A 72089-nucleotide genomic window follows, 5' to 3' on the forward strand; every position below is an offset into this window, starting at 1 on the left:
TGGAAGAGCTCATCACCCTTGTGACATGGGAGTGCCCAAAATTTTTGACATTGTTTAATTACTTTCTATTTATGTTTAAGCCTTAATTATTTTTCCCATTAACTTTTACTTCACAATGTTTTGTACATGCACCTTTATGGATCCATATAATTAACTTTTATATCTATATATAAATATATACTAGTGCAATGTTATATATAAATCTATATCTAAAGCTTATCTATATATAAGTATTAAATTTTTATAAATATTTGTGCACTCATTTACACATATGTGTGCATGGAAAACTCTTTATATTTTCAAACATGAGCACTTCCTGGTCTGCAGGCAAATATGTGAACCATCTGAGGCTGCTCAGGGAGCAAATGGACATGACAGTTTCAACAAATGGAAGCTAGCCAATGAAAAAGTCATCTGAAAACATGTGGAGTATGTATACTGACAAAAGTGGCAGCTGCTGTTTATGCATTCCTTTTCTGTCATTCTTGATAAAGTGGAAATTGTGGCTGGTCACAGTCACACCGTGCAAGCACAGGGTTGTATGAAAACACTTGGGGTTGTGACTTTGTCAAAAATCATGGCTCCCTGTCAAATGCAAAGCAACATTGAATAAAAGAATTGGACAGGTGCAATCTGTGGGACCCAATGTGATACAACAGTGCCTGCTGAGGGAGATGGCACTGTAAAGCCACCCTCAGTTATTCGTTAAAGGTCACAGCAAGTGGACGAGGCTCTTGAGGCTTAGAGGAAAGTAATGATCATTGTCATCTTCAAGAAGGGTAAGAAGGAGGATCTGGTGATACTCTACTGAATGGATGAGTCTCACTTTGTTCCCCAAGAAGGTGGTGAAACAAATATTCCTGGAAACCTTTACTAAGAATATGAAGGAGACGGTGGCTCTTGGGTGTTGTCAGGTTGGATTTATGAAGGGGAAAGCATGCCTAATCAACCTGATAATCACCGTCTATGATTAAATGGTTGGCAAGGTGGATGAGGGCAGAGTAGTAGACGTTGTATAACTTGACTTTAGCAAGATTTTCCACAATGTCATAATATTTCATTGACAAACTGTTGAATTCCATGCTAGTTAAATGGACAGTTAAATGATTTGTAAGCTGGCTGAACTGCCAGGATCAAAAGGGTACCGTTAATGGAGCAAAGTTCAGCTGCAGGGCAGTCACTAATGGTGTGCCCTAGGGATCAAGACTGTACCAGTATTTTTTCACTTAATTAATGATGTGAATGATGGTACATACTGCACCCAAAATGAGTTTCCAGAAGATACAAAAGTGGGAATGTTGGTTAGATCAGATCATTGTGCTGCCATTCAAAGAGACCTCAACAGGCAGAGAGGAATCTCACAAACTTCAACAAAAGGAAATGCCAAGTATAGCTCGAGGTAGCAGTATTCGGTGAAGCCTTTGCTGAAAAAAACCTGGTGATCCTGGTGGGCACCAAGTTGAATGTCTGACTTTGTGGCCAACAGCCTCCTGAGCTGCATAAGGAAAAGCGTTTCTTGCAGACTGAGGAAGGTGACCCTCCCCCTCTGTTCTGGATTTGTGAAATACTTTTGGAGTACAGTTCTCAGTCCTGGTTTTGCCAGTTCAAGACATGGACTGGAGACAGTCCAATGAAGAACCACAAAGATAATAATCTTTGCTGGTGACTGTCAAGAGACTGGAGCACCTGTATTGTGAGGAGAGGCTGAAAAAACTGGATCTGTTTAGCCTGGAGACAAAAAGTCTCAAGAAGTATCTTACTTGTATATAAATACGTGCTGGGTGAGCTGACAGCTTTGATACTTGAGGAGGATCATCACATGGCTAGGAACATAGAGAAAAAAATAAAGAAAAAACCAAATGTAAATTTATGCAAAATTACCTTGGGGTTGGGGGATATTTGTTTCAAGAAAGAGAACACTCTCAGACAGGCTAATTTCTATCAGCGTGAAGAGACTCAGAAAGACATGCGGGGTAAGTTAATTTGGTTTCTTCTTATTGCTGTTTTGCTTTCTTTGTTCTGTTTCTTCAAGCTGTCTCTCCCAACACAAATGAAGGTCTCCTGCTCTGGAGCTGGGATCAGCTCTCTCCATCATGCGCCTCTCCTTCACCAATGACAGCAACTGGTTTTCTTGCAAAACTTAGACACACATTTCATTTCACATCTTTCCCTCTGTTGTCCCTACTTGTTGGCTACATACTCTTTTTTCCTCCTCACATTCACAGGTTTCTCATCTGTTCCACAACTCTGTTTTCTTTATTGTATTATTGCTCCATGAAAGATAAAAATCTATCTAAATGGAAAGCTATCCAAAGCACCGTTAAAACTGATGATTTCATAACTGGTGTCCTTCCTTCTCTCCCCTTATTCCCTCCTTATTCTTTCTTTTGTTTTACCTTCTCTCATATGATTGTACTTATGGGTAATGAAACTCTTCAGGGACAAGGATTGTAGCTAATTTATCTGCTTGTATAATATCTCAGAGTACTGACAGATTAAACAACAATACTCTAGGGTAGACAAGGCAGTTTAAGATAGGAAAAGAAATTTTGTAAAATATTGGTGTTTTTGTAGAGTGTTTAGTCATAAAAAGAACTGCTGTTTTGTCACCACAACGTAATAACAGATCTCCTACTATCTTTAATATTTGAAGGTCAAAGAGTAGAATTTATTTTGAAGTTCTTGAGATATGTTTTCCCTAACCCTTTCTATAAACATTCACTTTTCCATATTGAAGACCTGCAATAGATTTTAATTTTAACCTTGATAGAAGTTGATATTTTTGCAGAGACTTCAAAGAAAGAAGGCTTTTCAAAGCCTTGATATAATAATCTGAATGTCACTGTGCCCTAAGCTTTGTTCTTCACGTGTTAAAAAATACTAGGAAAAATATAACTTGTTTGTAACAGTCCCTTAAAATTAGAGTTATGTCTTGCAATAATTGCTATGAACTCAGAAAAAAAAAAGTTAGGAAGGATCATTTTCTTACCTTCCAAAAAAAACAAAGTGACTCCAATGACATCAACAGTATTATGAAAAATTTTGCTATTTTAGAATATTTAAAGTAAACTGCAGCTCAGATGGAATAAATCAGTAGTAAATATACAAATCCATCGTAAAGACAAATTTATTTTTAATAGTATTTAAGTCAAAAGGCAGACCTTTCAAAAAATATATTATTTACAAAGAAAATAATGATATACACTTATATTTTATCATCATCGCAAATTATGAACCAAAGTTTGTCAATAAAAGGATATGGAAATGTCATAGAAAACATATGGAAATGCAATTTACTTCTAGTTAGGTCACGAAAACCACAGAATTATATCTTTGCTTAAGATGGAAGCTATTCTGTTTTCTACTGTCCTCATAAACACCATATTCATTGACCCCACTCAATCTAACAATTACACTAAACATTAAAGAACAGATAAATCTAAAAAACTGTACTTCATTTGTCATCTAGAGAGAGCTCTTTATTTGCAATTTCCATTGTTACAGGTGAAGATTCTTAGTGAGTCTTTAAAGTAAGAGATTAAAATAACCCACAACAATCCATAGAAACAAAACCAGAAAAGTTAGGCTGTGGGTTGAGATGAGAAACTGTGGGCCTAGAATATGTTTAAATGGCAAGACATGTCAGTAAGGACTTTGGTTTAAGTATCTTTGGTAAAAGGAAAAACAAAAACACAAAGGTAAAATGTCATGAAATAATGACAGTACAGAAGCTATTATTATTTTGTACGTAAACAAAGTAAACCAAGTCATATTGCATAGCACTATTTTACAACTGGCTTCATTTTAGGCAGGGCTTTTTATGAACTATAAAAATAGCGTAATACAAAACGCGTTTCCTTAAACATGTCAGATGTGCAGAAGTGCTTTTCAACCATTACATGGATAATTAGCACACTACATTTGGCCATTTGCAGTACTGCCAGCCTTGGAATGTGTGTTCATATACTCATGTAATTGATATTGCTCACAAGCATATTTTCAGAATCAGGTCCCATTTTTTTTTTTTTTTTTTTTATTTTTAATTTATTTGTGATTTTAAGAAAAAAGGGAAGCTTTGCTATCGAATGAAATGCTATCAGGGAAAACTCAACCCCATTCTTACCTGTTACTCTATTAAATCTATAGTAATACTTTCTGGTTTAAGCCCTCACTGTCTTTCTTTCCTTCCCTGTCCCTGTACCCTTACTGGTGCATCCTCTTTGCCTGCTTTGGCAGCAGTAGGCAGCACCAATTGCCCTGGGCATAACTCTCAGGCCCTGCTATGGCTTATTCACCAGGGCTGTCCTCTTTGTCACACGTTTCCTGCAGTGCACTGCTGGCACGCACTGCTGGAAACCTGGGACACAAGGTCCCGACGTGTGTGCACTTCTAGTTCCAGGAGCACAGGAGCTTGCTTTGCCTGCTTTAAGCTCCTCTGACACAAATCAGCTCTCACCTGAGATTTGTGCCTGCTTCCTGCAGAGTCTTTTAAATTTGCCACCTTGACTCAAGGCACTTATGTTAGCACTCAAAGCTGGATTTTAGCTGACTGGTTCATGTTAGGGCAGATGGGATTTCTCATTTGACTTATCTCTTCTAGGCAGTATCCATATTTTAAATTTCTAACTGATGAGCCATTTATACCATCTTAAAGGACCAGTGTTACTTATTTTTGTGTACTTTAGATGAGTGCCTGGAAGACTTTTACTTTAGCCTCACAATTGCACATAGGAAATGCTGAGAGATGTATGACTTCTTTTTCTTTTTTCCTCTATATGATACAATGCCCAAAGTTTCCCATTCCTTTTTTTTTTCTTTATTTAGTTGCACAAAATTTTAATTAAAATAAAAATAAATCAGAGCAGGGACAACTTCTTAGGGAAAGTGGGAAAGTGTTCCATAAAAAGAATAGTTAGATACACACACATGCTCAGAGATACACAGATAGACGCACATAAATACATATATATAGATAAAAACACAGAGCATACTCATTAGTTCTCCCCAAGATGATTTAACCCCTCAAAAAATCCACCCACAGAATAAATGCAGGGAAGAATAATTATTTAAAAACAAACAAACAAACAAAAAATTGATTTATAAAACACTTAGAATTTTGTTTCCCATATTTTCTTTCTTTGCTCCTCTCTATTTTTATTTTTCAATTTCTATCAAACATTTCATTTTTGCTTGTTTTTAAGTCTGTCTTCCACATTTTTTGTCCCATATAGTTTTTCTTCTTGTTACTGATTCTTAACTTCTGTTATTCCACATCCCCATCAAACTGACTGTCCTGTGCCAGAATTTCCTCTGCTGATCAAAGGCTTGAGACAGCCATGCTGTATCACATGCCTCGAAAATTTTCTGTTTTAGAATGCTAGAAGACACTGTCAAAAAGTACCGTGAAAGGTGAATAGCACTATGGTAGCCAGGCTTTACAATTTCAAGGTTTAGAGTGCAGTCTTCATTTAAAGTAATCTGGAAAAACTAGTCTTGACACAGTGAATTGCAGTGTTGCATAAAACCTGGACTTGACATATACACATCTTTGAAATAGGTAGGCTTTTGTTATTCTTGCCTTCAAGCAATTTGTCAAATTTAGGAGAGTCGACTGCTCCTTTCTATGGTAAAGGAAGCCTTAGAAATGTATTTCAGAGTGATATATGGTGCATTTTCAGAATTATAGGAATATTATAATTTAAAGAGATCAGAAAATAATATGCAATGTCTAAGAGGCTGAAGAGTAATGGGAAATATTACTTCATTTTATCACCAAAAAAAATACCCATACTATGTCTCTTTTATAAGAGAACTGTAATTACTTAGCTGTAGAACATTTTTGGAATGTACTTACAAAAGTCAAGGATTCATATAAAATACTTAATCAAACCAATGTCTTGCTGTCACAGTTCATGTAAAATTTCACATTATATAAAAAAGCAAAAGCAGATTTTGAAATGCTATAAAAATGACTAGAGTATTGTAATCTAGATTCAATGGAAGATTTACAATTTTATCCCCATCTTTTCCTCCCATGTTTTTTCATAAATTTCTGATAATTCCTTGTCTTTTGAATTAATCTCCTGAAATTGAATTAATTTTACTTGCAGTCTTTGACTTTTTTTCATGCCTTCCTTACATCTCCTTCTATTATTGGTATGTTCCTAAAATGTTTTCTTTTCTGGTGGTGTTGTATTTTGTGAACCTGCATTTTAGAGGCCATTTCTTATTTTGTACTAGAGCATTTCCTATTGCTTAAGTATCATTACTGTCCCTTGAACAGTGCTTCTTCAAGGAATTAGAGGAAGTCAGTATTTTCTTTATACTCATGTTGGTCTGATGATGTCCTCTGAAAGTGAATGGTGAAGTGCCATTGGTTCCAGTGATAATAATATTAGAATATTGGCTTTCAGAAATAGCTGAAACTGATCATACTAAGATAATTCTATTATAACAAAGAAAAAATGTACTTGATATTTGACCTGTGAAATATTTTAATGCTAGTGGCAAGTCCCTTTTCAGTCAGTGTCAAATTACAAACTCATACTCAAAATGATTAAGATGTTGAAACATTTATCTGTTATTCAGCAAATAAGTTCTGCTTTTACATACCACTATTTTTTTTCTATTGTTCCATCATGCCCTGTGAATGAGTTTTTATTTCCTCATTGAATCTTTAATTTTGTATAATCCGTACTAAAACCATAGTAATTGTGCTCCAGGCATTTTAATAAAGTATGCTTCATATGTTTCCTAAAGAACCTATATTTTAACTTGAATTAATGGCTTTTTTCAGCTACAAATTTTCATGATTATCCCAGGATTTTGTTTGCCTGAATTTGATCAAACAGTGGCATCCAGTGGGAAAAGTATTCCCGAGACATGTAGCTACTGATATATATATATCAGCTATGCTCATTTTAGAAAGAGAAGAATATTAATACCCTACGAGAAATCCAAAATATATCTTTAATTTATAAGTAAGAGTATGGCAGACTTATTAAGCTGATTCAATATTTGCAGCAGCTAGAACATGACTTTAGTCAATCTTTGATTCCCTTAGTTTTTGCTGGACCCTTTTGAGCAAAATGAAAGCACAATTTGAACCATTATCAGTTTCTGACAATTGCTTCTGCTACTGCTATCTTCCCTGAAAAAAGGTACAGTATTGAGTACAACTTACTAATGTTCTGATGAGAAATACAGATGATTAATGAACTTGAAATCTATTTTTTTTCTGGCTTTAATGTACATGGGTATATTATGCCTCAGTTGAGCTATATTCATGTTAGCTGTCTAGAAATTATTGAGTTAATATTTCAATCTAAAATAAAAATAAAACCTTGAGAAATTATATGGCAGAAGCAAGATAATGAAAGCATGAAATGTCTGGGAAATATTAATCTCTCCATGTTCAGGTCCTTCAAACTTGCTTTATAGACAGAGCTCCTTCATGCTGCCCTCCACCTCTGCCCCACATTTCCACTTGTTGGAAGCTCTCTTCTAGTAAGTATTGTTTTAATCAGCCTATGGCACTTTACATATATTAGGTAAGAAAAAAAGATATTTTAAAAAAATTATACAACTGATTTTCATTGTTAGATACACAGACTTTTACAGTTTCCATTTGAAATCTGGTCAGCACCAGTGTCCTGCACAACTTTCATACAATAGAATAGTGATTGCATTTACATAAACTAGGTTTATTAGCTTCGGATTGCATTGTAAGTAGCCAATTTCTGTTTGAGGTGAAGTTGGTAAATGCTTGTTCATTAAAGTACATTGTTACTCCATTTGCCTAGATGAAGGTTTGCATGGCAGAAAAGTATGAGAAACCATTGCCACTATAGTTATGGATGGTAACAGGATTTGTAAGCAGAGTGGAGCCCAATTTACTGCCGAGACAGACAGTAAATGGCAGATGTGGCTGGGGAGGTATATATTTATTACCCAGGAGAGTTCCACTCAGAAGACAGGAACTAGAGAAAGTAGAGGATTCTATCACAGAATTCACACAGGCACTCACAGAAGAAAATCATGTGAGGATTTAATTTTAAATGGAGAATTTTAAGATTCTGATTTCTAGATCATATTGTGGTTAGTAAGGGAGAAAGAGTGCTTAGCAAGACAGGTAAGTCACCTTAAAACTACAGGCAAGAAATACAGACACTATAAAAGGGACCTGCCCTGGGTCAGAAATTAAAAAATGAAAAATAAATGAGAAGCAAAACTGACCTGTTCTGCCCTTATCAGGTCTTTTACTCACTATTTAGTTAAAAAGTTAAAGATCATGTAGAGATTATTTACTCTTTCAGATATAAAGGTTTGGGTAGGTTTTTGTGTATGTGTTTTATTACCTGTTTTCCAAAGATTGCAAGGGCCTTCATTCACAAGAAATAAAAAAAATTAAAACAGCAAACCCCCCAAAACAAAACTAAAAACCCAAACCCAAAACATAGAAATTGACCAAACCTGAAAGCATGTTGTAGTCACCCAGTCTTGACACTGACAGCAAAATTCCTAAAGTTTTGCAATAATTTTGCAAAACCACAGTACTGAGGTTTGTCAGACTTCTTTTGTCTAGATCAATTTTGACTGGGTTTGTTTTCGTATCTATTTTTAAAAATTAATTTAGTTGTAGCTGCAATTTTTTTCTAAAGACAAGGTTTCTGCATCTACTTTTTTTTTATTTTTGTTTATCTCTGTGTGATAGTACAATAGATTTTTTTGGTCTATGGTACCGGAAGTTTTTTAGTGTTTTTAAGTGTTAGGTGGATGATAGATGAAGAGGATTTAAAAATAGAAAAAAAACCAAAATAAAACAAAATTTTCATCTAAACACATCTTAATATCCTAATATCAGATAAAATTACTGTTTTTAATAGGGAATATTAAGAAACCAAGCTTTTCAAAGAACTCATTAGTTAATAAAATGCTCTATGTGCAATCAAACATTAAGGAAACATAATGCCATCTGAAAATAACTGATAAAACACAACTTCCAAAAGAGAAATTATTTTAGGATTCTTTACTAACAAGTCATCACACTTTAGGTATGCTGACATAACCCATATAGGATTTTGAAGAAGACAAAATTAAAAGCACTATGAGCTTATCTTAAGAAAAAATGGGACATTTGAAATTCAAACTCCCTGTTGTAACACTTCTTTCTTGACAGTCAGAGAGATGGTTCCCCCATATATTATCATACTGTAATATTTTATAATACTGTAAATCTTGTTTCTCTGAATGGAATGAAGTTAGAAAGAAAGTGGGTTTTCATAATAGAAAATGATCAGTGGTTGGCACCAGCTTTGGTCCACTTTGATTTTAATACTGAAAATACAAAACTACAGGTAGTTTCATTTTCAGCTAACCATCTTTGTTGTGCTTAGGAAGATGAGAAATAGAAGTCATGTTTATGTTTAGTCATCAAAAAAAAAGGAAAAAAGCAAAAGCAAGAAAAATCAGTCTGTCTTCAGATCTGACCAGTGTAATCCACTGTAACTATCCACACTGTTTCTGAGAGAAAGAGACAGATTTCAGAGAGAAAAAGAAAGAGCTGTCTGGTGCTTTAGCAGAATGCTGAAATTCTCATGTCCTACTCATTATGCTTTCTCAAAGGCCACTGGAGCAACATCCTGCACTCCCAGGTACTACCCTGTCTCTTTGGGCCAGTACTGACCTCCAATCACATATCCACTGTTCTGTTTTTCTTTGTCTCCCCAGCTGTAGAGGCCTTGATATTCCTGAACTCCTGCTCTTATGTGAGCACTTCTTTCCACTTCCATTCTGAGTGAGTGGTCATGATAGCTATTCTGTAACAAAATTCAAATTAAGGTGGGGTTGAAGTGAGGGTAAGAGAGTGAAAGGATGGGGCAGACAGGAAGAAAAGGAAGGAAATTACGAGTTTCTCACTAGATGTTTGTGCTTTTTTGTTCTGTCTCTTCATTTTAATTTTGAAGTGGAAACACTTCAATCTGTATTTCTGTTTTGAAAGTTTACAGCAATACTTTACTTTGGGGGGAGGTTTCCTCTAATTAATTGTCTACAGCTTCTGCACGATTTATTTCTCTTATTCATCATAACCTAATTGCTTCCCACCAAGAGCTAGTTGACAGAACTGTCAATTTCTTTATGTCCTTCTGTTAGCCTGCCTCACTGATTCATCTTCTGCCTTCTTCAGATACACTCAGCACCATTTTTGATGGGCTGGCAAGCTGGAAGATCTGTCACATCGCCAGCATATTTTTCATTCTTCACATCCACGCTTTCCAGCTCTGTGACTGAAGGGGGTTTATAGATGTTTAGCTGACTGTCCATGATCAGCAAAAAGAGCTGATAGAGATAAGACATGCATTTACAATGTGTTCTCCCTCAGCATACTCAGCATTTTCTCTTTTGAAACAGTAGCCAGTGGTAAACTGGGCAGTGTTATACAACAATCACCCTCTCAAGGCTTGTTGAGACAACTACTATGTCTTCCTGTAAGGCAACCTGTTCACCTGACTTCTTTTAGAGAGGAGTTTCAAAAAGCTTCACAAACAAGGAATAGTCCTCATACTCTGTAGGGAAGAAGAAACAGCTCTAACCTGATTCCCATAATAGAGATATATAGAAAGAAGGGTCCTTAGAATTGCAAAATTTTAGGTCTAATGGTAAATTTTTTAAGGACTTTTCCCTTCCCTTCCCTTCCCTTCCCTTCCCTTCCCTTCCCTTCCCTTCCCTTCCCTTCCCTTCCCTTCCCTTCCCTTCCCTTCCCTTCCCTTCCCTTCCCTTCCCTTCCCTTCCCTTCCCTTCCCTTCCCTTCCCTTCCCTTCCCTTCCCTTCCCTTCCCTTCCCTTCCCTTCCCTTCCCTTCCCTTCCCTCACTACCCTCCCCTCCTCTCCCTGAAAATATAATTAGCTGACAATTGCATATTGTCATCTTTACACTGTGTATTACAAGCAGTAGACATGAAGCTGTTTTTAGAGAATATGTTTAAGCAACCTTCTTAGTGACTGCATTGTGTAAGTTTTTGGAGAGGGCTCACAAGTGCAAAACAGCAAGCTTCCAAAACCTGAACACATCTGTGAACTGAGCCAGCAAACAAGTTTTGAAACAATGCAATTATACATGCCTGATGGAGAAGAGTAAGCCACATAGATTTATTCTGCCCTTCCTCACAAACATGTTTGATTAATTTTTCTTTACTTCTATTCCCCTTAGTTGTGTGTTCCCATAAACTCCAGTTCTCGATCATTTTTACGTCTTGTGCCTGTACTGCTGCTTGCATTGTAAGGCAGTCTTGTGTTATTTATTATTCAGATGTAACAGAGATCAGACTCTAGTCATTTTTACATACTATGCAATATATCTCCTTAGACTTGAGAGCAATGATATAAAATATGCAAATAGATGAAAGTTAAAACCAAAAATATACAAAAGTTGTTATTTCTTTCCTGAAGCAAATCTAGGGAGAAATAAAGATAGAATGACAGTGTTGTTATTAAAATTTGCTATGAAAAATATTTAGCAGACACCGTCTAAGGAGCTTCTTTTTTTTTCCTGTAATTATTTGGAAATCTAAGTACGCTTATCTTGCCTAACTGCCATATAGATACTTAAGACTGAGATAAAGCATTCTGTAGGCATTCAGCCACTCAAAGCTTCAGATGTGCAGTTCCCACAAGTCACTTATGCTAAATAGGCCAATCAGGAGCACCCAGAAAAGACAACTTTTTCTCAAATTATCTCCTGTATCTAAGTACTAAATTTGGGACCCCAACTAGGTACGTTGGAGAACTTAATGACTAAAATCTCCTCTGGGAGCTATGCAGTTACATCTTAAAATAAAAGATATATTTTTATACATGTAATTGTTAGATATTTCTTCTCTAAAAAGCCTTGTGTTTGGTTTTTTTCAGCTAATAATAATGGTCAGTGAAAAGTGCTTGTCAGCTAGCTTAGCCATGTATTAGCACAATTAATATAGCGTAGGAGTTCGAAATAGGCATTTGGTATTTTCATAAATATAATTAAGTAAGAAAAATATCCCTTCAAAGTTTAAATTGGAAGTGCAGATACACAGCAGAGGTTACTGACATTTCTATAGAAACAGAGAGCTTCTTTCAGGAAACATCACAGTTTATTTGATTGATTTCCCTTAACATAATTGTGGTCCAAATTTTCATGAGTCTTTTTTTTCTCAGTAAGAATGAATTTTCAGTAAAAAACAAATAGAAAGAGAAGTAGAGGTAAGAATACAATTATTCACCAAGTGGCTGATCAATTTTACAGATTTCAGGAATGTAAATTTCAAGGATTTTCCAAAATTTTCAAATTTCCTTTCTAAGCATATATAGCAGATCTCAGTTTATATTCAGAATGAGGTCTCATTTCTGTTTATTATTTCAAGGCAAAAAATCAAAAGGAAATGGAAAAAAATATCACGTATCTACCACTATCTGTGGACAGGTCAAGATTAAACATTGCATTTAAAACATGATAATGATGGAGATAAGACTGAAAACACAGAATCCTTCTAGAAGTAAGGCTCCAGTTAGCCATTTTTCATTTAGAGAAATATCCAGCTGCCCAGCATATGAAAATACTAGTAAATTATTGAGACTGAAAATGTGGAAACATAACAACATGAGCCACACTAAAAATATTAAAGAAATTAAACTCCCCTTGCTTCAAAGTTTCTTATCATTATATATTTTTTGTTATGAGTTATCTCTGACCATGTGTTTGTGAATGAAATTGAATGATGATATTTAGCAGACCCTAGTTACTAAAATGTGTACTTGCAATTGTCTTTTGTTATTAATTTCTTTTTAAATTGTGGTCTTACACTATAAAACAAAGCAAAATGAATTATCTAAACAGCAGAATATGTCTTTCTTAGTTAGCTTCATTATTTGGTTTTCATTTATGCAAATAATAATGTGATTTTACAGTTTTTATAATGATCTGTTTATTTCCAATAAAACCAGAGCCCAAAACCTGCAGCTAATTGTAAATTTCATGCAATTGAAAAAAAATATTCTTGCACTTTAGACACACAAAATTTTCAAAATAAGATAATAACACTATTTATTTTATTCTGTGATGGTACAAATATGTGTGTCATTCTAAGCATATATGACATAGTAATAAATCTCTCTGTAGATATTGACAGAACCTGTCAGTTCTACACCAAAACCTAAGCTGAAGGTTTTCAAGTAAGATCCAATTACACTTTCTTCCATCTCTCTTGCTCTGACAGATTTGCTTCATTAGCAAAAAGTGTGTGCCCCATTGCAAAAAATCTCCATACTAATATACATTTTACTACTCCTGAACAACTGGGGAATGAGAAAATGAGATGGTGTGTTGTTGGCTACAGTAATATGCATACCTCTTGAGTATTGCTTTAAATTGATTTATTTTTGGTATACAGGACCCTTGTTCTAAAAAGAAATACTTTTTCATCTGTTTATCTTTAATTCTTGTATTATGATGGAAACTCTGGGTGTAATATGACTTGTGAGTTCCACTGATTCCAGTGGAAATTAGGAACAATTATGACTAACCACTTTTGAGCATTTTATATTACTTTTCCCTTTGTTCTGAGTACATTTGTTTAAATGCAATTCTCTTCAAGGGAATTAACTATGTTTTTATAAGATCAAAAAAAAAGATGAGAGTTAAGATCCAGAATAACAACTGTAGTGCTCTGATGTACTGGGTTTGTGTGGCCAGGTTTTGGTAGCTGGAGCGTTGCAGGGGTGGCTTCTGTGAGAAGCTGCAGGAATCTTTCTCCATGTCCAGCAGAGCTAGTGCCACTTCTGGCCAGGGCTGTGCCAATCAGGAATCATAGTAATGGCTCTGGGATGGACTCAAGTGTGAGAAGTTTGTGAGAACGGTCTCCTATGGGAGGCACTCCATGCTGGAGCTGTGGAAGGACTCCTCTCTGAGCAGCAGCAGGAACAACACGGGATGAACTGACTGGAGTCATCCAGGTCCTCATTCCCTGTCTCCCTGCACTGCTGGAGGGAAGGAGGTAGAGCCTGGGATGGAGGGAAGGGTGGGGAGAAGATGTTTTTTTAAAGATGTTTTATACTGCTCATTGTCCTGCTCTGACTTTTTTAGTAATAAATTCAGTTACAATCCCCAGGTTCAGTCTGTTTTGTCTGTGATGGTATTTGATGAGTAATCTCTCTCTGTCCTTATCCCAACTCATGAACCTTTCACTATATTTTCTCTCCCCAGTCCATTTGCAGAGGAAAGTGATAGAGCAGCTTTGGAGGGTGTCTTGTATCCAGCCAGGGTCAACCCAGTACTTCTGATAAACTTCAAATACGTCTGACTATATCCGGTTTTGGAATTCATTGTTTAATATAAGAAAACTCAACTTTTTTTTTTTTTTTTACTTTTCTTCTCATGGTAGGAACTACCTAAGCAGCATGCAAAAAGCTTTTAGTAGCTTGATTTTCTATTGGGTTCAATTAATGAAAATATATTGCAATGTTTTCAATGCACTGTAAATTTTTTTCACTACCTTTGGTACCCTTGGATTCACAAAACCCTAAGAAGACTTCTGAAGCTTTCTCACTATCTTTGAATACCCATCCCAGAATTTTTTAATTTGTACCTGACAAATGAGCTCTCTGGAGACCCAAATCACATAAAAGAACAAAATAAAGGAAATTACTAAGGGAGAGTTAAAACTGAAAAAATTCCAATTATCCATATGTATTGTACAATCCTGTCTCAGCTGCAGCAAACATATGAAATGGCACATAGAAAAGATTACTTTTCTGCCAATAATCCTTGTTTGAGCATCAACACTACCTGAAGTTAGTGGGCCTGGGAGTCAGACTGCCTCCAATTCATGTGTTGCAGGCCTGCATTCAGGCATCTGTGTATGTTAATGAGATGCCTGAGCACAAGGTGTCTTCATTCTTGGAATGGAGATGTTCAAAAAGAGCATTGCTTCAGTCAGTGAATCTCAGAGAGAGAGCCATTGGGTCACCTTAGATAGCAACCTGGAGTTTTATTTGCCCAAGCACAAGGGTAGTGCCATTTCACAAATTTTTTTACCCAGAAAAGCAGAGGTAGATCTCCAATAGTTTCTTTGCTGCAAATTCCTTATTGCCAGTTCCCTATCAATTCTTAGATGCCAGTGGGTTTTTGGCTGACACGAAATGCTTCTGTGTGAGTAGCCATGTCATGTTTTAATATTATTTTTGGTGCTTCCTTCTAGGTTGAACTGCGTTGCTTCTTTCAGAACTGCACCATCATCTGTGGAACTACAAAAAATATGTATGGGTAATAGCTAAAGAAAGATTAAGCTGTGAGATATATTATATGCAATACAAAGTCAACAACAACCTTTTAGTAGATCTGCATTAGTCCTCATAGTCCTGGCATATATGCACTTATCAATAATCTGTGTCTTAAGTATTTAAATATAGTTACTCTATGCTGGCAAAAGCAAGAAGGAGTGGTTTAGGTTATGAATTGTAAGCTGGACCTCTTTCTACTCTTACTGAAGTATAGTTAAAAATAATTTATGGTGATGTGAAAACATTCTAACAATGCTTTACTTGAAAGATTCTCTAATATTTGACTAAAATGAGACAAGAACGTAAGTCTAGATATATTAAAAAAAACAATATTTTTTGCCCTTGGGCACTGTGTAGAAATAGACATGATGTATTTCACTCTCTTATTTAACTGCTTGGTATTTTGAAGCATAGTGCAAACATGATTTTGTCATGGTTTTTTTCTAGTAAATTTTTCTGGAGTAAGTGTGACCACTTAACTCAGGTCACACATAATAAAACAGATGACCTAGTGAAATAAATAGGAAAAAAAAGGTACATAAAATCTGGAGATAAATTCAAATGTCTAACTGACCTTTAATATAATTCCATAAATTAAACTATCTTTATATCAGTGTAGAAAGACACTGAGAGAAATATTTCATCATATTTGTAGTTGCTTTGTTTATTATGTTAGGTCATATGTCACTGAACTTGCAATGACAAAACAATGAATACAGAAATTTAAAGTAGTAAATATCTATAAAAAATGCCCATTATACATTTATTTGCAGCTAGAAGGAAAACAATCAAATAAAAACTGGTATTCACAGCTGAAATTAAATGGTGAACTGGCAAGGTGCTATTGGGTAAGTGTCACAGTTATTCATGGTCTTGCAACTGGGTAAGAGTTTGTCTGAATTTTATTAGTAGGTACTGTTAGCTTCTAACTTGCAAAATATAGAGCATTTTTTCCTATATGTCATTATGCTTTTATAACAAGTGGACATTTTTATTTCTCAGTTTCTAACAGACAGAGTATTTATTTTCCTTCCAGACACAAGTTTTCAATTGCCATATTGATGAGGATCACTTTCAGTATCACACTCAATGAGTGGACCTCACTGAGTTAAAATTTTGCAGTTTTGAATAAACTTGCCAATATAATTAAAATAATTATGAAACAGCTGTTAAGGAAACTTCCCTGTCAGACCATTCATGAGACTCTCTGGCAGCCAGAAGGAGGTGAACACCTGACCCAGTATGTTATGAATATGCAGAAGGGGTTTGAAGGGTGGAGAAAGTATGCACAATAGCACCAGCCAAGCCCACCTGAAATACAACCTGGGGTGGAGTGTTAGTCAAGATATGCACTTGGAGAAGCAGACTGAGATACAGATTGAGTTCTGGGGGGGGAGCCCAAGACAAGAGGCCATGAATTGACCAACTTTTGTTTAAATAACAAAGGGCACAAGGAGTGGTGGTGCCAGCCAGGACACCGGGGGACACAACAGGAGCTGAGGGCTTGGAGCAAGAGAAAGACTAGAGGACAGACTGTGAGGGTGTAAAAGCCCAGGGGTTCCTTTGTTGGGGTCCCTCCTCAGAGGCACCAGCTCGAGCTGTTTCTGTGTCACTGTGCTGTGAATAAATGGCTTTATGGAACGAGATGTCTGAGACTGCGATGGGAAACCTGGGATAGAACTGGTGAGGAAACCTGGACTGCCTGGGTCTGAGTGGGGCGTGCAGGGGGTCCCCTCGGGTCACTGGAGCTGCTGCTGTGAAGGGGCTCCAGTCCCAGCAGTGAAAGTCTCTGGCCTTGGGAGTGTGACTGCCAGAGAGGCTCGAGAATGGTCAGACTGCGAGGTTTCCTTGGAACAGTTTTACAGTAGGACATTTTAACCAGTCATGTTGAATTTCCCAAGCACTAAAAAAAAGAGAATCATAATTTTCACATCAGTACTTCTTGTGAAATTATAACTGACTGAAAGTTTTAATTTTATTTTTAAATTGATTTTCAATTCTGATGGTCTAGGGTTTTTTTCTGTAAATTCCTTAAATACAACATGTTTCTATAAATATTTACCAAAATTCTAATTTAAAAAATTGTATTTATTTCCATTTTACAGATTCAGGATAATTCATAGTGTAAAATTTTTCATATATGACAAATTTCTGTAATTATTACTGATAGCTGGTGGTTATTTTTATATGAGTGGATCCTTTTGAGTGTGCATTGAGTGTGCATTGTGCATAAGGAGACTCCAAAAAATTTAGCTCTTTTTCTAGTTTTCTTCTAGAAATTAAGATAGGTTTCATTTGATTTAGTTTGTCTCACGTTTGGATAATTTTTTATAATCTATGAAGAAAATCTGAGGCATTTGTGCTTGTTTAGCCTGAAAAAGAGAAGGCTCAGGGAAGCCCATATTGTAGCCTAAAAGCCAAGAAGGGCTTGTAAGAAAAATGGAGGTAGATGTTTTACCTGTGCCTATAGTGACAGGACAAAGGGCAACAGTTTTAAAGTGAAAAATTTAGGTTTAGGTTTCCTTCAGATAAGGAAGAAATTCTTAACAGAGTGATGTGGCACTGGAACAGGCTGCCCAGGGAGGCTGTAGATGCACCATCATCAGAAGTGTTCAAAGTCAGGTAGGAGTGGGGCTTTGAACAAGCTGATCTAACGCAAGAAGTCCATGGCTGTGCTGATCTATCTCAACCTTTGGGGTGTAGAAGAGGAATATGGTAGTGGTGGTGTGCATGTGGTAAGTGGGTGATCCTGATGATCTTTAGAGATAGCTTCCAACCCAAACCATTCCGCGATTCTGTGATTCTGTCTGATAAGAATTCCACCTGATAAGACAGTTCATATAGGGCAACCTCTGAATAGTTCAGTTTTTCTGCAGCAAATATAATGGGATTTAAAGGTTACTATAGATTTACATTTCAAACTTCCTCTCTGAAAGAGAAGATGCTTATATCCTACCCTAATTCACAAAAAATAGAAGACTATGATTCTCTCATCTACAGAAAAAGTTGCACTCTGTGTCTACTATCTGGTTCAGAATTAAGTTATAACCTAATCTCTACATGAGACTAGTGTTCTGAGTTTCAGAGGTTTTTTACAAGAATCAAATTGTTTATGTAGTAAATTTACTTGAGTTATGGATTCTGACAATACTTTTAAAAATCATAGTAAACTGAAACAGTATTAAAGCATTTTACCAATTCTTTTTTCACAATTTTGACCCATAATAGACAAACTGATCCATATTTTATTGGGAAATTTCACCTCATTAAAATGTACTTTAATATTTTTGTGATGTTGAACATACTCTGTAGGCCACATGTAAATATGAAAAAAGGAGCTTTTTCTTTCCCAAAGAGATCTAATATTACAGCATGTTTTATCATGGTGTAGCCTAAAAGAGTTTAAATATGTTTTCATCTGGTATGGGGAATGCATCATATGATAGCATTATTTGTTGATACAGGTTAAAATAATGCCTTTTCTACATTATTTATTTATTTATAGTTGGAAGTAATTTCACCAAAATAATGTTAAATAAAAGGTAAAAAAATGGTTTAGATCTGGTGTGTTTAATTTTCCTCTTTTAATGAGATAGTGACCCCTTGCTCTCTCCTTCACTGTGGAGTAATTACTATCTGCTGTTACTAACACTTCCAGAAATAAATGATCTAGTTAGGATTAGAATTAACAAGCATGGCTGATCAAGCCACTGTGAACCTGCCTTCCTTAGAGTCTGTTTCAGCTGATGTTGTTCTCAGTCTCAATTAGGCACTATCTTAGAACATTTACTTACTGAATATTTACTTGCTGATCAGCAATTGCTGTAGTAGTTTCATGGGCTGTGGAAAAAACACTCAACTAGAATAGGGAAATGTACCTGTCACATTCAGTAGAGGCCCTGGTGATATGTATAATGGTAACTTAATAAATTGATGACACTGTACTGAACTGGAATAATACAATTTAGCAATTTTTTTCAAAGGAAAAGTAACATGACTTGTTACCTTCATATTTTTATTTTAAAATGTAACAAATTGAAAATTAAGGCAAATCATTGTTTCTATTGCATTCAGTGACATTTGCTGTAAGTATAATATAGCAGCTTAATATCTGTTTCATAAATGCCCTCTTAAAATTGTTCTTCCATATGATACATTAGTTTCAGATTGAACAATTAATGAATATTTACTGTTTAGATAAGAGTGACAGCATAATACACTATTAAAAACTTGTTTGGGGAAAAAGAAAAAAAAGGAAATGTTTGGTTTTGACTTCACATCTTGTATCTTTATATCATGATTTTAATTTATTCATCATAGTACTAAAAAACAAGCAGAGCGTGAGGCTTAGGGACCAGAGCAGCAGAACCACAAAATCATGCCAAATCAGCTGACAAAGCTGCCTCGGTGGTTTTGAAATCACTCTGCAGTATTCACATATAATCTAGTGATGAAAATAGTTTGTTGCAACCTTGAAGGAGTACATGCAAAGGTAGATCTGAAACAGAAACTGTCTAACTTTACAAACACACTGATTTTTGGTCTGATGTTGTGATTTCATGAGTCTTAAAGTATCTCAGATAAGTACTATTAGTAGTTGCTATTATATTAGAATTCTTCATCTATTTCTTTCAGTGACTCAGAGACAATTTTTCTAACAAGGAATAGAGTTAGAAAACTTCAGATCATTCAGATATTATTAAATTTATCAAATACAAGGTACTTTTATCAAACTAAAACAGTATAATATCACTGTCAAAAAGAAATAGGAAAAAATCTGAGAAGAAAGGTACCATAAAAATTTCAGAGAGTTGTCAGAAAGTTATTCAAAAGCAGGAAAAAGAAACTGTTTGGTATTATAAGTAGGTTTCAAATTCTTCAGTCTGAAAAACAAAGAAATTTCTAGAAGACATGGCAGAAGGCTTTTATGATCAGTCTAGAGATAGCAAATATGGACCATTTTTCCCTGTCTCTTCCAATGGAAGAGCTATGGGACATCAGAGGAAACTAACAGGTAACACAAAAGGAGATCATATCTTGAACTTATCCCTGCCTTGAACCAGTGGTTGAACTAAACTTTCAATTTTTCTAGGATTATATGAGATACTAAAAAATGTAGGGTAAGGAAGACCTTCTCTCAGGATGCTGAGAATATTGAAAGCATATTTGGGTTTAAGGAAAGGTGGGACAAGTCTAGTAAATAAATCTGTTGAAGTTTCCAAAATTTTTGGAATGCATTTTGATTTAGGAAGTTGCAAATTACTGAACAGCACTGAGAAAAAATATGCTTTTTTTGGATGTTATTTTTTAGCCTAGGCATTGCTTATGCATAGTGTTGGGAAAATAAATGTTCAGATTATACAGACCTTTGATTTTAACCACTGATATAGCTATAGTGTGTTTTTTCATGTGTTATTGCATGTTACCTTATTTGGGACTATTATGATGAGTATTATTGCTATTAATGGTCCTATTAAAGGTCCTGAATTTGTAAGAATGTCTACAAAGTCTGAATGTTTACTCTTCAAAAGTCTCATTTCACACAACTTCTTCATTTTTTACTTTTCCTTTTTATTTCTTCTTCTTCTTCTTCTTTTTTGATATCAGCAGGTATTATTGTGAATAATCACTGCAATCTCTGTACATTTTTTTCTTCTCTTTTCTCTTTAGCATCAAGTACATTTCTTCAGCATTCATTAAGATTCTTTTCACCAGGGTTGCCTAAAATGCAAGGCATCCTATCTAAATTAGTTCCATAGCTTCTCTCCACAGACAATAGAGACAGGCAGATAGCTTCTCTGTATCAGGTGAAGGAAAAAAACCTTTTTTCAGTGCAAAACTTTCTGATAGTTTCTTTCTGTTTGGTTATCCTGTGACAAAACTAATGCAGCTTTCCTCCTCAGTTTCTATTATCACAGTCCTTCTATCAAGATGGCAACTAACTTTGCATTGATGGTTAAACATGTCTCTTCCTTCAACCTTGTTACTGACCTCCATTTGCGTGCTATATAAGGTCTAATAATCCATTTTCCAGGGGGGTTGCATATTTCACAGAATTCCCTGGAAATTAGACTATGAATAGGGATGATACTGTGCTGCCATGGCTGCCATGCTGCTTTTTACCTAATGGAAGGAAGAATTTCACTTACTTTGGTTGCTGTACATGAGCCATGTGCTTCTGGTTCCCACCTGAGCTGCTTGTGCTGGTGTGTGGTGGTGGTGGTCTCTCCTGCAGTGGAAATTCTCCTCTTGCACTGGAAGAGGGAAACAGCTGAGGAAGTTGTCACTGAAGTGGGTCTTAGTAAAGCTCTGAAGGGGCTGTAGGTCATAGCTCCCCATGTACTAGAACCTTAGTTAAAGACTTAGCCTGTACTCAAGTAGCCCCTGAAATCATCAGGCCAGTGCATTAAAAATCATTTGAAAAGTTAACAATCTCTTAGGTATGCATAAGGCTTTGCATTTATTATGGGAAAGAACTCTGATAATGAGACAGAAAATTATTTGAAACTGACACGTAATGAAGTGGATTGAATACATTTTTATCAGTATATCTTATGGCAAATTAATTAAGTAATAATATAGCAATAGAGAACTGTCTGTTACATATTAAGAGTTGGCTTAAAATAATTAGCACATTATAGGAACTACTTATATTCCCACTAATGATTATGACAAAACTGCCATTAACTTACCAAGAACAAAAAATTGTCCAGGAGCAGTAAAAGTAGGAGCAGAACAATATTTTTAAAGTTAAAATGAAATAACTTAGAAATTAATATGCACATAAGGAAAACCAACAGAACTAGTAAACTCCTGCATAGTTATGAGTGTTCCATTTCAAACTGAATTGAAGGCTAAGGTGATGATAATAAACCTTTCACATCTGCTTCACTAATTGGAACATGACAAGCAGCCAGACTCCACACTAGGTTGCAGAACTGTCATGTCAGCTTCAAGAGGGAATTGAAAGGCACCTGAAATCTCAACTTTGCCATGGTTTTTAGAATCATCCATTGCCAGCCTGAGAAAAGAAGAAAAAAATAGGACAAATGTGACCAAGTCGGCACTGATGTAGCATATTTCTCAGGCAATCAACCTTGCCAAAGTGCCTTCTTTTGGCAGACTAGCCAGATGGAACAATGATATTCTGCTTGCATGTCTTGGAAGGGGAAGATGAATGCCCCCAAAATGTACAATTTTGAAAACTGATGTTTGCACCTTGCAGTGTATTTCTAGGTAGCAGCTGTCAAGACATGTCAAATTATTTTTTGTTTCTTTTGTGGGTTTTGTTTTGTTTAATTGTTCTTTGTATCTGGTATGTAACTATGTGTACTGGATGCTAGTTGCAGACATAATCAATTGCATACAAATAAGACCAGTTTTAAAATAAATTTTCTTTTGCTTTTATTCAACAGTGCTTCTCTATATGTTAAAATTATGTTGTTCTTAAGAAATTCTTATTTGTGTAAATTGTGGAATTTTTCCCTCACAGTTTACTGTGTGTCACTCTATGTTCTGTAAAGAGATTGCTTTGGGATCAGTGTCGTGGCCCACTGGGAGAGACAGGTCATGTGCAGTGTGTGCAGTTTTATGGAATGGGGTTGGTACAGGGGGACTCACTGGTTTGCATGTTTGCAGCAGGCTCTAAGACTGGAAAACTTTCAAGAACAACAGGAGGTTTGCTTGACGAAGAGCCAAAATGTAGGCCTTTGAACCAATGAATAAGAACATTTGTCTTGTGACCTAAGAACCAATTTAAATTGCCAGATTGGAAGGGAACACTGGAGGAAAAGATAAAGTAGGAAAAGGGAAAAGTGATTTCCAAGCCTTTCTAAGGAATGATTTTCACTCTGTACCTCTGAGTGAAAATAATACTGAATTTCATGAAGAAGAACATGACTTTGATTCTGATGCAGATGAAGGTTTAGAGGTCAAGATGTTATATCCTGTGTTATTGTACAGAAATGCAACAAAACAAAGTAAGTATTATGTTTGAGATGCCACTTCATAAATATGTAGACCAATTTAAAATACAGCACTTTTTCTTTTCCTCTTTCTATAGAAGAACATAAAATATCTCTGAGGTTTTAGTCCAAGACTCGTACTTAAGTTTTCAAGTTTGACTTCCTCATAATTTCATGGTGTGTAAGGCAGCAGGGAAATGTCTCATTTTACTTACTTTGCCTGTAATACCACCATATATTTTAAATAAGGAACACCTTATGAGGGCAATTAAAAAAGCCTTTGGAATTTTACAGATATCTTTAATTTTTTTAAATTGGTTTTGTCTTAGGAGAGTGCAACCTAACATGATTTTTTAATTATGTACCTAGAAACCAGAAACTGATCACTATACAAGTAATCAAATATTTGGACTCTTTTTATGGGTTTGATTTTGTTTGTTTGTTTGTTTTTTTCTGGGGATGTGAGGGGGTTTTAATATTAATAACAATATTATGATTTCATAATGAAAGCAAAGACATTTAATATTACATGTACATTACATGTACATTAGTGAAATGTACCTTGATGGAGTTTATGAGTTTAAGTAGTCTAACAAACAAGTTAAACTGTCTGGTTTTGAGGCAATAGGAACATATTAAATAATTTTTGCCCTTATGTTATTCATAATGTCATTCAAATTCAAGTATCATTTCTAGTAAGTATTATTTCAACTTGGTAACAGGCTTTGATTTAAATGAATAGCAGATTCTGAAGAAAATGTAATGTATGTGATTTATTAAAATTCAGAAGGTCTCCTAATAGTAGGCATTGAAAGTGACTGTGCCTAAAGCATGCAATATGAGTCAAATTTTTATCAGATTTAAAATGTAGCTTTTTTTTTTTTAGTTTCAGTTTCTCCCTTTTTTTTACCAGTGGCATGTTTAAAGTCTGATGTAGATGTTCAGAAAATATTTTTATAACTGAATGTTTAAACATTGCATTTGTTCCAATTAATGTAATTAAAAACAAAATAAATAAAGAAATATTTATGATCATACTTTCCTTGAACTTTTCATAATGATATAAGAAAACTTGAGTGGTATTGCAAATATTACAGAAGAGTTTTGTGTTTTCTTTTGTTCAATTTCAGTTAAAAACTCTTAGAAGTACTTCCGTACACTCTTTAGGTATTTTTCAGATTTGTTTTCATGTCTAAGCTATCCTTTTTCTTACCCTGAAGGTTGCCTCAGTATATTAACTAAACTTTTTAGATTAAAATTATCCTGCTGGTACTAACATACAAAAATCATTCTTGCAACAATCTAAGCTTGTGCACTTTCATACTGATTAAAGTCTATATGCTTTACCTTGCTAACAAGGGTGCTACATTTTTGCTATAACAGAAAAAGTTAGCAAAAGTTAGAATTATTAAGACTTAAAAATCTACAATAGACACCTTGTAATGCAGAGAAAGATTCATTCTTAACAGTAGAATAAATACATTAAGTACTCCAGAGAATAGGAAGATAGAAATATGAACATCAACTTGATTGTTGTACTAAATCAGAACTATTGACTTCCATGTAAACGCTTTTTTTATCAGCTCTGCCAGGCACTGCATATATAAATCTTATTATTTCTTGTATTGAACTTTAATTCAAAAGCACATACAAAAATTAACATGACAATGGTTCTAAGAAGTTTGCTGAAATTATTGAAGAGAGAAAATTTAATGCTAAGACTGAAATCTATATTATGTTTTTATATTATTTTATATATATTTGTAGTCTCAAGCTTCACCAAGGGAAGTTCAGGTTGGCCATTAGGAGTAATTTCTTCTTAAAAGGTGATTAAACTGGACTGGCCAGGGTGGTTGAGGAGCCACCGTCCCTGGAGGTGCTTAAGGAAAGACTGGATGTGGTACTCAGTGCCACGGTCTGGTTGACAAGGAGGTGTTCGGTGATAGGTTGCACTTGATCCATCCAAAAGACATCTCAGATCTCTTTTCCAACCTAATTGATTCTGTGATTCTGTGATTCTATCCTTCCCTCATCCTATTGTGATAACTTTTTGGTTAGCTAAATCTGCTCATTGCTTTGGGACCTTAAATTTTGCTCTATCCAGAATTAGTAAAATAATTGTGCTGCATAGAACAATGATGAGTTTGGCATTAACAGAGATTTGAACTATCATCAGTGACCCAGATTGCCCTTAAAGTAAATAGGAACCAGGAAGGTGGATAATCTCTTATGCAAATTTTATGAAATTAAATAGATGCTAGTAGTGAAGCTGAAATATCTATTATTTTATATAACTGCAAGGCCTCCTTTTCTAACATTTGAATGCCTTCTGCAAGTCTGTGCCTCAAAAATATTTAAGATAGACAGAATGCATAAGGCTAATTACAGATGAATTTTTATGGTCTGATTGACCCACAGCTGAGATCAGAAACTTTAAAAAATTCCCTAACATATGCATTAGACAGTTTTCTATGTTAAAGCACTACTCTTGTGCTGCAAAAGCTACTTTAGATAACCAATGCTGAGCAGCTTAATTCTTCATCAGAAAGGATATAGTTGGTTGAACAAAATGAGTATAACTACCCAGTTCTTGTTCTCTCACAGCAAAAAGAGGAAATGTCCTTCTTAAGGACTCTTTGAATATTAGAGAACTTCCTATTGCTCTGTCAGTATATGATCATATCAATGCAGCCATAACTCTAACTTCTAACATATCTAAAGAAACTCATAACTGTTGAATGAACTTTGCAGAATCGTGGAAGGGTAAAGAGATGTGTTGTGCTTTTAAAAAGATGGAGCCTTTATTTAAGATTATCTAAAATGCACTGTATGAATATTGCTACACAGTGAAATCATGTAGATGGGAAAATTTACACATGGATTGCTAAAATACATCACTCTACTAAAGTAAAATATCTGCATTTTTTTTCTCCCCAGAACAGAATATTGAATTTTAATTGTTGCAAGATTCTACTTGCATTTAAAATTGCTTATATATTTGCTGGATTATTTGTGTCTTCATTTATGTTATGCTCATATCCAGCAGAATATAAACATATGTTCAGGTGCAAATAGCTACCTGTTTAAAATTTATTATTTCATTTATATAATTTAAAGCCCCATTCAGGCTTTTACTTCTCTACTGTCACTGTTTCTTTAACTACTGATTAAAAGCTGTTACCATTAACTGCGTGTTTGGTGACTGCTACAAAATAGCCGTACAAGACACTAAATATCAACTGCATTTGGCTTTAGTTAGTGCTCTTAATTGCAGTCCAAGAAGTCATCAGCAGTATATATGTAAAGATTGAACCATGTGCCATTGCATTAAACTTTTCACTTTGAGGACCTAAGTTTGGCATTGCACAGTGAAAAAGCCTCCAGTTTTATGAAACAGCCTCTGATGCACACCAGTAACTTTATTTTCTGGTAATGGTCATCCTTCAACAAACAGCAATTAATTTATTCTATGTATTTTAAAATCCTGAAAGACTATTTGATCCCAATTCCCTATTTGAGGCATAGTTTCATTTTCTAACAACACTGGGAGCATAAATTTTGAATTTGCAGTAAATGTAGGTAAGCTTTTAAGGAGTCAGCCACTAATTTGTATCTAAGTTGAGTGTCACAATGGGAGAATCATAAACATATATTGTATTATTAACATAATGGAGACATCTATAACTGTATGGTAGGAGGAGGTCAAAATAGATGAGCCTGAAGATAATAGTACAATAATTATTAAGCTCTCTAGATGTTCAAAGAAACAGAAAAATCACTCCTTTATTCTGGCTATACAAAATACAAAAATAACCCAAATATAAATATTCTTCATAATGCTTATGTAGAGTTGTCCTTCATTAAGACAGCTAAAGAAGCTGGTTTGTTTTTTATTTATTTTTAAGGCTGTGTATTATTGCAGGCAAAAATATCAGGGCATCACAGGAGGCTGAACAGCATCTTATGTTCATGCATGTCTTGGACAATAGTTTTTCCTGTCAAAGCAAAGGAAAAGTTTGTGTCTGCAGTGGGATGCTGAAAGCATTATCACCTGAGCTTTAATTCAGTCTACTAAGCTGTAACAGTGATACATAGTTGTGAAAGCTAATTTTGACCTCCTTCAGAACCATTGTCCATTGATCTCTCCCAGACACAAGTGTTCATATACTTACTAGGTATAGTTTAATTAATTCTGCACCTTCCACCTGGTGCTGAAAGGAATTGTGATCATCTGGTCTGAATTGTGTAGGACAAGTTTTGTTTCTTCATGAACATGTGGGCAATGCCTGTCTCACATCTGACTAGATTAGATTATGTTTGTTTCCATTAGTAGAGCAACACTGAAGCTCATACAGCTCTATTTATTGACTCCCTTTGAAGGGCTGATCTCATATTTCCAACCAAGCATGATCTAAAAGAAACATGTTTTGTTGTGCTGAAGAATAAAATTCTTCAATAATAAATAAGTTCTTTAGGTATTCTTCCATGAGTAACCTCTTCCAGTTATTGTTTAAATTTTGAAAATGCATATGATAAAGCTAGCAGCAACTCTGGACAGAACTGACTCTCTCACTGGCTTAATTTGCATTCAGTTATTCTGAAGAAATTAAATTAAATTAAATTAAATTTGCAAAAGGAGCAGCTATCCTTGATTCCATTTGATCGTCCTTTATTTATTACATAGTGAATATGGCAAGAAGCATGCATTGCTGAACAAAGATAACTGCAGACAGTTTACTTAACTGCAGACAATTATGTGTGTGTCTCAGCAAAGCTGCAATGTAACAGAAATCTGTGACATGCCTCAAACTGAGCTGTGCATGCACATTGCAGATCACTGGGACGATCCCCGCTGACGCACTGTGTTCCATCGTGTTGCAGCAAATTATTGTCTTGTCTCTTCGCTGCATCACAGAAGGCACTAAATTGCTTCTGGACTTAGATACATGCCTGCATGAACAAATGTTAGGCTACAAGCTGAGAGCCTTCTAAGAAATGTTACTGTACAAAATAGGAAAAACACATTGTCATATCAGTGAACGGGACTGTTCTATTATGATATTTTGGGCTTTCCTTCACTCTCTCACTGTGGTTGGTTTTGGTGATTTCTCCATTCTTATGAAAAAATATTAGGTAGCTGAGAAAAGGGGAACAGTATTAGATATATGAATGTCACAAATTTCATGACCAAAACTTCCACGTCTACCTGATAACTAATCACTTATAAAAAGATGACCAAAGTACTTTTGGGCAATTAATTATTTTATTATGATAATGGATGAAAAAGTATTCTGAGTTCAGTTTCTGTTTGACATGTTGAGAGAAACATTATTTGTATGTTAGCATTACAGACCTCAAAAGCTGCAGTTAATGGAAATAGCATAGTCTAACAATAGCATGTTTTCAAAAGTACTTTATTTTTGGTTATCATAGTCTGATTTACCCAGATACAGTTTTTGTTCTTTTGAATGATAATAAGGATTTAAAAGAATAAAAATACCTATGATTCAATAGACTTAATATTGTCTGGTAAGAATTTTATTTTATTAATTATTTTACTTAAATGAATAACAATATTTTCACATGATGTTTAGTTTAAAAGAGCACAGAGGAATAGAGGATTTGATTTTTGGACCAATTTCTAGAAAATTTCTATTTTTTTTCTCAGAACATCACCTCCATGTTTTACAATGTCATCCTGATGTAGTTAATTAAATTTATATTAAATTTCATTCTATTTACTGTTCCTATAGTAAATACCTGCAAGCACTTTTTGCAATATCAATAGAGTTAAACCATTGGCATTCCTATGGATGCCATAGCATATTCTTCAGAGATGTGCTTTTTTGCTTCATTGTATTAACTTGCATGAATTGATGGTATAGAGAGGTATAGAGATAAAGAATAAAAGGATACTTAAAAAGCATACATGTAAAAGAGTAGGAAAGCACTATGAGTACACGCAAGGCTGAGGCTTGCACGTGTAGAATATGGAACTGGAATCATGCATTTGAATATGAAGATCCAGAAAATGTGGTTTTATTCTTTTAATTACTATTAATTCAGTACAGAGGGTGAATCAGACAAAAAGATATGTAAAAGAAATATTATTTTTTGGCCTCTGTATAAATTTCAGGGTGAAACTTTTTCTCTTCTTTTTGTTTTAGTGCCAGCTAGAGTGAGTATTGTGTAAAAGTGTAAAAAGTGTGAAAGTGATGAAAACTATCAGCTTCAGATTGTCCTTTAGTCGTAAGCCATAAGACATTTCTATGAGGTGCAATTTCATGTTTTGTATTTCTGTGGGTTTGTTAGGTTTGAGACTCCAAGAAATTAGGAACTTATCAGGTGCATGCAGTTGTATAAAGAAGAGTTCTCTCAGACATGACTGAATCTGAATACATCAATGAAACTGTGAAACCTTCTTTAGTTACAGGAAATGCTCATTTAGACACAGTGGTAAATCTTGGAGTCGATATGGCAAACACTGTAAAAGTAATAGGGTAAATCAAAGTATAATAAGTACAGTGATAAACTACCTACATTAAAAAAGATGCCAGAGCTGTTTGTCTGTAAAACTATTGTCCATTTGAAGTTAGCAAATGCCTTAGCCAATGCTAGAACAAATTTATATATAGCCCAGGCAAAATTCAGGTACAGAAGGCTAACTAAGGAAATGTGATGCTCACACTGAAAAACAAGAAAAAATCCTATCAGAGAAAGCTCCTCATTGAGACATCAATAGCATCTTTGGCTGTATTCTTGAAAGATCTGACATGTCCCTTAACACTCACCATATGTATGGGAAAAAAAAAATTAAAAGTTGTGACAGGAACTGCTGTTTTCTTCAACATAGTCCTTTACTTAGCTGTTCACAGAAGGAAAAATGAAAGATAAGAGCTCTTCAGAATCACAGTAAAATTTTCATCTCAAGTGCTGAAAAAAAAACCACCTTAAGCACTGGTTATAGTACGGAGGACTTTGAAAAAGATATTGTTTTGGGCTGACATGATGAAAAGATGTCAATAATAAAGTTTGTGTTTTCTGAAATTTCTTAAATTACTTATTCCTTCTTACCTTAAGTGAATCCTTGAAGTCTATTTATGTTATTTTCTCCTATGCTAGCACTTTGGAGTCCTTTATCAAATACTGACATCTATCAAACATACTGAAACAAGTGAAACTCCCATTCTTTACTTCTTACATGAAAGAAATAAATAGTTTTATGGACAAAACATTTATCATTTGCTTTTGACAGCTGGTCCAAGTAGCAGGAATTTGAGTCAGAGGTGAAATTTGTGCCAAACAGTCAGATCCATGCATTTTGGAAAGTGCTAATTTCCACAACTGTTTGAAAGAAAGAAGAAGGTAAAACTTCTTGAGAAGCTCACAACAACCTTGGGGACTAAAGACAGCTGTATTGGGAACAGGCTATGGCTTTTAATGTTTATTTTATTGACCTGGAGTGAACTGTTCTTAGGAGAAAACCAGTAGGAAAAATTACACTTCTGTGTAGAATCAGATTGTCCCAATTCAGGAGCTGCTTCCTAAACCACAGGCATTTGCCACTGATCAAGATGCCTTGGAAGCGGCACAAATAGAGAGAGGAATGTGGAATGATTGCCTGGGGAGCAGATCTGAAAAAAAAGAACCTGGGGATCCTGGTAGAGAGAAAATTGAGTGTAAATCTGTAGAATGCCCTTGGAGTGATGAAGGTTGCCTGAAAAAAAAAACAGCAGTGGGTCCAGAGAAGCTATTTTTCCCCTCAGCTTGGCCACCCTTGTAGCATGTTGTCCTGCTGCAGCTCTCCCAGTAGAAGAAAGAGACTGACATCTGGGGAGAAACCAGTGAAGGACCAAAAAGATGGTTAGGGAGATAGAGCACATCACAGTAAAGAAGAAAAGAAAGGTACTGGGTATGTTTAGACTGGAAAGTCAATAAAATTCTACTGTCTAAAAGGGAATTAAAAGTGAAGATTAAGCCAGCCCCTTACCAGATATTCACAAAAATCAAGAAGTGATTGTGACAGTGCTACAGCAAAGAAAACTGCAGTTACATGATGGGGAAGGATGCTTCACTAGAAGACGTGTTAAGCATCACAGGAGATTGTCTAGAGAATGGGGAATCAGTGTCTCCAGGGATTTTCAGAGCTTGTCTGGGGAAGGCCCTCAGAAGCTTGGTCTAGTCTTGAAGATATCCCAGGTTTCTGAGCAGGAGCTTGAACAAAGGTCCAATTCTAATGTGTTTTTCTGTGACTCTGTGATCACACCTAGTGTACACTGATTTAAAAAATAAGGCAATGCAGAGGGATGGAAGATACAGAAAAACACCTAGACAGAAAATGTAGTTCAGAGGGAGTGTTTTTAATACAAATATTATTGAAAAATGGCACCTCTCTCCTCAAATGTTGACAAAAGTTACCTTCTCTTTGATTTGTGCTTTGTTCAGAGTAGCAGGACTTAAATGACTTTTACATAAATATGATTACAATAACAATGAGAGAAGAGAAGGGGAAGGGGGAAGGGGGAAGGGGGAAGGGGGAAGGGGGAAGGGGGAAGGGGAAGGGGGAAGGAGAAGGGGGAAGGGGAAGGGGAAGGGGAAGAGAGGAGAGGAGAGGAGAGGAGAGGAGAGGAGAGGAGAGGAGAGGAGAGGAGAGGAGAGGAGAGGAGAGGAGAGGAGAGGAGAGGAGAGGAGAGGAGAGGAGAGGAGAGGAGAGGAGAGGAGAGGAGAGGAGAGGAGAGGAGAGGAGAGGAGAGGAGAGGAGAGGAGAGGAGAGGAGAGGAGAGGAGAGGAGAGGAGAGGAGAGGAGAGGAGAGGAGAGGAGAGGAGAGGAGAGGAGAGGAGAGGAGAGGAGAGGAGAGGAGAGGAGAGGAGGGGAGGGGAGGGGAGGGGAGGGGAGGGGAGGGGAGGGGAGGGGAGGGGAGGGGAGGGGAGGGGAGGGGAGGGGAGGGGAGGGGAGGGGAGGGGAGGGGAGGGGAGGGGAGGGGAGGGGAGGGGAGGGGAGGGGGGAGGGGAGGGGAGGGGAGGGGAGGGGAGGGGAGGGGAGGGGAGGGGAGGGGAGGGGAGGGGAGGGGAGGGGAGGGGAGGGGAGGGGAGGGGAGGGGAGTGGGCTGAGCACCATTTTCTCCCATAAGTGAATCCAATTTATATGGCTTGATTTTTAACCAGTTTCTTGTTACCAAAAGAAATAGCAGTAGTATTTCTGTGACGTTGCCCTGCTGGAAAACATGAAGCAGTAACAAAGCCATAATGGTAATAAACTGAGCACCTAGAGCTGTTATGCTGGAACACTAAAAATGTATAAATCCATTGTGTTTGCTTGAGATGGTCAAGTCATGAAAACGGATCTCAAAAATAAATCTGTTGCTGGAAACAGGAAATGACCATGTGCTAAAGCATAATAAAAGTATCTGAAAGACCACGTGGTCATCAGATGAAAATATTCACCTGAGCATGAGAATTGAAGTAGTGCTTACCACCAATAAAAGAAGCACACCTCTGATGTATTCTGTGGACATACAGAAATGTCTCCTCAGCTGCTTGGTGGTTCAGATACAACTGTAATTCTTTGGAAGTGTTCTGGAGTTAGTGTGTGTGAACATCTGAGGCATAATTATTCTGCGTTCTGAAAATATCTGCTCATTCAGAAAAGGATATATGACTATGTTCATGTCAAAGAGTGTAATGAGAAAAGAAAATAGTATAAAGTTAATTCATCTTGTGACAAAGATTATAATGGAAGTGGAGATTAACTCTGTGGAATAAAATAGTCTGGTATTTAATTCTCTACTTACATGTCTTAAAATAGACGTGTAATCCAGAACTTCAGTTTTAATGTTTATATTTCTGCTTCCTTGAATTTTTATATGATTCTGCCTTCAGGAAAAATATGAAGTCAAGCAAATGGATACCATAAAAACTCTTCTTGAAGCTACATAATTTCATAAATATTGTGACCCAAATATTCTTTTAAAAATGTTTAAACTATTAATGTCCTTTTATGCTATGGCCACTATTAGTTCACTGCTGCAGTTTCAAAACAAGAACAAACATGAAACCTACATTTACACAAAGAAAAAAAAAGGTACGTGTGATTTTCTTAATTGATATACTAAAATTTACCTATTTTACATTATTTAGAAATACTAATCATAAAACTAAAGTGATCCAAGCAAAATTTATATATTAATTAAATATGCTTTTCATGGTAGAACTACATAATCTTATACATTAAAAGGCTTTTCTAGGCTATAATGTGGTAAGTTACTGTTAGTAATTTTTCGAGACTTATCTGAAATACAAATTACAGACTTTTTTTTATATTTTAAATATATTTCTGTAGGGTCCAGAAAAATTTGAAATGGTGAAACTTAAAGTTCCCAGACAGGGAGAAAGAAACCTTACTAATAGAATTACTAAGAGATATCATTACCATCTTCTGTCTTCACAGTAGATATCTCAAAAAATGTGCTTATGCACAGCAAAAGTAGACAAAAAAATAGACCAAACAATATAAACTAATCATAGCATTTCTGTTTAATTATACAATTTTGTTCCTAAATACCTGTTTCATATTGCTTGCAAGACTCCAGTGGCTGTGACCCTCGGACTAGCTCTAGACAGCTCTATGTATATTACATTTTGTGACGTGCTTGCCTTTCATGCAAATATCCTGCAAGTTGTACCAATTACTGTCCAACAACTGCCATAGTAGCAGTCTAGTAAATCACCAAAAGGAACATCTGTCTCCAGGGAATGTCTTCCAACTCTTCATGTAAAACATTTTTGGGTTTGGTATTGACAGAAAATCTGAGCTTGAAGGAACACCATGGATCTGTCAAAAATGTTAAGGGTGTAGATATATTAGTGATTTTATAATGATTAGATATAGCAGCTATTAAAGAAATGTTTTTGATATCACACACACAAAAAAAAAAAAAATTCAGTCTTTAAAGTAAAAACATGGCCAGATAGTTCAATATTAGTAAAGGAGTAAAAATTTGTTTATTCCTAATCTCTGAAAGACAGATCTTTATGATTGTGATCTACTGTGTGTATTACTTTTTAGATGTTCCAAAGCACATGGAAGTATGGGAAAGGTTAAGAGAAGAAAAACAGTAAGTCTGACCTTGTCCTTTGGTCTAAAGAAGTTCTGTTATTTAGACTAAATGAAAAAAGTCAAAAAATGATGATGCTTGCTCTGTATCAGATATGCCTGATATACAATAAGCAACAAAATTTATTAATGCGCAATGTAATGAAGATATAAAACAGATTAACTTTTTTGGGGCCGTAGGATCAGCTCTTCAACTTGAGAAAAGTTTAATCACAAAGATGCAGGTTTTAATAAAACTAGTGATATATGTCTAATTCCATGTTATGAAGTACTGTATTAACTACAAGTTACTACTGTTAACTACTCTAGTAAGTACAAGTTTCTGGAAATTAGGTTCTTTCTTTACATTGTGCCGACTCTTGCAGTTACCAGCTTATCTCTTGGTATTTTTTATATTCTTGAAAAATCATACCAGGATTTTAAACAAGTTCTTCCTAAAACAAACAAAAGAAGATGGAGGAAGGAAGGCAAATGTAATATACCTTTGATAGCAACAAATGTTTTATTTATATTTCCTCACAAATATATAATACTACCAATATATTTATTTGCTGCAATTATAATGACTATCTGAATATTTTTTGAGTCCTCTGCATCATGCCAGTGATTGCATGATTTTACATTTGTATTCCGCTCTATAAAAGTCAAAAAGTTTCGGGACAAACACTGAAAGCCTGTTGACACTGTGTGATGTAGTTGGGTAGGCCACAGATCCCAGGCAGTTACAAAGAAAGACTACAAAGCAACAGCTGCTAGTGTAAGCAGGAAAAGGATATCATCCATCTCGCAGGACATCTCATTTCCACAGCCTCATTTTAAGAAAAGTTATCAGGAAGGGACTGACTACAGCAACCATATGAAAAGCAATAGACTTCACTTTCCTAAGCCACAGTTAACAGCTAAAATAATATTTCAAATATCCATTTTGCAGATCTGACTGGGTGGGAGTTTGTAAAAGCCAGAAAACAAGACAAGTAACTGAAATTTAATCCACAGAAAAAAATATTCTTAAACTTGAAATGGCAGGCCCTGTGTTTGTTTTAAGGGCAACAGAAACTAAGATTTTAGCCCATCCCATCTACCTGGTCTAGTCATAATTTGGACATCAGAACTGAGGAAAAAACTAATAGTTGCTGAGGAATGCAGGCAATATCAGTAACTTCTGATAATATTCCCTCTGCATAAAAGAAAGGGAGTTTTCACTCCCTTCCTACTAAATGTATCCACATGCATAAATTCTGCTCCTAGGCTTAACAATTAAAGTGTCTCTTGTTTGTTTTCTAATGTGTAAAATGCCTAGCAAACACCTTGCTTTACCTTAGAAAGCATATGTATTTCCAGGAGCACACTTTACAGTCCTACCAAATGGTGCATGCAGTAATGTACTCGAGCATGATTTTATTCAGACAGACATTTCGAGAAACTCAGGAGTCTGCTCAGCTATGGAAACAGAGAGAACTTTAGACAGCTCTTTGTGTCCTGAACTCTCAGTGAAGAAATCCTTTTCTGCTTAGCATAGCACCGTTTTTTTTCTTGAAGGGATGCTGTATTGGGAACAAGGATGCAAAGAACCTGCTACGAGCATATTAGAAAAGCAGCATATTCAGAACAGAAAGTATACTCATAAATAAAGTATAGGAAAAAGACATCCTAAGTGAAATATCCTGTGCTTCAGAAGATGCATGTAAAATACTTTAAAATAATACTAAACTCAGTGGTAGCAAGAAGGAAATACAAAAGCCACCAGCTACAGTCTGCAAAGCTGAAAACAGAAATGCTGCTATAAAACAAAAAGAGCGGAGTCTCAGGCACTTTGCTCGCTCTGTAGAGACAACACCCCCAGGCTCAAGAAGGTAAGTTTTGTGTATACCAGGAACCTTGAGAGGCACAGGATTTTTCTTCCACCTAGAGATCAGTATTACCAGGAAGAAGAAAGGAAGCCAGATATAAGCACAAAGTCACTGCTTAACCATTTTAAGAGCAGAAAAAGACACTGGAGAGAAGCCAGGAAGCCTTGTATGGCTCTGACGGGCAGGGTAGGAGTAAAGGAGACCTTCTGTTGGATCTAATGCCCCCCTTCTCCATCGCAGAAGCTTCCTGAGAGCCTTGTGCTCAAGGTTTTGAAGCCACAGTCTAAAGCATCAGGCATACAAGATAATGACTGTAAAAGGGGACTAAAGAGGGAGCTTGCTTTATTTGCTGTTCTCTTTTCATCATAAAGTGTAAATATCTTCTATTTCTATGGATTTGCTTATTAAAAACCTCACTGACACAGGTCTGAAATTTCATCTCACCTTTTTGTAACAATGTTTGAATCCCTTGGAGGTGGATGCTCTTTGGAAGAATGTCATTTGGGTGGAACTTTCTAGGCAGAAACTTTGCTTTGAGAGTGAGAGAGTTGCTTTAGGGATAAGACTGTTTCTTTATTCTAATATATTCCTTTTTTTGGTAGCAGTGACTCTTTTGATTCTTTATCAAAGTCAGAGACAGAACATCCTTATAACTGACTGTTATTTAATCCCCTAAAGGAGAGGCCTTTAATATTTAAATCATATTAATGTACCACATTATTTTTTTTACTGTCTTTATTAGCCAATAGTTATTCTCAATTCAAACTGGAGACTATGAGGGGTTGTTTTTATTATAAGGGTACCCTAATATAATATTCTATTTTTAACTGCTCAGAAAAAAAGCCCCTTCACACTGAAGCAATTTCTATTTATAAGTAGCTCTATGAATCTAAAGAGAGATCTTCTAATGATGTTCCTTTTGGCAGTGAGTTTTGTTCTTTCTATCATTCCAGCAACATATATTTTAAAAAAAAAAGAAGACATATGTCACCAGCTGAGTGTCATTGCCAAACATCTAATGGGCAAAGTTTAAACTTGCCAGGTTATCTGAAAAGGTTTTTGGGGCTTATAATGTTATTTGATACTGAATGTGTATTTGTAATACATTTGGTAACATATGGTGTGCTAGCAAAACCATTTGAGAATCCCTGGGTACAGCAAGAAGTGCATATTTTTACTAAAAAATTATGGGATTTGGACATTGAGGTTGTCAGTCTTCTGTATGTTGTTATTTCAAATGGGAAGGCCAAAATGTAGCCTAGGAGAGCTATTGCTATTTTCATATATGCCTGTCCTTGTCCTCACATGATCCAAATACAACCCCTTTTCCAGTGGAAAGCTCTTCATGATTATTTTCTACAATGCTTTTCCTAAGTTACTGTTATGTCCAATAAAATATCATGAAAATATTTTGATCCTTAGCTGTGGGGAAAATAATGTCTTTTAAGTACCTGAATTGTATACTGGAATAAAAGCCGCCACATTATGGGGTGTGGCTGCATGTGATTACAGTTATAATCATCAGACAGATAACCCAAAATAACTGGAAGCTCTTTAGTAATATCCTTTGGGAAAAGTATATGCAATCTGGTTTTCTAATTACCCAGAATGACTCTATAAATATCTTTCTACAAACTATTCTTTGACCAATCAAATTACTTGCCTACTTTTTAAAAAATTTTAATTCTTTTAACTACTGGAGTGTATCAAGGCTTATTCAAGGTGTATTCATTGGCTGTAACTTTATCTGTTGTGTTAGGACTGCCTCTGTTTTCTGCAATATGAGTGTGAATTCTGCATTTGCCTCTTTCTTAAAGCCTTTCCTTCCAATTTTAGTTTCACCTGTGGCTGTATATTAGGTGTTCTCTCTTCATGCATTAAGTTCCTAAATCTTTATTTTTTCAGTTCTTTATCCTAAGGATCATCTCTATCAGTATTCTTGTCCTCTAAATTAACCTCCAATTTACATTTCCCACCCATTCAGGTGCAGGCCAGTTTTCTCCTTGATTGCACTTGGACATCTATTGACTTGCACCTCTATTGACCAGACCCTTTCTGAAGGTTCAAATTCTTCTTATTTCTTCTGTCTTCCTTAGATTGAAACTGACCACCAACAGCTTCCTCTGCTATTCCCTGATCTGTACTTGGCTCCTCAATAAGCACTTAGTCATGAGCTATTTGAGTACTTTTTTCTCAGTGTCAGCTCTGAATCCATCTGTAACTCCAGTGACACTTCCTTGTCAGCAATATCAATTACAGAAGCATCTTTAATTTGTTCTTCTTTATCTGTCCCAAAGTTGCAAGACTCAGCCACTTCTGACAAGGGCTTAACAAATGCTTGGGATTATAAATTGAAGTGAATAAAAACACTAACAACATCTAAAGATTCCCTGGCAGAGAATCTTCCAGCAACATCTCTCAAATAGGAAATATTCTAAATTGCTCCTTCACTGGAATGATTTATATGATTATTTTTATTTGGAAAATAGTACATTATTTGACAAAGAAAGTCAGAATGATACAAATACGCACAAAATTTCCATCTTGCAATGGAAACAGAGTATTAATGAATCTGGTTTTATATGCTGTGGTTAAGATGTATCTGCTTCAGAGCTGACTAATAGGAACAACAGCAGATCCACAAAACCTTACATTGAAAACTAATTCAAAGAGGATTTGAAACAACAAGATTTTTTTTTTCATTTACAGTTATATTATTTTCTTATATTTATCTTAATTTTAATGTAATTATATATTATATTATTTTTCTGTGTTAATTTTTTCATTATTTTGTATAGCATAGATGGTATTAATATCTAGGCAGGAAGTAATCATCATTGCTTCTTTTATGTCATCAATATGATTACTGACTATGATTATAGCCCTTGATTTGCAATAACTTAAGCTTAATTATAAATTTCTGAATAATTTACTTGCTACATAAGCCAGATAGCATGCGATGTGGGAATACATGGGAGGAAATATCTATTTTATTGTTCCATGCCAGTCTCTGCAATGAGACATTATTACATTAAAAATATTAATAAAAGTATCATATATCTAATTAATCTGTTAATAAATTCTTCACAAGTCAGGAAAATCCATTTAAAAAAAAGGGACACATTATTATTTGAGACCACCTTTTTAAAGTCTTAAAAGCCTTTAGGTTTTGAATTTTATTGCATTCTCCTATATAACTTTGCGTTTCAGAATTACAGACCAGTTACATTCCTTGTTTAAGTCTGGAAGCATCAGAAATTATAAATAAATATTTTCAGTAAAAACAAGAGAAAAGAAGGAACAGACAAAAGTACTCTAAACCCAAAAGTCCCAACTTCAATGTCAATATAAGACATAAATGAGCAGTTTCATTATTTAATGAAAGGTTATATGTCAATGACAATATTTTGACCTCTTTTGTTGGAAAGAACTAGGAACTGACAACTAATAAAATGTCTTTTCAGTAATGTGGGTATTGATAATGGTTCTAAAAGAACCACAGGACTAGGCAACCAATGATTGTTCCTCTGCCCTCTGTCATATATATTTAAAAACCCCACTTTTCTACAGCTAGTTTTTTTTATTTTCAAAAAGGATTTCTCCTAAAGTAGTTTTAAATTTTGGGATGAATCAACATTTAAAAAAAAATAACCTATGATCTAATAACTGGGCATTACTTTCAATGAGTGAAAAAGGAGTTGGGTCTCTCGCTTTATTTATGTTACATATTAGGGTTAGTAAACAATGATGACCCTTGCAGCTATAGGTAAGGTTGTCAGAAGGGCAGTAGATGGGGAAGAAAATAGCCAGGGTAGGTATATCTATAGACATTCATAAACGTGTGTTAAGTATTTATATGTCAATATGTAATAGAACAGTACTGAAAAAAATGTGTTAGTTGATGCAAAAGTGCAGAGTGTTAATTTAAGTTCTGCAAACCAGTGGCATATTTTCTTAACAATTACACTGGCACAGCTGTAGTACATCAGTTCTGGACACAATTCAGCAGCAAACATTTCTGTGATTCTATAAAGACCCATCCATGTATTCAAATTAAAAGCATCAGAAAAAAATACTTGCAGAGTTGAATTCTGCAGTGAGTACCTGGATCTCAGAGGCTGTTAGCTGTTCTTAGATCTGAGAAGTATTTCTGTACCTTTGACCAGAAAATATCTGTCAGGTGAAACTGATGGACTGTTTCTTAGATATATTGACATAGGATTTTCTTTTTTTTTCTTTTTTTTTTTTTTTTTTGTCACAAATTATAGAAAACCAGAAATACTTCTGTCAAGAATCTTGGGTGTATTTGGGTCTGAATATTTCAATGCCCACCTATCTCCCTCTGTTTACCTTCAGTGGAGAAGACAAACAACTGTACCAGAAAACTAGCTAAAGGTTATCAGACTCTCCATCATTAAATCAGCTACACAGAGAACAGAGTTTGTAATAATTTTATGGCTGATAGTTCATATCACACATGAGGTGAATTAATAATATGGATATGAAGAAAAACAATTTATTAATGTTAATAACTCTTCCAATAAAATTTCCAGGAGGACCTATAGTGATAAATTGAATAATTATGAGTATAATTATGACTAACTAGAACCATAATTTCATGCTAATGCAATAATAATGACACAAAAGTGTAGATCATGAATTTTAACTGCTCAGTTATTCCAAATTTCCACAAAGAGACCAAAAAAAAAATAGATATAGGAACACCCAAGAAAACCTCCTCAGCCTTAAAATCAGATCAAGTTATGCTTTGCTGCCAGAAAAAAACCTATTCATTGCTTAAATAGACATCACTTTGATTATTTTTAGTGGACTGCAGGAAAAAATGTCATCTCATTTAATTAGAAATGTAGTAGTAGCTTGAAAGCAGGAAATGGATAGTCTATGTGCACACTATGAATCATCTATCAATCCTCTGGTGGTCTCAGAGAAGAAAAAAAGAACACACAGAAGAATTATGGTTAAATTTCATTCTAAACATAGAATTTTCATACTTACGTTTATATCTGGGGAAGGGTATATGGAGGATAATCATCCCAGAAAAAAGCTGTGCAAGTGTTCAATAATCAGATCAAGTATAAGCTGCACCCCACAAAGTGAAGGTCAGATTAATTTTTTGCCAAATCATTTTGGGATGGAGGATAGTGAGGTAAGCAAAAAAAAAAATAGGAGTTGATGAAAGGTTTCTCTAAAACCAACCAGTTTCATTCCTGATAATTTATTACAAAAGCTAATTAATCTCTTTGGTTTCAGGATGACTCAGAACAGTCTAACGCAGGGTCGAAGACAATTGCTGTAGTTTTGGTTTAATGTGTCCCCGGATGGTGTAAACTGTTGTTTGTTCATTAAAATTTCTGGAAATTAAAAGTAGTGGAGCTGGCATCTTTACCACCATATGTGTCTTTACTTCTCTGTTTCATTTTGGTACAAGAAAAGCATTTTTTAATGCTTTTTCTTCACAATATGGAGAAAAACCTTGAATCAAAATCTGATACAAAACATTCATATTTACCTATTGCAGGCAGTGACTGTAGTTACTTGTTTTCTCTATCTAAGCACCCAAGCATGTGAGGACAAATTGATAAGAAAAGTATAGCTCTGGTTCAGTTGTGCTTCTCTGATGAGTAGTTGATTAACCCAAGGGGCCTGAAGGAAAAAAGACTGTCTTTTTTTCTAACCATTAATCCTTGAAAAAGCAAAAGTTAGTGAGGGCCAAATTTAAGCCAGGGAACATGCTGGCACTGTGTCTACAGGAATTTTCCTTATCACTGTTTCAGCTCATCTCCTGGTTCTGCTTGGTTAGGATATGCCTCCTCTCCTCTCCTCTCCTCTCCTCTCCTCTCCTCTCCTCTCCTCTCCTCTCCTCTCCTCTCCTCTCCTCTCCTCTCCTCTCCTCTCCTCTCCTCTCCTCTCCTCTCCTCTCCTCTCCTCTCCTCTCCTCTCCTCTCCTCTCCTCTCCTCTCCTCTCCTCTCCTCTCCTCTCCTCTCCTCTCCTCTCCTCTCCTCTCCTCTCCTCTCCTCTCCTCTCCTCTCCTCTCCTCTCCTCTCCTCTCCTCTCCTCTCCTCTCCTCTCCTCTCCTCTCCTCTCCTCTCCTCTCCTCTCCTCTCCTCTCCTCTCCTCTCCTCTCCATGCTAGCCTTGACGCAGTGAAGGCCATGTCAAGACAGGATTGTACTTGATTTGTTTTCAGATACCTCAGGTCAAACCATTCTTCTTGTAGGTTTTATTCCTACCATGACACAAATCTGTCAGGTTTTGAAGACAAATTTCAAGGAGTACTTAAAGTGCATTTTGTGTTGGAAAGAAACAGAATTGGAAGGCAAAGGAAGATAATATTTTTTTACTGGAAGATATGTAAAAAAAGGTCTAGTCATAAAACTGATTATACCAATAATATTATCAAAGAATGTCCAGTACATTATTTTAGTTCTGTGGAAAGATAGATCATGAAGTTGGGTTATTTGGTTTTTTTTTGTCTTTCCTCTCTACAGACATTTTTGGGCTATCATTGGTGCTTTAAAAAGGCTGTGGTAGTAGCAGGATTTTTTTAAGAATCACAGGGGGAATGTTTAGAAAAATATAAAGAGAAATGGGAATAGATAGTTATATAAAAGTAATGAATTGCAGAGTTCTTCAAGAAAGAGTTTCTAAATAGCAGTGTAGGAAGTATCAAAGAAATAAAGTGGCATGGAAAGCAAGACACACTAGGATAAATGAACAAGATGGAAATCAGCCTGAGGCATGAACAAGAGATTGCTCCAAATTCTGGCAGGGATTTAACTCTCATCTGAATGGCCTAATTTAATCTCAGTGCTAGAAGAGGATATAGCTGCATTCAACTTCCTGGTTCCCTTGAAATTAGGAACACTTTAAAGCATTGATCCCACACTTTCCTAATTAGTTTTTAGCGGCCAACAATATTAAGCTTTAATTTGTAACACACAATGTCAGTATGGTTTCAGCTACAGTGGAGCCAGATAACATTTCCTCTTACACAGACAGATAAAATATAAAAATGAACCTGACCAAAGGTTAATAATTAATATAATTCCCAAGAATACTTTTTAAAATTGAGAACAGACTACTTAAATAAAAATAATAAATTTCTATTTCAAAGGCTTTTGTACTAAGATTAATAACTATAGTAGATTGAAATGGAGACAAAGTAGATAGCACATGCCTTCTGCATTTTTTTTCCTTCTTTCTTTCTTTTTAACCCTGCTTTTGAGACTAAGTCAGAGAAGTGAATGAAATCTTTACAATGAAATCATTGAAATTTAACTTAGCTTGATTATCTCTTCAGAAGGGAGAAAAGCTATAAAAATCATCTCAGGGGATGTTTGATCCATTAGTATTGAAGTTTTTAAGTTTCATGGACTCACACATTTTAACTAAAAATTTTAGTATTTTTGTCACTATTCTACATTTTATAATTTCAAGCATAATTTGCATTTTTTCAGGTTCATATTTCTCAGTTGAATCTGTGAATCTGTCTTTCCACTTGAAAACAGTATCTTTATTCTTGCTTTGAGAGTTTCCTAACTTACTTAAAGTTTGAATATTACTTATGTTCTTAATGAACATATGAAGACAGAAATTAATTTACTGTCACTGAGAGTTTTTATTTTGTTCTTACATAGCTATCAGCAGTACTGAACATACCCAAATTTTCACACTCTTATTTAGAAACCCATCTACAGTTTTGAGTAATTAGCCACTCCACCTGAGTGCACGACACTCCAACTCCTGCATCAGGAAGTGCAAAAGCAAGAAAATTCTGGGATGAAGTAGTTTAATAAGTGAAAAAAAAGAGGAAAGAGAGAGGAGAAAACTAACTGAAATTCCCACAAAAACATGAATGATGCAAAGACAGTCACTCACTGCCTCCCACAAGTAGGTACATGCCCAGTCTCTGAGCCGCAAGTACCCACCCAAACCCCACCTGCTCTTCTTCCTTACCCCTGAACATGATGGCAGATGGCATGACATATCTCTTTGGTCAGTTGGGATAAACTTTCGTGGCTGTCTCTCCTCCCAAATTTTGGTGCATCACCAGCCTACATTCTACTAGAGACAGAGTGAGAAACAGGGAAACAAGCACTGATCCACCAGTAGCTAAAGCACTGGTGTTATCAACACTGCTTTGATCACAAATCTAAATTGAAACATAGCATCATATGGATTACAATTAAAAAAAATTAATTCCATTCCACTCAGATCCAGTACAAACCTGTTTCTCAGAATATCAGAAAAATGCAACAGTGTTTACAAAAAAATCCAAAAACCAAACAAAAACACCAAACAAAGCAATATCCATATTTAAAAATATTTATATCTCTTATATGTTTCCATTATCAAACCTGTGCTGTTTGAATAACATTGTTCTAAATCCTTTTTCTGTGGGAATTTTTAATAAGCAAATATATAGTAAGAAACCTGAAAGAAAAATTGGCTTAACACTGTTCTTTTGTGACCAATTTTTTTCTGGTTGCTAATCAGATATTCTAATCATCTAAGCTCTGGTTTCAAAAAGTATTCCTTAAGAATAATACATGCTTACTAAAAATTAAATCTGTCTTCTAAAAATATTGTAAGATATTAGAAGTCCATTGTGAGCCAGGAGTACTTAATTCTGTGTAAGTCTAGTATAGTTCTCAAAAGAGGTATACAAGGGCATGAGTAAAACAGAGACAATCAATCAAAGTTTACAACTAATATACAAGGGGTTTAACATACTGTTTATAGTAATATATCCAATTACTGCTGGTGTTTGTGGTACATGTATTATGCAGATTTGGTGCCTTAGAGCTGTTACTGAATTTTTTTTTTTAAGGATCTGTGCAAATACAATGGCCATACCTTAATTGCTGTTGTCAAGTACTGATATCAGATTTATTGTTTGTGTATTTTGAGGTGTTCATTAACAAATGGAAAAATGCTCTGACAATCCAGCTTTAACAAGAAAGATAGGAGTATAGCAAATGCTTTCATAAGCATCCCTTTTGGCCTTCCCTTACATCTTTGGAATAAAGAAGGAACTGACCTACTTAAAAGTGCTAAACACTTCAAAAGCTGGATAGCTAACAAAATTAATAGTTAAACACAGTGAATTGTACAGATTGCTTTTTAACTCTATTGCTAAACATAAGCACATGGATGTCTCTTCTTTTCCAACATAATTTAAATATGCTCCCTTAACTTTGCATAGAATTTGACTAAACACATCATAATATCAGTTACTGCAGGATGTTTTTCAAGAGGTTTTACACTAGTAATTTCAGTTTCTCATTTTTTACTCATTATTAAATTTAGGGTTTTTATACTTTGGAAACCTTCTGCCCTCCTTTTTGAGAGATGCTTTTAAAATATTTAACATTTTGGCATAAAGTCTTCAGAATATTTTAATAGATTTTTTAGTTTTATAAACATTTAGAAATATTATACAGAGTTGAAGCTGAATGCTTAATATATAAATGAGACTAAACAAAATTTTTAAAAGTAGGGAAAAGCTGAAATATAATTTTATTTTCATATCACATTTGATGGAATATCAACAACTATTTTGTAACCCTATTTCCATAAAAGCTTTGTATTCGAGAGTAGTAAGTCTGTACACTGAGAAAATTAGGAATTGACCTCGTATCTTAGAAATCATTTGACTTAAAAGATGCAATTTTTAAGTAGGAAAGAAGTACAAGTGAACAATGAGTCACAAGTATTACTATATGGTTAATAAACAATGTTAAGAATGTACATATATAGTTAAGCCATCTACCTCATGTTATTTAGCAATGGTCCTGCTCTGATATAAACCTGAGCTGAACTTGAAAGCTCTGTCAAATCACAAGTCTGCTGAGGATATTCCTTCAGGCACACTGGTACTTCCCCAAACAGCATCATGTACAAATTTCCCTTCTACTGTTATCTTAGATATATTTGAAGAGAAAAACTACTACAGATTACCCCATTTCCATATAGGCGAAGTCATATGCAGTTGGAAGGGACCTACAATGATCAGCTAGTCCAACTACCTGGGCAAGTCAGGGCTGACAAAAAGTTAAAACCTATTACTAAGGGCCTTGTCCTTCAGTCTGTAGAACACCCCTTATCACTAGATGCCCTTGTAAAATGTTCCTCTCCATTTCTCTTGTAGGCCTCTTTAAGCTACTGGAAGGTGCCCTAAACGCTCCCCAGAGACTTCTCTTGTCCATGGAGAGCAATCCCAACTCTCCAGCCTGTTTTCATAGGAGAGGTGCTCCAGCCCTCTGATCATCTTTGTGACCCTCCTCCAACTGACTCAAGTGGATGATATTGGGTCTAATGTTGCCTAATTTGGGTCCCCAATGGGTCTATTAGGCATGATGTTGTCATCAGACAACACATATAATAGGCTGAGTTACAAAATAAGGTAACTCACTTATAAATTCTGGACACATCTCTGGAGAACAGAGTAAAAAGAATTTTTGTATATTTTTATACTATCAACAAAAAGTGAATCATCCCTTTTCTGTTGTGATACACTACAATTATGGATATTGCTCTAATACAATCTGTGACAAGCATAATGGAAATTAATTGTATATGGGATTATCAAATATCATTTAATCAATCATCATGTAGTTAGAAAACCTAAAAACAATATTTGCACTCTTTTGAAAAAAGTAAGAAATCACAAAGTTAACCATCATGAAAAGCACAGGATTTTCATCAGAAAGGAATAGTTCTGTATTTTCTGTTCTGTTCTTCATTTAACTATGCATGTTCGAAACAAATCTGTGAAATGCTCTGTAAGAAACTGAACCCAGGGCTTATTAAAACCAGGAATAAATGTTTCCATGGTTCACTGAATTGCTCTGAGCATGCATCTTCCCGAATTGATTCCAACAGCTGCCACTGACACAAAAGGTAGTCAGCATTTTGCATATTTAGTTGGGGACTAAAATGTAGATTTTGAAGGCTTTAGGGTTTCACTATTTTAAACATGGCTGGTAGATTTCTTTTTCTCAGTTATGTATGGTCACAAATTAATTCATTTGTAAAATGAATTCAACAGTCAGAGCCAAAGAGTAGTTCTACTGTGTGCAAAAGGCAGGACTGAGATTCAGACCTCTCAATCTTGGGAAATGGCTATAATTTAAATCAATTTTTCAAGACATAATTGTAACTTCATTGGTATAAATGAAAACAGTGTAAAACCCTTACTTCCAGAAAACAGAAATGACTCATGTCCTTTGTACTCTTAAAATAAATTGCTTACAAAATATTTAAGTATAAATGACCATCAAACATTGATCAAGGAGCTAGAAATTGATTTTCATTTTAATTTATTCTCTTCCTTTCTCAAACTGTCAAACAAGTAAAGGCCATTTGTACGATGGAATAATTTACATAATTACAATGAACCTGCTTTCTTCAGATTTTTGAAGTATCTGTTAGGTTATTCCACTGATAACATTATGCAAATAAAATTAAAACATTTGATTACTTCATTGTTTTGGAACAATTTTTATTTAGTTATGGTGCAGTGCTATTCAATTAATTGAAGCAGCAAGGTAAAAGCAAAATCCTGTCAATTAATCAGTTGTCCAAATACTAGTTTTATAGGTTTATATTATTCAAGGAGACAGTCACTTTATTTAATTAATTGCTTTAAGCCAGACACCCCGATTGAGAATTCATTTCATATTTTTTTGAGTACCATTTAAGAGAATTAATTTTAATATTTGAGAATGATGTGTAGAGAGAGCCAGACCTTGTTACTATGTGAATAGTTGTTTAACCAAGCAATTGCTTATATAGTTTGATTTCTCACTGAAAGTATATGCTTCATACATATACTTCACAGTCATAGTTGTTTATTTCTCAGGGAAAAAAGAAAGTCTACATTATCTTTCAAGGCCTGATAGAAATCTGAAGGAGTAAGTTAAATTCTAGTGAGGCTTGTACTTCATCAACAGAACCACTAAATAAGTTTTAATTTCAACAACAAATTCTGGCCTCATTTTTCACTTTAACGTTAGACATAAAAAGATATAAATTAACTCTTGAATTCTAGGATGACTTTGCAAGGCTGCAAGAATTTTCTTTCCACTGAAACTGAGCAAATGTTGCCTCAGCTAGTATCAAGGATAATATAAACAAGCTAACAACATTATATAATTTGCAGAGAAACATATCTTAAAGTGGAAATACATGGTAAGCACTGCAGAAATTCTTTGAGATTGGCAAGACTCACAGAAGAGAGAAAATAATGGTCCTTTCCTGAGGCACAAATATGATTTTCATGGTGGGGATCACCTACTCCTCATTACTGGGATCTGCTTGGTTTTATTTGTATGTTACCTCACCATGAGTTGCTGCCTTTTGACTGCTCCAAGCTGAGTGTGAGTGTGGCCCTGCAGCTACCCCAATTTCAACCCCAAGGGTTTTATTTTGTTGGGCAGTGATCCCCTGCGTTTGCCATAAACTTCCCATAGCTTTTTATTGCGAATGGCAAAAATGACATTTTCTGGGCTATGTGTTTTATTCTTATTTACATGTAAAGTGTATAACCACCAGAAACATGAGCTTTTATAAATTCAATATATTAAAGAGTTTTTTTCTTTTTCTCCTTTTTATTTCCTGCACATTGCATAATAAAATATTTGGGGGGAAAAAAATTTACATTCATGGTTTCTAAGAAATCTTTCGTGGAGGAAACACTCACTATCAGAAAAAAATTCTAAGACATTTATAAACCATCTTTTTTTAATGAAAGGCAATTAATCATAAAAATCTTATTCTGACACCAAACACTTATTTTAAGTGTTTTAATATTTTTACAATACCAGCAAAAATTGATATTTTTTTTGGCTTTGTATCAATCACTTTGGCACAACTTTGACGTTCAATATAAGAATAGATTGTTATATATTTATTTTAAGTTCACATACCATAGCAGAGAAGGAACACTTGATCATAGAGGTCAACTAAATTCCATTTAAAATGAACAGTTGCAGAACTTTGTAGTGATTAATTTTTAATTCCTCAGTCATGGTGGCTTAACATACAGTTGTTAATGTAAAAATGTTTTTTGATAACTGAAATAAGTGAAACTATAGAGAGAAGGCAGTAAATTTTCTGTAACTATGTTTTTTTATTTATATGAATGTGACTCAAGCTGCAGCTTTTAAAGTTGGACTATCAAGGCATGTAAACATAAAATTAAGAAGGAATAAAATGTCTCAGTGATTATAGATGTAATCCTGTTGTGAGTAAGAGACTGTAAAATCTAGGAGAGAAAAGAACCAATTGTATATAAAAGGTGCTGTATTATCTTGCTTCTGAAAATCTTTATATAACTAGCTGTCATGTAGAGCTAAGTTCTTAACGTTAAGCGTATTAAAACAAATAATAATGGGCTGAACTAAAGGAAGTTATTTTTATTGTCATACAGATTATCATTATCCAAATAGATTTGAAGAAGAGATGATTAAGAAGGGTCCCCTTGCCAAAACCCATAAATAGTTGAGTTGTCTTTTGTGATTTACAATAGTTCACCTACAATGGCTATTATACAGCAGCTTCTCTACTGATCTCTTCAGGTGACAAAAAAAATCTAAGGGGTAAGGAAAAAAAATCCCTTACATGGATAATATCATATGAACAAAACCTTCTTATTGTACCATGTTTTCTTGTGACAATGAGTCAAACAACAAAAAAGAAGTAGGAAGAAGTGCATGAGAAGAGCAAAAAGATTCCTCCCTGCCAACTGCTGGTTTATGGTATACACCTGCTAGTGTATCCTTCCCACTCATGTCTTCAAAAAAACCCACACTTCTCTCATCACTTTAGTTATTAATTCTGAAAAACTTGATCTAAAAAGGAGCTAAGGCAATTTAAAAAACTCTGAAAAATAAAAACCTTTTACCATCTATACTGTCCATTTCTTCTCAGTTATATGCCTTTTGCAGATTGCAGTATAGTTTGCAAATGCTGAGGAAGGTTTTTATGTTCTAATCTGAGTACTAGAAGCATGTCAACCATTGCAGCATTGGTGGGGTAAACTAAGCCACACAGAGCTCTCTGTCTGTGTGGTTAGACTGACTAGAATGCTCTCTGTACATGAACTTGTATCAGATGTTTGGGCAACACACTGATATTTGCAGCATAGACATTCCCCTTAGTGCAATCATTGCTTAATCAAGACCATACTGCAATGTGGGCAGATGTTTAGTTAATTTTAACTCCTGTGATTAGCATAATGACATCTAAGTTTTGTTTTTCATTTATAAAAATTGAAAATAGTTAAATAAGCTTAAAAAGATTTCCTGCTTTATTTAAAAAAGAAAACTATTTGGAAACTTCAACCAGATAAATGTTCAGCACTGTCATTTTCTGGAGTCATCAGAAATCCTGATAAAGTTCCTTTAAATCATGTGGAAAGTCTCACTTATTTGCAAAGCTACACCCCTGAAAGTAAAGTGGGTTTTTTTGAGTTGCACACAGTACTGTCATTGTGAGAAGAACTTGGAAGGGCAACTTTTATGCCAAAATTTTTTTTTGCAGACTATCTAACTCAACAGATGGCCTCTTTGGGTGTCATGAATTTACTCTTGGTAGTAATAATGAGCACTGTCCCACAGAGTTTTCTGAAGATGAAGTCGCTAGGTTATTTTAATCTATTAGTATATATCTTTCTGTTTATATTTATGGGCATCACAAGTTTTTCATATTAATTTTCTAAAAGTGTCCTTCAAAGTCATTATTACTTCATTACAATGGAGTAATATGAAGTAATATGAATTACTTCATACCCCGAGTGTTGCTCAAGACACTATGAATATTTAGGGCACCTTCTGTGGTTGCTCTCTTCACACACAGCATGGTGGGAGCTGCCTGCTGTTGTCAGGACACTTTTATGACTGCAGACTGAAAGAACTGCAGGGGCTATGCTTGGAAGTCAGCTCCTCACACCACCATTAACTGAAAACCATCTGGAGCATCTACAGATGCTTGGATCTGACTTATCCTGTTGTTGCCAAAGTGTTGTAACCCTATCTAAAGGGATGTCAAAAGGTGGTGACTTCTTATCAGAAAGATTTATTATCAAGATGTCTACTGATATGCTATGTCAGTTCTGAAAATAAATAAATTTTAAAAAGAAACAAAAAAAATCCGTTTTCACTCATATCAACAGAAATATGCGCTACTACAATGTATACAGAAAGTATTGTATTGCCTATTCCAGATTTTGTTGTTGTCTACATTTTTTATGGTCTACTAAGGTTCTTCTGTTTCTACTTTACTGTTCTTCACATGCATTCTGCTTTCAAATTTAGATGCTGCTAATCTGATCTATGATTTTTGAAAATTTTTAAACTAATATTTCTCTTTTGAATTCCATAACAAGTTCTAGTAAATATACAACTATAAAGTAAAGCCCAAAGTTAAAGTGTTAAGGAGAATGCCTGTTTCTTGTCATTAGCTTGTTTTGCTTTTTACTAGGAAGATTTTGAAGATTAACAAATCCTGAAATCTATTCTTTTTCAAATGTAGATTATTCTTTCTGTCTAGCAATGTTAATTCATATTAGACTAATGGTCATGTAATTTTAATGCTTTGATTCTTCTTAGCTGTTCATGAGACCTTCTGAAATAAATTACATGAGATTCCATTTTCAATGACTAAATAGAGAATATCAAAGTAGAAACCTGCCCAGGCACTCAGGGGTTCAGTCCAGCTGGTTTTGTGTACCTATTGACCATGTCTGTGATGTCAGTTTTGCAGTTACCAGGGACTGAGCTCAGTTTTCTTTCTCACAGATGAGGGCTGACTTATAGATTCTGCACACTGGCAGAGCTAACTTGTACAGCACATCAACACACACTTGAATAAAAAATGAGTTTTAATTCTTTTTGCATTTAGCCTCTAGCTTACACCATGTTTGTGTCTTGTACAACTTCATGACAAAACAGGCAAAATCCATCTAGAGAATTCCTCCCTTATTTTTTTAGTTAATAGCAACTGTTTAACCCCTATTAAGGCAGAGATGTTGAATTTGGAGGCCATCCAAATGAACCATCATTATCTGGTGTGCCATTCTTGATCCACTACAACGAAGAGATGACTCATATGAGGCTATACTTTAGCCTTTGGAAACACAAGTGACTTTGGAACTTTTAGCAATGAAGAAAGAGCAATGGAGCAGATTGTGCTAGAAAATATTCACAACCGACTTAAACCAGATTCAAATATGAGTAGGGAGAAGCACTCCATTATGAACATAGTAATCTTCCTAAGAGAAGAAGTAAGGATGATTTGTCATAACTCACCCACACTCTTTGTGAAGAAGTCTTTTGGAGAAAGACCAGCTAGCACCATTAAACCTAGGACTAGAGGAACATTGTGAGAGTGAGAACAATATCCAAGAAACAGTAGGAAATATCTTAATATTATTGGAAAACAACAATCTTAAATGCATTATCAAGGAGACTTCTCTGTATTGGTTACATAATTTTGACTATCAGTGTTAAAATTAATTTAACCGGACTAATAGGAACTGCTTGCCGTATTTTAGTTACACTATAAAAACATTAATTGTACTAACAATAAATTCTTGACTGCACACAGTTTGTGTTCCCCTGTGCTCACAACAAGATTTTGAGAGTGACAGTAACCATCTGCAAAGTGTTGACCATATGGCAGACATGGCAAGTGACCTCCTTGTAATACTGTGGAGAATCCTCCCGACAGCAAAATTTTGAGACAACACAAGGTCCCTACAGGTAGTCGATCCCTACCAGCTTTTGTGTGCTGATACCTGAGACAGAAAAAATGACTAATGAGAAAGATTCTGCAGTTCTCCAGATTGTTTTCTTACACTGTGCTGAAACTCTGACAGGTATATTCTGGGAAGCAGCATGAAAGTATGCAATGTGCTGTTGTGAAGGATGGTACTGAATGGAGAAAAGTAACTTTGTATTGGAAGGCTCTTTCAAGCTGGAGAAACAAAATTACCTATACTGTCTGTTGGGTGTAGATATAGGTGGGTACAGCTAGCCAGATTCCCTGTCAAATAAACATAAGTTCCTTCCTGAACAGAGCTTGGGAACACACATCCCTGCAGGTATGATAAGGAGACTAGAGCACTGGAATAAAGCAGTGAAATAACTTCCTAATAGAGGTGCAGTCCGTGATTCTTTCATAAAATGCTGACAGTTACTTAACACAAGCTGTTACTATATAAAAACTCATGGCAAGAGAAACTTCTTTTAAATTTTTCTGAAATTCTGAATTACTAATTTTCTCAATCAAAATTAATTATTCTAAAAAAAAAGTCACTATGACAAGTTTTTTTGATCTAAGATGGAATTTCTATGAGATTAAAAAAAAAAAAAAACAAACAAAATAAAACAGCCGAACAACTGAGCTCCATGCTTCCTTTGTTGTTAATGAATAAGAAGGCCTGAAACTTGGAAATGCAACTTTGTTATCCTGTTCAGAAAATGTTAGGAAGATTATCACTTAGCTTTTCTTCTGCCCTCTGTAGATTCATTTAAGAAATACCTACATTTCACCTCTCAATAGCACATCATCTGCGGGGCCTGACAACTAATAACTTGCAGGATGCTTCAACATCTGTGAGTCCTTGCCTCACAGATGTTCTTTCAGCTACATGAAAGAAATCCCTTGTCACCTCTCTCCATGCAATTCCAATTCTCAACTAATTATGAGTTTGTGTATAGTGATGATCACTCCCATGTGTCACTGAAGGAATTATGAATAAAAAATTTATGCAAATGAAACTCTGCTTGTGTCTCTCCACCAGGAGATGGAAGTAGAGAGTATATTTTTTTTCATTGGGATGCATGTACTTTATGGGTTCTCAATGAATCTTTTCTGTAGAAGAATGCACATATGACTATTCTTTGTGTTCATATAAGATTTGGAATACAGACCTTCTTAGTCTAGAATGCTAGCTTTAAAAATATCTAATTAGGTATTATAGCAGAAGAAGGGACACATTCATGTGGGTTTAAACATCTTGACAAGAGGCTATTTTTTTTCTTAGTTATTTTCTCAAATTCCTAAGGGTACAATGTCTTAATATTTCAGACTACATTTATTTTTATTTCCTTGAAAAAGCAGTTATTGGATTAATACTTGTATTGCTTCAAGAATTTCTGAGTTGCAAAAAGAAGAGATTCCTTTTTCCCATGCCTACTTCTTTGTGAGTTGTTGATACCCCTATTAAATTCTTAACTGAGAATGTTTCAATTAATTAATTTAGTTTTAACATGAGAAAATTGTGAGATAAAATTCACCCAGAAAGATTAGTCAAATAATAGGGGGAAATGGATTTTTTTTTTTTTTTTTTGCTTCAACACTGCCTCATGAAAACATACAATATCACTGTAACACATTTTAATAAAAAATATATGACTCCTTAATTTATGGAGCTCCCATTTCCACTTCTTAAGGTCTGAATTTTTCCACTTGGGAATCTAGGTCATGTAGAGACCTTCACAGAGAAAATACAGAGACTGGGAAGTAAAGCAAAAAAGCTTATGCTCAAATATAGCGCATAGTTGCCAGTAAAGACAACTCGTATATTCAATTAGGAAGATCATAGACAGACACAAACCTGACCAGACAATAATGAGAATTAAACATTGTCAAAAACGTGAGCTTGTAAGAGTAGATAGAACACAGAAATGTTTACTTTCATAAGATTATCTGATTAAGGACATTGTCAAATGGAATACTACGGCAAAGAGGGAATCCATAGACAAAATATACAGAGACACAAAACTAACTGCCAGAATGGAGGCAAAGACAAGGAACTGACCTGGTCAGTATCATTAATGAATGGGCCATCACCAAGGAGCAGGCAAGGGAGGACCTTGCAAACTGTTTGAGGGGGCCAGTGGGACAGTGTGATGAAGAAAGCAAATCAGGGAACGAAGGAGAAAACACAGAGAAAAGGCTACAAAAGAGTCCTGTTGTCTGTAAAATGGAATTGGTCAGTAGAGTTGTCTGACTGAGTTCTGTGTCTGATCACCACAGTCCATCCTACCTTCTTGCAACTTCTTCTTAAACCTCTGCATAATGTCACTCTCTGGCCTATGTGTGTGTGTGCTGCAAGGACCAAGTGCCAGCTACTGGTGAGAACTGTCTGTGTGAGCAAAAAGTGGTACCGACTAGTGGAGACAGATGGAAGGTGTGGGTGCCCCTGGACTGTGGTCAGCTAGGAGAGAGAATGGAGTCTTCAAGTCAGCTACTAGAGTGGGGAGGGGGGGGGGGGGGGGGAGGGGTTAACCTCCAGCCATGGGGTAGGAATGGTACATATCCCGAAAAAGAGACAATGGAGTCAGTGGCGTGATTGAGGATCTCAGTGCTGGCAGCTGTAGCAGGACATCAGGACACAGTCTGTGTTCTGGGTGTTGGCTGCTGGGGCTCCAAGAGACTTTATCCTACCCAATGCTGGAGTGCTTGGGCTGTTCATATGCATTTGCTAGCAAACCTCAAGCTGAACCAGCAAGCAAGCAGGAGAGCCTCAGGCTGGGCCACAGGTATCAGGTGGGCTGAGGATACAGAGGATCCATGATTGGGGGGTGCCTGTGAGATGAGCGCGCAAGTAGTGTGTGTGTGCAGCCAGCAGCAAGGTGGACCAGTAGGTGAGTAGGAGAACCATGGGATAAGTGAGGGGGCTGGGATGAAGGCAGGGATGCCAGACAGAGGGACTGTGTCAGTACTCAGAGGAGCCATGAATGTCACGTGTCTGTGAATGCAGAGAGTTTTATGTGTATGCCTGTATCAGTGAAATCCGGCCTCTGCCAGCCCAAGAGCAGGGGGTTTGGGGAAGGCAGCGACTTGTCTGTGACAGCCTGTGTGGCTGGCCAAGCCTCTGTCCTGCACATCTGTATCTGTGTGTGTCTCTGGGATATGTACTGAAATTCCCTTCTGGTTCTGCCTGCAAACAGGAAAGTGGCAACAGTGTCCCTCAGCCTGGGTAAAGACCCTGGGTCCCTGAGGAAATGGGTTCCAGTGGCTGTCAGGAGAAGTCCTGAAATGGTGCTGTTGGAGGCAGCCTTGTGCCTGACATCCTCTAACATAAAGTATTAGCACTACTATAGATTGATGTTGTAATAATCTTCTCTGTTCATATGAACACATTTATCTGAATGAGAAAAAACACACTAAACATGTGTTAGCAAACTTTCATCCCATCTCTTGTTGTTTCTAGAGGAATTTAAGTCACCATAATGCTTTGACACTCTGTATGAGACCTGAATATATCATTAACTTCACCAATTTATTTGCATGGATTTTTCAATGACCATAAACTTCAAAAGACATTTAGGAAAATATAAAATGGTCTCAGTTCTACTAGCCATGCATAAAGTGGCACCATGAATCAAGATTAGCTGGAGGACTGTTCTCAGGAATGCTCCTATGTATCTACAATTGTTTGGGAGGTAAGGGTAAGTTATTTTAAATATAATCATTTATTTATCAAATATGTACCTATCTTTGTAATTTTTTATACCAAAATGAAAAAAGTGTCACAGATAACCACTTTAAATATTACTCACAAAAACTAATTTTGAAGTATGTCTGCTAATTTCTGACTTCTTTTTTATCATTTACTGCTGCTGCTGTCCAAGTCATTACTAAAATCATCTGAAATTAATTTAATTTTCTTAAAATCTGCAAATATGCTGTTCATAAGACATTCACAAATTCCTTGTTGTATCATCATATTGTGCAAAAGAAAAAAAGTAATTGTCAGAAACTAAATAATCACCTTTTTCAAGTCATACATGAAAATAACTCCACTGTAAAATTGCTTTCAAATACTTGTACTGATACTCAATAAAGTTAATTTTCCAGAATCTTTCCTACAAATTGCAACCAGAGCATGGAAATATTTTTCAGTAAAGAAACTAGAAGCATTATGAATCCTCACAATACAAAGTGATCTGCTTCCTGCCATTTCCTAGAAAAGCAGGCAGAATTTTTACTGTGACAACTTCCCAATGAGTCATACAGCATTTGGGTAGCTGATACAGTCACATAAATTTCACTCATTCATTTCAAAACTGTTTGTTATACCCAGCAGAGAAAAACTGGTTTCATATGGACTTGTCTTGCATAATGATTTTAAGATTTACTGTCATATTTTTTACCCATGTTTTATTATATTATCATCACAATGAATAACCATAGATACAGGGTTTTTTTAGAAAAAAGTTTATAGCAGCTGTAATTTGAATACAAAAATTGAAATTAATACAGACCACATATGGGAAATTATTGACACATTTTGGTAAGGAACACTTCATTAATTTCTGAAGTTTTGTCAAGTTAATTCTTCGAGGATTGAATATTACTCTTCCTATTTATCAGATAGAGAGATACATAATTCTTCAATTCTGTCATTCTTAGGTTTTGCTGTCATTCCACTGTAAGAGTAAAATGCAGAATGGTCCCTACAATATTGATTTTCCAATGGAGGATCAGTACTGAACAACAAAGGGTGAAATGGAGCAGTGCTGATGGCCACAAAAATGTCCCATTAAATTGTGAGGAGAGTGAAGGCAAAACTACCTCTAAAACCTTTCTGAAACAGCAAATCTAATCCTAGGTGGTAGTTGGATCAAAGTGACTTTTACACACCGTCCTCTGATTCTTCCTTCCAAACACCTTTTCCTGATTGTACGGAAGTGAAGCTATAACAAAGAACAGGAGAGAGGAGGCTTAAGGAAAATCTTTGGCAGTAGGAGGCTGTAGATACATAATCTCCCTGATATTTTAAGAGGGTCTTCACTCAATACCTGTGGACAAGAATACGAAAATAATTTAATTTATGGTTCAACATAGTCAGTGAGGTCAGTATTGCCTTTGATCAATACCATACACTGTCAAATCATATTGTGGTACTAAGCCTTTCCTCTATGATCATAGATAAACTGGATGCTGTTGCAAAGAGTTTTAATTAGTCTTTTTTTCTTAGTAGGTACTCAGTTCAAAACTTGATAAATACAAAAAAAATTGCTATTGTTATGTTAGTACATTGCTTGGTATTGGAGCTCTTTCTTCCCAATGATAAAATGAGTAAACCTCTATTGTCTGACCATAAATTCACATTTTATATGTCATATACAAATTGAAAGCTACTTTTCTAATTGTGTGCCTATCTACTTAGATGGACTTTTTTATCCTGAATGTTTTTCTGTATTATTTCTTTGACTGAGCTAGGAATTGCTCACATTAGATGTACAATTTTTCCTAGATATTTTCAAATTTATTTGAATTTTTTTTAAATGTCAAGTCAATGTAAAAAATAGCATTTTTTACATTACTCAAATTTAATGTAGTTTACACCTAATGTTCTATAATTTGTCGCAATCCATTAAGTCTGAAAGAAGATAGTATTCTACTACCCAGAAATGTCACTTTTTGTCTTTCTTGTAGCACTGTAGAATTTATATCTGATAGACCATCACATCTTTTGTCCCTGTGTTCTAAAGTATAAACAATCAACCAAAAGGAAGGTGCAGTAGAGAAATTGTGTCTCTAGGATTTACTGTACCGGAAATCCATTTTACTCCAAATTTGGTGACTTTTTGAACAGTGCTAGTGAAGCAGGAGTATTTGGGAATGGACCTTGGCAGGAAAGGGCAAAAACCTTGTTCTCTGATGATTGTGCATCTTTCCAACTAGTGAGAAAGGTACTGCACTTCCACTGTACCCCTTCACGAGCTCAGAAGTGATGTAGCACTCCCTTTTCTGTGAAAAGGATAATAATTTCACCTCTTACAGGAGATCTATTCTATGTTTATGCAATTTAAAGTGTTGCTAGTCTTTTGACTGATTTTTCTAATGTAGCAAGTGAGGATTTTTCTGTTTAGGTGAAATTTCCCTACAGGAATTACACATTGATTCTAGTGCTCATAAGGAGTTCTTTATGGCTGGTAATGAATTTCATGAAAAATACATTAAAATATAAATATTAACATTATGTACTTGTAGTCTGAAAAGATATTTTTACCCGTGAGTATGAACTTGGGGTTAGACTGATATCTTAGAAGTTTTTCACCTTATATTTCAACAAAGTCCACCTCATATTGACTATGTTTTTCTTCATCACAGCTCTAAAAGCTGTTTCACCATCTTTTTGCTTTATTATCCTCCTAGCATATGATTAATCATAAAGTGAGAATTTTCATTTATTTTGAAAATAGCTGTAATTTTACTTTACTGATTTGACAGGTACAGGAAGCATAATGTCTGTATTTTCTGATAAAATCTTTGCATATTTTGGATTTCTCGTAGGTCTGGTGTTTCCACTGTTTTTGTAGATAATGCTTGCAATGGTTGGAAGATCAAAAGTTTGCTCTTCATTTGTAAATACAGTTATGAATTTTAATGAGCTGTTAGCCTAACTACATAAAGTAATGCATAAGAGACAATGTTGATACTCGTACTGTGTAAATCCCAGACACAATATATTCATTCATTAGTGTATGAGTTTATGCCAAAAAATTATGAACATTTTGATTATCTCATACTTGCTTGCTCAGCTGTAAGCCTTCTTTAAGCTTTCACTTTAGGAAGGACTTTTTCCCTCAGATACAGATTTTTTTAATTGCTTTTTTAAATAGTTCTAACTAGTAGTTGCTTTCTTGCAACAGTAGCAGTAACAATAACGGTAACTAATAAAAATCCAAACCAAAATTTCTCTATAAACTTATAAATCAGCCTGCCTTGATCATTTTTGGAAGATATAATTTCATGCTGGGTCTCACTGGGATACAGTCAAATTACTTCATAGCAGCCCATAGTGTTCTGTGCTTTGAATTCCTGTCTAAAATACTGCTGATAACACACCAGTGTTTTTTGACTATTACTGAATGGTACCCGCAGAGTGTCAAGTTTTTCTCCCTTCCTTCCTTCATCTTAATTTCCTCTGCCCAATGCCCCAGTGAGCAGGCTGAGGATAAGCAGGAGGTTGGGGGCATCATAGCCAGGACAGCTGTTTCAAATTGACTAATGGGATATTCCATACCATATGATGCTGTGCTTAGAATAAATGCCCAGGAAATGAGAGAAGAAAGGGACATGTTATGGCATTTGTCTTCCCAAGCAGCTGTAATATGTGTCCCTGCTTTCCAGGATGCAGATGGACATCTGCCTACTGATGGGAAGTAGTGAATGAATTCTTCTCATCTTCTTTTTATTTTCTTTCTTTCCTGTGGAGAAGGTAGTGAGAAAAAGGCTAGATAGGTGTTGCCTGGGGTCATCACACTACAAATTTGAAAAATAATATTTTCTACTCGACAGCTTTTTAAGAAGTTTTTATTCTCTCTGTCACATAACAGTTATGGTGTTAAAGTTATTGCATTTCACATCTGAACTGAGAGATTTCCATACAGACAACTCAATCTTACCTTTATTTCCCATCAAATTTAAAGTGCATGTCCCTTGATCCAGGACTGAGAAAAAATATGAACAGTTGCAAACAAGTGTGTTTGAAATTTGTCTCTGTGTTTTGCAATACAATTAATAGAATATGTTAATACTGTCCCCCCCAAAAAAAACAAACAAACAAACAAACATACAAAAGGGGTTTTTTGCTTTTTTTGTTTTGTTGGGGTTTTTTTCCCTTTGTATCTCTAAACACAGATGTTCTCTAGGCAAGATAGAGTTTTAGATAAATTGAACAAGAAAAAGCTATACTTCTAGGGACAATTTAAATGCAGAAGGAAAGTCTGTTTATCTCATGCAGCATTAGCCTAATGTGAGTGAAGTATTTCTAGAATGAGTGACTTCTAGAATGGCATTTTTCTAACATCTTTATAAGCTGAATATTTCATCACTTCAGAACCTATATTCCAACATCATAAATCATGATATAACTAGTGATATATCAGAGATTTTTTTCAGAACTCTGGTTGGTTACAAAGACTCATCCTCTTTCAGATTCAGCTAAAGTAGATTCCTGGTTGGTCAGAAATATGAACACCCATTTTTGGCCTGCAATCCCAAATATCAGTACTGTGGTATGAAAGAAAACCCATGTACTCTATGAGTTCTAGGCTCACAGTAAATGTGATCTAATCCAGCAGGACTGGAGAATAAAGTTGAAGAGTAGATCTGAATAAGTAGCTAAAAGCAATGCCTTGTGACTTTTGTTTATAAATTGACTGTTATGGTATGACTACCATAAGACTGAACTGATAATTTTCTTTTAATAGCATCTTGGCTCAATATCTATGTCCTGAACATAGCTTCTACCTACAGCATATTTGTGAAAAAGATACCCTTTTCAATAAGATCAATATAATGGTCATAAAAGGTTTATTGAGAACAGAGCACTATGTTCAGAATATTAAAGAATAAATATTCTGATCCTTAATATTTTTTAAACACTGTAATAAGCTTTCTTGGAGTATGAGTTTTTGTCTACTGGTACTTTGGCAAAATGCATAAAAAGAGAAATAGATATATGCATTAGATGAAAATTTGTGAGAACTTTCAATAATGAATCAGAATGGTTATGAAGATGCATTACTTTTGCCAACAAAACACATACTACCAATAGATTACAACTTCCTCCTTCTCTGTCCCTGCAGCTGCTCAATTCTTGCCCGCAGCTACAGCTTATTAAATTTTTAGGGTCCCTAGACTACTGAGTGTTGTAACTTGTCTATATTTAATGCTTTCAGCATGTCATAACTGCATAATCTGATATACCTATTGCAATATTTTTCTGTCTTCAAACAATTCACAAATTTCATCAAATCAATGTTAATTTTATAAAATAGTGAAAAGTAAGCAGTTTTGTGAACTGGTGAATCTCAATGTGTTTTGGAGCTACCAGGACTCATGAATTCAAATGAAAGGTGATAAAATGAATAGTGTCCCATATGTAAATGCTCCCTGTTATCCATGCTGACTTTAGTGGCCAAGAAAGTATTTTAACTCTGGTACTGGTACATAAAGATTATATTATAATACTAAGTTGCTGATATTAAAGATGACCAGCCAAAACTTTGTTTTTTTAGTTATCAAAACTGCTTTGCCTATCTGACTTATCTAACCTTCAGTTATCTCTGACCTGATGAAAAATAAAAAAATTTAGCAGTAATGCAGAATTCAATTCTGAATTCTATAATTCAGAAGTTAATTATATAATGCAGAAGTAAATTCTGAATCCTACCAGGGCATCAAGATGTACCAAAAAGACCATGGATTTCTCTCCAGGAGTATGCATGTAAGAAGAAAAAAACAAATAGAAGTGAGATTATATCACTAAAATTTATTCTGTAACTACTTTTCTGTTCTGAACAGGTGCATGAGTTGCTTTGGTATTTCATATTTTATAGACATTGAACTATTCAAACATATTCACATGCAGAGAAGTAATTGATGAACATAGGTTCCAAAGTGCTGTTCTTTTTTCTCCTTGGAATCTTGGCGCAACCAGACTTATCAGATTATCAGGTTTTTTTACCTAACATAGATAATCTGCTGAAAAATATTATTTGCTCTTCTAATTTCCTTCTTGGAATATATTTTTTAAACCATATGTTTTATTCTTTCTAGCTTTTCCCCTAATTACAACACCAGACAATTGTTTTTAGTTTATTGTTTAACTTTCTCTTCTTCAAATACAAGACATCATGAAAATATTACCCTAAGGAATGTAAATATTTGCAGGTGGAATGCTACTAAGATGACCAGATCAAATAAAACTGCTTTTCCTTGTTCTTTCTGTACCTAATCCATTCCTAGACTTTATTTCTTAGAGCAATGAAAATTGTGTAAAGTTGCTATTGTCTGTCTGCAGGAACTTCTGTTAGTCAAAAGGCCTAAAACATCATTACTCAAGTGAAGCGTGATTGTTAAGGAAGATTTAACCTGTTTCCCATGTTTTGCCTTTGGCAATAAATACAGCACTATATTTTACAGATCTGTGAATTCTCCTCAGCTTTCTACCCAAAAGCTTTGAAGCTATTGTAATACATACAGGAGAAATACAACTTCAATGACATTAGTTTTTCTGTGTGGAAAAAGATTCATTATACTTACATCAGAAGAAAAAATAAAACACTTGTTAATTTCTTTAAAACCTGCTTTGCAAGGGAAAATTAAATTGTTAAATGAATTTAACCAGGACAAAGTGATTTACTCAAACATTATTTATTTTAATTTGTCCTTCAATCTCATTTAGTACATATATTGCCTATGGCTGCAATCAGAGCTGCTTAGCATCCCTTGAACCAGATTAAAGATCAAAATCCTTCTTAGTGCCAGCTTATTGCGTAGCAAATACAAACTCAATGCAATCAGCAAGCTTAAAACAAGACTCAGATGTTAGCAAAGCCAGTGGAGATCAAGAAAGAAATGCACAAAACAAGGTGACCCAGAACAGAATATCAAAGGCTCTTTTGTATTTTTCAGTTCTGGCTAAAGCCATGAAGTCATTCTTGTGAACGTACTATATCCTAAAAAGAGGTAGTTGTTTGGAAATTTAAACCTACTTCTAGTTTACAATTTCAAATGTTGGTTCTAATTTTACCACTGTTTATATATTACTTCTTCTGTATGCTTTGCATACACACATCAAAGCATGTTCCATCAACTTATTGCTGGAAGAAATAGTTAATTCCTTCTTTGTGTTTTTGTAATGAAATAGGTGTTCAAGACAAATAGGAATGGCTCAGAATTATGGCAGCTTTGGCAGTCTCTGATGATCAGAAAGTTTCCTATTCAGCACTGTGATACTACTGTTAACATCATATTATTTTGTTCGGACTTAATAAAATTAGTTCAAACATTTTCTTTCTAGATGACTTTGGGGTTGCCTTGTACAGCCTGTATTGCATGTGTTATTTACTTATATATTTATTATTTATTAAGAAAAAAACATAAGAAAAAAAGCCCAACCCAAACACCACAAACTTCAAAAAATATCCCAAAGTCTTATCCTGCCATCAATGAAATTAATAGAAAAGAGAATTCAGCTCTTCCCTGCCCACTAATTCACAAGTTCTCAATCATATTTTCCTTCAAAACTGCTAATAATCCTGCCCAGAACTTATTCTTTATTACATTCTTAGGAAAGAGGCCACTTATTTTTGGAGAAAAAAGTTACTGAGCGTACACTTAACTCGTTAGCATTTTATGAGTAAGGGGTTTCTGTCATGCAGTTGATACACATTTACTCAATAGAACAAGAGCTTATCTATTGAATGATGTGAACAGAGACAATTTGTGTCATCCATCAAGCAAAGGGATGTGTGCCTATCAAATGAAAAGGAATGTGTTTGACCAGGTGATTAATGCACATCCAGTCATGCAGGTGTGCAAACAGCTTTGGTAGCATGACTTTCATACTCAAAGACTGCCAACACCTGATGAGAGACAGTGTATTTTTAAACAGCTCATAGCACCTCTGAAAAAAAAATTAATGATTTGACTTGTAGGAAAAATGTCTGCATGCATCCTTGTTCATTTGGGTTTTTTTGAAATGAAAAAAAAAAAAAGAGCCAGTTCAAGAACAAAGTTAATATACCTTTTGCAAATTAACCCCTTCCCAAGAATTATGTGGATAAATGCTTGTTTAGCATAGAATTAATATAGTTGAAGCTGAAAGGACATTAATATTCAGTAATCACTGAAAAACAGTGGTACCTTGGCCTTTTGTAAACTTCAGCCTAATGATGTTATACCTTTGTGTGGATCCAGGTACTGATGTTCAGTTGTACAGATATACAAAGATGAGAGTTTGTTAGCTACAGCATAGCAACAAATAACATTTCTGTAATATATTTTGATTTCTAAAATAATTTCTGTCTTTTTAATATTCCTGTAAAATCCTTGAGTTATCTTAGATTGCAGATAATTTATTTGATTTGTGCCTCATTAAAGAAAATGAAAATTTTTTTCATGTTTACTTAACTGAATTTTTCCTCAAAAAACTTTAGGAAGTGGGCCTCACTATTTTAATAATAATTCCACTGTATTGTAGTGCCTTTTTAACAACAGAGTAATGTGACTTACAGGAGGCACAAGCTTCAGGCTACAGTGGAGTGCAGACTAAGAGCATAAAGAGAATATAATCTGGATTTTTGAATAAACTTTTTTTTTATTTGAGATGATGTACAAGGCTGCAACAAAAATACATATATATGTGTATATATATATATTTACAGTAAACAAGAACAACACGAAAACCAAACCCACCATCAAAAAGAATCACCCAAATACCTAAATTTCACCAATAGAGAGGTTTCACTGTATGTCTATTCTGGGAGCTAAGTCTTCTATCAATATCTCTGTTGAGAATATTGAAGAAATCTCTTTACATGAACAAGATCTAACTGTACACTGAAGCCAAATAGCACAATGTTGTGTTGCCAAAAGCCTTGTCTTAGGAAGAAGAATTCCCAGTCCTGGTGAATAAGGTGCCATGATAAGTGAGGTCTAGGTTTCTAACACTGACATTTACAGCAGTTTTCTCCCAAAATGTTTGTAACAGGATATGCACTAAAATGAATTTTGGCACTAACACAAAAATGAAGGAAAACCTCTCTAGGAAAAAAGATCCAAAGGCTGTAGTAATTTTCTTCATGCACAGACAAGTCACACATTTGGATCCATCTGGTTTGTTCCCCAGGCTTGCTTCTTCTGCAGCCACACAAGGAGGACATGCTAGTGTCAAAGTTTTTCATTAGAGCTTAAATACTGGCAGGGGCTATGTGAGTGCTCTCTCCAGCTTGGTCTACAGGACCTAAATCCATATCTTCTTAATGAAGACTGCTTGCTGGCTTTAGATTTTTCAATTTTTTCTGCAGTGTGAAAGAGATTGCTGCTTATCCAGAGTCAAGGAAATACCCTATCATAGAAATAGAAAAAAAAGCAGGTTTTCTAAAATAATAACAACATTGTTATACACATAAACTTGAAAAAACATAGGGTTGAAATCTTTGCCACCTAAATATCATCAGCAGCGAATATCTGGTACTTAGGTCTGAGACAGAAATTCTCTTTGAGTGCTTATAGGGTTTTCTGGACCATTGGATAAGACAGTTAAGCCTAAAATTCTCATGGATTACTGATTTTATGCTCATGCAGGTATTCAGAATTGTCTTTTCTTAGTAGATATCTGCCTCTGAGAGCTGTATTCTGACCTTTGCTTAGGTAGCCACCCTGTCTCCTTTCCTCAAATATTTTAGGAGTTAATGGGAGCAACACGAGAGGTAAGAAGAAGAGCGGTATTAAAAGTAGTGCCATCATGATCATAAGAGTTTGGTAACTGGGAAAAAATGGGCCTTCATATAGTAATTTTATGACAATCTTGTACTATTGTCAGTCAAAAAATCTGAAATATTTAAAAAAAAAAAAAAAAAAAGCTTAATTCAATAGTAATCCCGAAAAGGTTGCTTCTGATGTATTTCCCAGTAGGAGGTGTTCAGCCATCCTCAGGAAAGTAGGGGCACTTAATGGTGACTTGGGAAGACAAACACCATCACTACAAATGTCCCCCCTTTTTTCTTCTTCACTCAACTTTATATACTGAGCATGATATCATATGGTCTGGCATATCCCTTTGATCACCTGTCCTGGATGTGTCTTCTCCCAGCCTCCCAGGCAATCCCAGCCTCCTTGTCAGTGTGGCAGTACGAAAAGCACAGAAGGCTTTGGCTCTGTGTAAGCCCTGCTCAGCAATAGCAAAAACATCTCTGTGTTATCAACGCTGTGTTCAGCACAAATCCGAAACACAGCCCCATACCAGCCACTGAGAAGAAAATTAACTCTATCTCAGCCAAAACCAGCACACTAATGAAAATGGGACTTTTAATTCATGTCCCTTAAGTAGTAACTATAGTATTGTGGATGCTTTTTAGAAAATATTTTATTTTAATAGACCGCTTGAATTGATCCTGTGACTAGGTAACAAAACTGCACACAAATTGCTGGAATAGTCCACACAAAGTGTGGAAATAAGTCTCTAATTCATTAAAATTTTAAGACAAACCACAGATTCATTCCTTTTATAGTTCATTAAGAGTTATTGGAGATATATGCTCAGTTCTTGCTGTCTAAAATACTCTGTTTCTGTAGTGGGCCTTAACTGTGTCAAAAGAAAGTTTGACAGCTATAGAACTGAATTTATAAACTGTTTAGCTATGCATTTTTATATACTTTAATCAGTAAGACGAATTTTTTCTTTCATGAAGACACTATTTTAGGTTACTGAGCTTCCTTTAGGCTTTTCTCTGCTGCTTAGCATCTTACAGAAGATTTATAACAACTTATAGAAGCAAGAATTGTACTAGGAAAGGGAATACAATGTCTTTAAATTTTGAGAAGACAAAAGGTTTTCAACCTAAAAGAGAAATTAAAGGAATGGGAGTGTTTCATTGTTCTACTAGGGTTCATTTATGCATGTTTGTAGGAAGTGATTTTTTAGTTAAAGAAATTTTCTTCATTCCTATAATTAGATGACTTACTGTGTAAAATTTAAAAACATACATATGGTAATAAATGTGGTTGTTGTTTTTTTTCTTTCTAAGGAACACAAAGTATTGTTAGAATATTTTAAACTGCCCTTTAAACTTTTGCATGCTCTAGAAGTTCTATTCACAGTTCTTCTCTATATTTTATGAAATATCCTTCAATATGAAATCATTAATGTTTCTAAAATGGTCAAGGTGACAAGCTTTGTTCTTGCCTAGAACATAGCAGAAATGCAGATGGCAAGAAAACCGGAAGACACAAGTGGACAGTGCATTCTAATGTTTTAGAGAGGATTGTGGACTCAGACACAAATTACTGGAGCAAGACTTAGATGTCTGAACAGGGTCAGTGCAGTTGCTTGCTTAAAAAGGCTGTCTGTTTAACTTTTACATCAAATGCAAATTACACATCCCTTTATTCTTCCAAAATGCAATGACTTTACCGTTATAATTGCTTAAAGCTAGCAGATTTTGCAATCACTGTGAAGGTCTTTACCTAAGACCGTATAAGTGGCTTACTGAGTGAAAGCTAATTTAAAGACTTTGTAAGTGTCCAATGAATTCAAAGTTTCAAAGCAAAAGACAAAGTTAGTTGGATAAGAACAGTGGGATTTTTTGCAATCCACTGACCTATTTTTTCTGTGAAGTAATTTGAATAAGTTCATAAATCTAGTCCTGTTTTTTTGCCACCATTGTGAAAGAATTTTGATTAAAGAGCTTTACTAAGAATGGTTTTGGATTAAAGTATGATTGCACTTATTAAGATTCTTTTTAATACTTGATTTTCACAAGTGATGTGGAGAAAATTTTAATTTTAATGCCATTACTGAGAAAGGATTTTCAGAATGAAGAAATAAGAAATACCAGTCTCACAGGGTAGTATAAAAATATAGAGTTGGGACCTTATTGGAGCAAGTCATTAATTACTAGGGAAGGATATTAAAACCTGAGTTACGAACATGAGACCTGTTGTAATCGCACAAAGTAAAAAGGAGATGGTAGACTAGCCCATGGCAGCAGATCCTTTGTTCTTACATTTAAACTCTCTTAAAACATAGTCCATTACTTCAATAAATTGAATAAATCTTGTCAGAGGATGTGAGCTGTCTTTAGAAATACCTTCACTGAACTGGGCCTTCCTGTAAAGACTACTGTCATCTAGTAATCATAGCTTATCAGACTTAAGGTGGCAGCAATTATATGCAGCTGAGGTTCAGCTGTTTAAATTAAATAGAACTACTGATTTCAAGCTCTACTGAAGACAGATGGGTGTGGTTTTAAAAGAAATGTCATGAAGCAATTTGGTTTTTTTCCTAATTCAAAAAGCTGAAACAGTGTCCTTCAAACTCTGACTAAAATTTCTATTGGCCTCAAGATCCCTGTTTACATTTTCACCATTTATCTGGAAAGAGGCAGACAGTGGAATCTCTTGAAGTACAGATATAACTTTTTAAATGCTGATTTTACTGATACTTCCCCTGTTACCTAGTAGCCATCACAAAGATTTTGAGGTTAAAAATCCTGAGATATAAACATAAGAAAATCCCGCATTTAAATTAAAATACATGTTCTCAACAGGTATTCAGTCTCTATAAGATGTCAAACATCTTATAAGAATCTGCAGCTTCCTTGGTTAAATTATTCCAATGATTAATCACCTTCACAGCAAGAAAAGGCCATACCTTGTATCCTGTGCCTAGATCTGGGCCCCTCACTTTAAGAAAGACATTGAGGTGCTGGAGTGTGTCCAGAGAAGGGCAAAAGAGATGGGGAAGGGTCTGGAGCACAAGTGTGATGAGAAGTAGCTGAGGGAGCTGGAGGTGTTTAGCCTGGAGAAAAGGAGGCTCAGGGGATGTCCTTATTGGTTACATGCATATCCTCATTGGTTTCTGCAACTACCTGAAAGGAGCTTGTAGCAAGGTGGGGGTCAGTCTCTTCTCCCAGGTGACAAGTGACAGGACAAGAGGAAATGGTGTCAAGATGTGCTATGGGAGGTTCAGGTTGGATATTAAGAATGCATTGGATAACAGGATATTCAGGGAGGTGACGCTGATCTTTTGCACTCTTAACGTTTCTATGATTCTGCTCTGTTATTTATAGACAACATATTTTCGCTACTTTGAGTCTTATGCACTTTTAAAGCATGAGAAATTACATATCTACATAAATAATGTATGATATAGATATGAAAAACCTGCAATAATAGAAAATGCAATAATCAAGAAAACAGGTTAAGGAGATTATCACTGTCCTGTTTCTCATTCGAATATATAGATATTTTTAAGTCCTTACCCAAGCAAAAATTCTAACGCACATTTTATCTGATAAAAGCCCAAAGCAGACAGAGAAGCATTAATGTTGTGGAAACAAGCATGCCACTGGAAAATCTCAGATAAGTTCAATACAGTCTGTATCACCTTGGTTATGGATAACAGGAGAAAGCTCATTATTGAGTAGATTTTTTACGATGATGAGAAGAAAAAATGCTTACTTAGCAGATGCATCAAAAAGAAAAGGCTGTTAAACCCTGTACTACAAAAAACAGTGAAAGATGCTTTTGCACTCTTTCTCACTCTAGAGTTTACTATAAGGTATGCTGAGGAAAGAAAAACAGGATGCTTTGGTGTTGCATGTTACAACCGGAATTTTGAAATTATCAGCAGAATGGATACTTATGCATTTCAATATCCAAGCCTCTATATGGTAATAAAATTTGACACTTAGTCATTATACCATAATTTCAGAATAATTTCCTTATATTAAAATGAATAATCAAGGACAGAATAAAGACATGCAGTATTATTAATTTTAGAGTAATTGTCTTCTCCTTTTACCATGAGGAAAGTAGAATTCTCACAAAATATTCCTCAATACAAAAACACATATAATTAAGTTTGGGTGAAAGAAAACTATGACATCTATCTTCTAGAAGAATTTTTTCCTGGAACATGTTTAATTTTCTAGAGGCTCTTCTACAAATTTTTGTTTCTTATTTAGCTCCATTAGAAATCACATAATTAATTGATCAAAGTAAGCTCATTTGAATTCCTCCAACATTTTTTAATCACCAAGTTTTAAAATAAAAAAACATGTAGACACTTAAATTTAAATGGAATATTTTGAATCTAAGGAGAAGTTAAGACCTTTCATAGTCTTTATTCCCCTGTCTTAGAAAAATCCTAAACAGTATCTGAAAATGGCTTCAAAACTGAAGTGCTAAAACTGTGTAATACCAAGAGGTTAAGCAGTATTGTGATCCACTTAACGGTTGCCTTTTGACTTATGAAAAAATCTCAAAACCATGCTTGGTCAATTTAGTGTAAAGCTTAATTTCATTACCACATAGAGAAGTGTGCTTATCTTTCTTGCAAAATTAAGAGATTTTAAAATAAATTAATGTGTTATACATATGTGTATTTTGTGTAAGGCTATACACGTGGGTATGTTGGCATAGACATACATACATATACCCACACACTGAATGATTTCCTAACCTACTGAAGATTTGTAGTTCTCAGTATTGAAAAAAAGTGAAATTAGAAGACCAGGCTATCACTCTCTTCCTTGTCCTTTGCAGATGACTTTCTGACCTTTTTTCCAGTTGAACACAGTTTCCTTGATCTTTGCCACGACTGTTGCATTAATCACCTGTGACTGGCACAGTGGCAAGGCATTTTTGCAGCATAGTCTTCTACTCCATATCATGTTATTTACTGTGGCAGTAAGGGATGTTTTTGTTCCCCTAAATGAGGAACCAGAGGTGATCTTCACAGTTTTCCTATTATACAAGTTACAGCTGGACTAGTGAGTAAAATAAAATTTACGAAAATGGATAATACAAACTGTATCACTACTAGTAACTTTGGTAATAGCAGTCTTTTCATTACTTAAAAGAAAATAATGTTGAAAGAAGGCAGAGCTATAAATACAAAGATGCCAATTGATTTATCATGCCTTATGTTCTCATTACATTTGTCATGAGGTAAGAAAGGATATTTAGCAAAGTTTCGTTTGAATCCCTGGTTCTCATTACTTTAGCTAACATCTAGAAAGAAAAAAGCCAAATCTTAATGATCCAACAGTGCTCTCTGGTGGTGTGAAAACAAAGGCATTGTATTCTCTGTAAAAAATTACATAAGTCCAGTACACAAGTCCTTGAAGACAGATAAGTGACAGGAAGTCTCAACATGTTCCCTTGTGATAAGAAAAATAGAGCAATAAACAACTTTAAAACCACCAAGGCATGAAATGTGAAACCTGGCTTAGTAAAGTAATGTAAATAAAAATATTAAAAATAATATTTCTTGTCCAGCAGATGTTTT

The sequence above is a fragment of the Aphelocoma coerulescens genome, chromosome 1A (assembly GCF_041296385.1).
Source record: "Aphelocoma coerulescens isolate FSJ_1873_10779 chromosome 1A, UR_Acoe_1.0, whole genome shotgun sequence".
Taxonomy (NCBI): Eukaryota; Metazoa; Chordata; class Aves; order Passeriformes; family Corvidae; genus Aphelocoma; species Aphelocoma coerulescens.